At 36.5% G+C, this 72,089-nt stretch overlaps 1 protein-coding gene across 1 annotated transcript; it reads right to left on the reverse strand.

The window, feature by feature from the left end:
* Nucleotides 1-8,664: 8,664 nt before the first annotated feature.
* Nucleotides 8,665-44,749, reverse strand: LOC131062592 (fimbrin-2). The gene is made up of 14 exons (XM_057996280.2): nucleotides 44,415-44,749; nucleotides 44,132-44,308; nucleotides 43,673-43,911; nucleotides 43,334-43,505; nucleotides 42,818-42,856; nucleotides 42,628-42,696; nucleotides 42,409-42,525; nucleotides 39,870-40,081; nucleotides 19,905-20,057; nucleotides 19,206-19,405; nucleotides 10,063-10,220; nucleotides 9,799-9,895; nucleotides 9,420-9,511; nucleotides 8,665-9,282 (listed from the first exon to the last, which is right to left on the reverse strand). Exons 1-14 carry the CDS (start codon nucleotides 44,499-44,501, stop codon nucleotides 9,082-9,084), a joined length of 2,013 nt encoding a protein of 670 aa, XP_057852263.1. The 5' UTR covers nucleotides 44,502-44,749; the 3' UTR covers nucleotides 8,665-9,081.
* Nucleotides 44,750-72,089: the final 27,340 nt, after the last annotated feature.

Raw genomic sequence — 72,089 nt, forward strand, 5'->3', positions numbered from 1 at the left:
TCCCACATACTTGATATGGCAAAAGGCTCTTTCAATCAACCTATATGTCTTAATAAGTTTGTTAACCTATGCCTTCTCCTTAGGTGCCACATTATCCATCCATATTACCCTTTTTTCTACCTTAGTGACTATTTAAATTCTTGATAGCCATACATCCTTGATTGTGGCAATAGTTTGTTAGGTTTTTCTCTACTAACTTCACTCTATTGGAATGGACAAAAAAATCTCATATGACCTTGGTAACATTGATTACACTACTTAACCTCGGAATGAACAAACTCCTAAGGGTCTCCTTAACATAAGTTTTAATTGGCAATTTCTATCCTTGAATCAAACTAACCTACTCAAATGCTTGTTTTTCTACTTTCTTAAATTTTCAACCAGTGCTTGCAAATCTTTAACTTATTTCTACAGGTTCTTAAGTAATTTATCTTATGAGGAGATTGCAATAGTTACAATTTGTCTTGGTGGTGTAGTTTGTGGGAGGCTTGTTCTTCAAGTTGATGGAGATGGAAGCGGTGTAAATTGAGATTTAGCTAGTGTAGAAAAACATTTTTTGTGTAGCAAACATTTTTTCATAGATACCCTCAAACTCAAATTCTCTTGCCTACAAAAATTCTCACCTTGCAATTCTTGCATCCTCCAAAAGCTTCTTGACATTTTGAGAGTCAAACCAGCTACATCCAATATAGCTTTTAAGAAAATAAAAAAATCTAGTACTTAAGTCACCCTTTGCAAAATCAATTACCCCTTAACATCTTGTGGAGCGCAATCCAAATGTTTATTATAAGTGGAATATATTGCAAACATTGCTAGGGCTTTTGTTCTACATTGAAATTTGTCCTAAACAAATAGTTTTTAATATCCCTTCAATTGCTAAAAAAATTATTTTTACCCCACTAATGCATTATGTCATCAGTGACCATGCCTTAACAATTTCCTGTCCTAGGAGTATTTGGCATCCACTCATCTTCATATGCTCCCTCCCTTCTTCTACAGTTAATCATCAATGTTAAATCAAAGAACTTGGGGATTAAGTTGCTTTTAGTAGTGTCTTTAGGTCAACTAAACTCAGTCCATCCTAGGGATGCCCTAGCTTCAATCTATGTTGTGTTGCATGTACATAAATGCCCATGCCTTGACAAACTTATTGTCCTCCATGAATTGCTTGTGTGCTTTCAATTTCACATCATCTAAGATATGGTCATTGATAAGACAAACCAAATTCTTTCTTAAGCAACTAGTTGAATTTCTTCTTTTTGTGATAACTCGGATATATTGATAGCTTCGCCAACTTGTGGTGTGGGCACCCCATTCTGAGTTGTTCTCTAAGCATTAATTCACTTCTTGTGGGCACGAAGTCCTCTAGAGTTGCATGTACTATAGATGTTGCTAGAGTTGCAAGTATCATTCCAATTATTTGCACTAAACCACTAACCTTGACTAAGTAGTTCCTTCCCTCTTCTTTCCACACTTGTTTTTGTACTATCTTTTTTGCTTTGGACATACCTATATGTAAATGAGATTCCTCCATCAAATTATCCATCATTGCCACTAGGTCAAGGATATTAGTCAAGGCCTTAAATGCTTAGGATCCTATTTCCTTTTCTTCTTTTTTGTCACCTAGATTGTTGGAGATATTGTTGTTATTGATATAAGGAAGAATGAAGAAGTTGTCAGTGATGTCAAGGAGTTTAGGAAGAATATAAAAACTATAACACATTGTCAAGGAAGCATGTCAAAGTTATAAGATGTTGGCATTGATGTCAAGATGGAATGTCAGTTGCAAACGTTAATGTTATCATTATTGTCAAAGTGTCAATACAAAAGCAACATAGGAAGTTTGGATATATATAGGAACCAATAGTTTTTAAACATCTACAACATTTGTAGAAGTCTAGAGGTGTGTGCATTAGACTTTTGGGGTTTGTTGCTTAGAAGCAATATATGCACTATGCTAAACTAACATTGTTTTTGGTACCACATTCTACCACCATTGGTTGTGTTGGCTTGTGGTATGAAAGATTAAGTAAATTTACTTGAGTATGTTGTATTTTATAAGATTTGCATTATAGGAGAAAGATCTAGGCGTGACAAAATGAACATTGTGTTTGTTGGTTGACTGTGCAACTATTTTGATATATGTGTCGGATAAAGGAAATGTGCATCAATTGGACGAAGTGTGTGAAGATAGACTGCAACCAATTGAGCCCATGATATGAAGCACAAGACATTACTTTATTCTTGTGTTTCCACATTTGATTTGGATTCGAGCCGACTACATTTTTCATATCATTTCAAATCAAGGATTTATTTTTGGCTAACATGGTGAGTTGCAAACGATGTTAATTTGTTCTAAGTCGACATAAAGATAACAATAACATAATGGAATGGATATATATTGTCAATTTTATGCAAGTTGATAGATGTGAAGGGTTGGTGTTTGTAGCATGTGTTATGCAAAAATGCAATATCTTGTATGCCTTATTATAGTACGAGAATGTTTGTATATGTATGAGCATATTGATTTATCCTCAAATTGCAAAACAAAAGGTTTGAGAAGTGGATAATCCACCACTTGACTCAGATTGCATTGTGAAGATTCGCTAATTATTTCTATATCATCATTTGTAAACTAAGGTTGGTGCCTCTTAATATGAGTTGGTGTTTAGTGGTTGTGTTGTAATGCAACATGAGGGATATGAGGTCTCTTGTAGGTTGGTGCCTGCAAATCAAATTGTGAAGAGATTGTTGTCTCCTCCTTAGATTGTATTTCATATGAGTTGGCGCCTACAAAATTATTGTAAGTTCAATATTATTATTATGAGGCTAGATTTGGGTAACAAATCGAAGCAACTATTCTCACTGTGGCCTTTCCCTTTAGGTTTCCACATAAATCTGGTGTTCGCTTGTGTTGATGTGTTCATTTCTTGCATAATCATTGTTAATATTTTGATTTTTGTGACTAACATAGATCTCATAACAAGTATGCCTTCTTCAGCCACATTCCTCATCATCTTCAAAACTCCTAACAAGGTCATTGGAATCTTAATAATCATATTTGTACCCTAACCTTTTCTAACATCTCTCAAGAATGAAATGCTCTAGGGTATTAGGCCCTAGCTATATTAAACACTACAGGCACATTCTAGAGCATTCTTGTTAAAAGAAAATACGTGGACCTCAAATGCTAAGGTCACCAAATCTATCTGCCCTTCTTCAAAGAAGTGACCAGTGGTAAATGCCATCTATTTTATTGGCTCCAAATAGCAATTCTTGTCAAAACATTTTTGGGCAACTCATATGACATGACAATTGCTCTCAATATTGTAATATACATATTATCAAAGTTCAATCACCAATCTCCCCAATTGTGACCAAGATTTTGAGGGTCTTCAAATTGCAAATGGTCTAAAAAAATCCTCACCACACTTGTAAATATAGGCCTCTCAATTCCATTTTGAATAGGGTGGTGATAAAACAATCCTCAAACATGGCATGAGAATCTCTACTACAATGTTGCAATGTTTGTCTAGGGGAATACTACAAAATTGTTCTTATTTCTCTACATTTTGTTGACGGAACTCATCCATAAATTACCTCTTTGACCTCCAACTATTTCAACCATTGGTTGGTCATGCTTAAAGAATAAAAGTAACACAAATTGAATAGTGATTGAATTTATTGTGTCAATGAAGTTTTGTAAATTGACTAACTCTTCATGAATCTCTTCTACCAAGTACAATCTGAAATCATGAAGTTCAGTCTTGTGGAGAAGATGAATCTCACACCAGAATGCCAAAGCAGGTTCGCCAATTGTTGTCATTATCTTCACCTAAAACTTGAAAGAAACAAGAAAACACAACCTAAAAATACTCTTAAAACATAAAATACCAAATAGCTTCCTATCCTCTACCATAATACGCCTTTGATCAATCAATCTATTCGTCATTATGCATACATATGTTGAGGTAATTCAGTGCTTCTTAATGCATGTATGTTTGCCCTATACATGAGTGTTGATACATTGGTGTTGAAAAGTTTGACAATGTGTGCTGCCATATTACTTCTCCTGCCATTTTCCCAACCTCTTTAAGTATTGATAGCATATAGAAATATGTTGTGCAACTCACAATTTCAAGGTTATCAAAACAATTAGGCATTGTTTCCTTGTCAAGTCTAAGTTTCACGTATTGCAAAACAATTGAAAGCCAAGGTTGCCTTGCTCGACTACTAATCTTTCAATCTTTCCAGTTTAAAATGTGAAAATGAACGGTTGAAGCATCTTCTGAGACAATCCAGATTTCAAAACTTTAGCATACTTTGAAACTTGGTTGAACTTCAATATGACTGAGCAATATGACCAAATAGCCACCAATGAACTACTTTAACAAGCGTTTAAACATTATGGCTCTCTCGCTTCTCCCCAACGGCTCTCCCGCCTCTCTCAATTTGAACGTTGTTGTCGGTGCCTCTAATTCGATGGTGGTTTCTGTTCCTACGGTTATCTGCTGAGGATGTCTATGGTGTTCCCTCATCTCCTGACTCCCCCCCTTTCTCCTCGCGTGGGGGCTTTTGCTCATGTGATTCACGGTTTGTTTGATGTTGTTGTTTGGTATGATGCTCCTCAGGTGGTTGTTGTTGCAGCTCCCCATGTTCCCATGGGGATTTGCCTTGTACAACATCCACGCCCCTCGGTTCTCCAATTGTGGGTCCTGCTGCTACCGGCCCTTTGGCTTCTGGGGATGCGGCTTTGCCGATTGCTATTGTTGTTGTTGGTTCTTTGCCCAAACCTGTTGGCAAACATAGCTTTGCTCGTGTGGCAAGATCTTCCGCCCAACCCTCAAATGGGGTCCATCATCTTCCCTATGCTAAATCCTCCCATGTGGTGGTTTGTGGACAGGATGTCGTGGACAACATTGGGTTCTACCAACGCTATGCTCTTGTTTGCAGATTCTCTAGGCTCTGGCCTTCTCTACCGGACCTTCATCGTTGGGTAAGTGACTCTTGGCGGCCTTTGGTTGCTTTCAATATTGAGCTTTTCCCCTGTGCTAAAGGTTTTTTTGTTGCTTCCTTCACATCTTCTGTTGATTGGGATTTAGTCTTGGGCATGTTGTGGGCTTGGGGGGTGCACTCCCTCTCTATTAAGCCTTGGACAACAACTTTTAACTCTCACTGAACCACTTAATGTGCATCCAATTTGGGTTCGGCTCATCAATCTCCCTCTCCATTTTTGGGAGCGCTCTTGTTATGAGGCTATCGGTAACTCTATTGGTCGTTTCCTGAAGGTCGATGAAGCTACATCCTCAATGGACCACACTACCTTTGCCCGCATTCTTGTGGACATTGACATCTCTCCTCTCCCAGGAGATGTGATTCTTATAGTGGGGGGATAGGCCTTGGTCACAACTGCTGGATTTTGAAGGCCTCCCCTTCCGCTGCAGGAGATGCTTCTCTACGGTTCATCTTTCTTCAGACTGCTCTATTTCACGCCACAAAGGTGTTTCTACCTAGTGGAAGAATGCTACTGTTGATCACTTAACAATCAATGCCCTTGACTCTGCGTCTGTTGGCTCCTCTCATGAGGATGATGTCGATGTCGTGCTCCTCACAGCGATTGATGCTCCTGTTGCTCCTTTTGTGGCCTCATCTCCTGAGGTCCCCACTTCCGCTTCTCCTGTTCTGCAGCCATGATCCCCTGTTGTTGTTGATTCGTCACAGCCTGTTGTTGCTCTACAACAACCTTTTGTTGTTCTATTGTAGCACCTTGTTGACACCACTGTTTGTAACCCTGCGGAGTCCCTTCCGGTTGCTCTCTCCTTTGATGGACCTAATGACAGCATCACCTAGACTGTGGTTGCTCGCAGGCAGAAGGGGATGTCTTCTCCCCTGCCCCAAACGTCCCCTCATTGGGGTTTGGGTGGCTTTCCCCCTCCCCTTGAGAGGAGTTTTTGTTCTCTGGTTGGATAGGATTCCTTGCTTGTCTGACTCTGGTTGTTTCTAATTGCCTTTGGGCTGTTGTTCTTTTTGCCAACATCATCTCTCTTGATGTTGCTTATTGTCTGTTGATAGTTTTTGACTATGTTAAGGGTCAGCGCCCTAGTAAACGATGCTTTACTAATCAAAAACAAGTGTTTAAAATTTTATAAATTTGCACAAGAACAAGCCAAACAATACAAAGTTTCACTGTAAATAAACATGATGTACTGACCTGTAGCACCAATTTGCAGATCACAATGCACGGCAAAACACAGGATAACATTTTTAAGACAAACATGGTTCTAACATGAATGAGCCCCACAAAATTTTAACCAGAGCCTTACAATTTCCGCAAAGAGCATGAACATGCCCAACATACCTTCCTACTTTCATTGTTTTCTTTGCAGCCCATAACCAACTGGGACTCAAAATGAACAAACCAGATTTAACAACTACAAGTGGAACCACGTTTAGATTTCCCCAACACAACCACCAACAATTCGGTCCCAAATGGTGCCAAAAATCTGTCACTGTTTCTTTTTACAACGACCTTTTCATAAAACTCTATCCTTAGACTACGAACTAACAACACAATTCAAAAACCTTTTCATAAAACTCTATCCTTAGACTACGAACCAACAACACAATTCAAAAAACAACCTGTATCTTCCAACAATGAATCTCATAAGTAGCCATCATTGAATGCAAAGATTGTAATAGTTTCGAGAAATGAAAATAAGCTTTAGAAACTCTTACCACCCAGTTACGCTATCCAAACATTCAGCAATTCAAACACTATGACCTTTAGGAAGCCACAGTTAAGCCTGCTCTCTCCATTGCCAAGCAAGCAATGAGCAACCCAAGACAACGGACAAGCATCTCAACCAGAAAACCCATTAAAACAACAAGAAAACAATAATCTCAGTTAGAAACACCAAAACCACCCCAAACAAACTGCCCCATAAATGCCCAGCAGCCAATAAACAATAGAGTCTCAATTGGCTTGCCATGGCTACCAGCCAATAAACAACCGAAAACAAAAATAAGAACAAAAGATAAAGCCTTTGTTGCTTTGCATGCCCTAACCCAGGTTAAAATCATTTTTTTCACTAGGATAGAAGGGGCAGTTAGGGTCACATAAATTTCTATCTATTTCCACTTAAAGCCCCTTAATGGCCATTTCTTAATGAGCTTTAAAACTCTTTCATCACTTCCTTGCACGAACTGCAAGATTCATATGAAGCTCTATTAAAAAATTTAACTTCAAACTTAATAATGAACCCACTAAACACAAAAAAGGGTACTATGATCTAGGTTAGAGTAGGTCTTGTAACTTAACAAGAACAGATAACCAATTACTAATGGCCCCAGCCTACCTTAACATCAACGTGAATACATAATGATATAAAAGATCAATAACAATTAGCATATTAGTAACACTTGCATGCCATTGACTTATCAACTGTAAACCTGCAAGTCACAAGAGTGGCGACTCGGCATACAACCTCAAAGTAAGCTCGCAAATAACAGTCCACATAACAAACACGTCCAAAACAAGGAGGCAGTCTTTTGCCACTGTTATGCTGGACCATGGTATCCAAGTTCAACCCAGTGCCTAACGGCACCACCCACTACCATACCTTGTCTTTGTTGGCTCCAACCTGTTTTTGCAACTATTGATTGTTATCGACAAAATCCAGATATATATCTTATTACAAATAAAAATCAGAACTACATTAAACTAACCATCATACTAAATGATTACATTAATAATAAAATATCAAATTCAGTTCTTAAGTATCAATAATGCAAATGAGTCTGCAAGAGGGATATGACATGATGTTGGTTAAATTTAATTATCTTTTGGATACTAGCTGCTCTGATTTTTTACGCCATAATATGTTCTAGTTTAGTTCTTTTATCAGCCAAATGTTGGTGTAAGTTGGTTTTGTTTCAATGCGAGCAGTTCTTTTCTATCTCTCAATTAGCTGTTCATTATGTCAAGTAATCAGCTGTTCATTTTTGCTTGCTCTGTTTATATTCAATGATCCTATCCAATATATAGACTATAATTGCATTTAAATATTATGTAACACAGTCCTTTCAAGCAAAGCCTGATTAGCTTCCCTACTGAAAACATTTGAAAAAGAACAAATATATTCAAGCAGCCCTTTCAAGGAAACCCTATTAAGTGTCTACAGATAACATTTGATAATGACGGGCAAAATCTCATCAACCTTTCCTAATAACAGATGCTTAAAGGTGCTTGCATGCTAAATTGGTCCCCTTGACTTTTAATTATTACCAGCATACACGAAGTTAACTGTCTCTAGCATAATGACTACTCATGGAGGTTATCTTTGGATTATTTAAATACACACTTAAGTGGCCAAGGCGTCTACTCAACAATAATAATGTTGTATTCGTTATGTTCTGCTTTGCTGTCACAGTAAAAAAAAGATAATGTTCCAAACAATTTAAGCTTCACCAGTGGGCATAGCCACGATCCAGTTTGTTATAATATTGAAGATGTCGACCATGAAAAACTTGGTAGTCAGAATAATCTGAGCATCATCATCATGATTGTGACAAACAAAATCACGATTTGTAACTGTTTTCACAACACATAAAATGAACATAAGGCTTTGTATTACGGTTACCATTTGCTAACATTAGAAAACAAAATAATAGAACATAGACAAGCTATTTGAATGCAATTGACTCCAATAATATGAAAATACATAATCCAATCATCAAAGCAAAACTCAACTAAGCCATGTGGCTCAATGTCAATCAAAATTAGGATTCTTTCTAATCTGTGACAGCTGTATATACACCATCTGATTTAGCGTTTATCTCAGATTTGAAATTCTTGTTACAAGATGGTCTCGCATTGTATTTATATACAAAATGCTGCTCTCTAGAAGATATGATTCCACAGATATGAGTACAAATCAAAGTTTGCCTAGCGACAAACTTGTATAAATGGGGCTAAAAAATAGGACCAAACTCTACAACATGAATTTATGCAAGCTAAAATATTATGGAGAAGCTTAAATGAATTAAATAATTAATGACCACAACAGTTTCTACGAAAAAACACTATGAACTCGCATTCTGGATTCCATTTTCAGCAGGTAATGAGGCCTCTGAAGCACAATCATCAACTGCAGTGGAGATGCTAGCTGGCGCTATTTCGGTTTCAAGTTCTGATGCCATGGGAGAATTATTTTCACCAGTTCGATTTGAAAGACTCCAAAGCATAATGCTTGCAGTCAGTGTAAGCATCATTTTAGGGTGAACCTGGAACATCAATATCATCAGAACTTAGGATAATTGCGACAAAACAAAATCATATCAAACAATAATCGGTAGAATGATAATATAAATTACTCCTACTGAACATTAAATTACTCCTACTGAACATACAATTACTTTACCTCCACGATGTCTTCTGGCAGAAGATATATGGAGCATCCCAGCTTTCGGGCAACACTGATTATGTAAGTAGCATTCAACTTTTTCTCTTCCTCTGATAGTAAAATAACAATTATTATCAGCCACTGAAGTTTTTGAATCAACAAAATCTACTGTACTAGAATCCATCTCTCTTAGTACCAACTAAGAAAACCTTGGGTGTAGAATTCAATATAATATCCTAATATCTATTCAGATTTAAAGTTTGAAAGATATCCAGTCATTCCTAACAATATTATGGTCAAAGATATGGAATTAAATTTCATGGCAGCTTTGGGATCGTATTATCATGTATAATGGCTCCATGATACAAATCTGCCCGCTTAGTGTTCTGCAACTTACCAGTCTCCCCTTTGGTGACAATATTCCAAGTGACCACCCTAGGTTCCACGGCACTTATAAGTTCAAGGAAAAAAATTCCATTTGCAAGACTTTTATCCTGGAAAAATACCATTTCCAAAAAAGAGAACATAAGCACCAAGTTTGGACTATTTTGTTGATTTGAAACAAGAAAAGAAAAAAGAGCATATCACCAAGGGCAATGCTCGGATTAAATGGAAAGTCCTATCATAGTCTTGAGATTTGTTGTGTTAAAATTTCATGTACCTTAAAGCTTCCCATTTGAGAAGATCTGCCAGAGCTTTTCACTTTTTCATTTGCCCAGTGCAAAATATCAGTGTCTGTTATCTCTTTGCCTTGAGAATGATGTCTCAGGTTCCTCAGAAGCTGAAGAATGTTATGGCGCATCAACTGCCAGAGGAAAGCTGAAAATATAGAATAAAGAGAATTTTTAAAGATATTTCATATTTCTAATGACTGCCTCAATGGTAAAAAAAAATTACAGAGAAATCATTCACACCATAAACTGAAACAGCCATTACAACAAATTCGTCAAGATCAACACCAAGGGACAGTATAAATGCATCACATGCCAGTGAGCTCCAAGTAGTCCCAATAGGAACATCCACATGCAGATATCCTTAATCAAATAAATCTGTGCAAACATTCAATGATATCATGATCACTATTACAGTTTGACTTGACATGCACAGTCTGCGATCACCAAATCTTTCCCCATAAAAATTGTTCCTGTATACATGCTCATTGGAAGATGGATAATTATGTTAAAGTGCGGTTCAGCAAACGATAAATGAGAAAGCCAGTAGATGAGCCAACCAGACAAATAACCAATTGGAGTTGGGCCAATCAGTCAAGTAAGCTATAGGAAATTAAGGAAGCCCTATCAGAGATCAAAGGAAATATATTGCAAGCTTAGGCAGAATACTGATGGACCTGAAGTAATATTTTCCACTTCATCAGCTGAAGATAAGGAAGTGCCACAGGTTGTGGGATGGAATTCAATGAAAATAAGAAAGCACCAGAACTGATTTGAGATGAGGATCCCAGCGGGTTGAGGAAACACCTCAACTGGTATCGGATGAGGATCTTCATGAAGACCAAGTAACATGATATGAAACTGAAGCTGAGACTAACGAAGTTGAATCACTTGAATTTAAAATCATAGTCATTCAACATTTAACAACACCTCGTACCAGCATTATTATGGAAGGGTTCCCAAATAGTAACCATGGCCATTGCTAGGAGTTTTGCCCAAATAGAAAAAGAAAATAGGGTACGTGCATGGAAGGGCTTGTGGCTGGAGCATTTTTAGGTAACTTCAGATCTTGCTATCACTCTTGCACTAGCAATACTGGATCCCAGGCAAACAAAGGATTTGGTGGGGCACAATACAGTAGTGGTGAGCTAAAGAGCTATTTGTATTATGGAAGACATTTGACTAAAGCCAGATGTTTAATGGTTTGCATCCTGCATGATGATTCAAGCAAAACCAGATGGCCTAGTTTAAGTGATGCCAAATCATTCTGTCAACTTGGAAATGATCTTTAAACACTACCTTTTCTTGACTACCCTTCACATAATGATCCCACCATCTAGTCATTACCTCAACAAGATTCTTCCTGAAGTCAGTGCACAGGTTTGACAGGGAAAAATGAGAAGGTGCACCCATACAGATACGTCCATTTTTAAGACCCCCAATACAGATACAGCTGGATATGACATTCATCAAAAACACACATGTATTTAACACAATTTTCTAAGTTATTAGAGAAGATTTTAATCACTTTTAATTTTAAAAGCAATATAGACACATAATTGCTACATAAATAATTATAAGTTGATTTAACAATTTATAATATACAAACCAAGACCTATAATTAAATTGACAGTGATGTCAGCTAGATCTAAATTAAAATAAACTAATATAAAATTTAAATAGAAATTTAAAATATATATATATATATATATACATACATGTATATACATATAGATACATACATACATACATGTATATAGATATACATATACATACATATACGTACATATATATATACACACATATAAATACATATATATAGATATACATACATACATACATACATACACACACGTGTGTGTGTGTATGTATATGTAAATGGAAATGTAAATGTATATACATATATATAACATACACACACACACACACACACATATATGAATATGTATATGTATAAGTATATATATGTATGTGTATGTATATGTATGTGTATGTATATGTATATGTATATATATATATATATGAATATTAAAAATTTTAAATTTAAATATAAATATTAAATAAGTCGATAACTAAATTAAAAATAATAATCTAAACTTAAAATAAAAATAAGTAGATGGCTAGAAGGGAGGTATGGAAGGAGGAACGCGAGCGTATAAAGGCATTTGGGGAGAATGCATGGGAAGTGTTCAGATGTGCGGTGTTTAATGGGAACGTGGCGCCTTTCCGGAGACTGGCTGAATCAGATGACTGGTGGCTCCCTGAGAACTCCACCCGCAATGCTATCAATATAGGTGAATTTGCAGCTGTGATATACCAAGCTTTTGGTGGACAAATGTAACAGGACTGTGGGTTATGGGGTTGTGTTATTTTGGGATGTTACTGGTTATTTGGTAGTCGGGCTTGGGTATCTATAGCTGCGTCTATGGTAGTGTATGGCAGGCAAGGCTAGTCTTGTCTGATGTATGAAACAGTATGTAATTTTCTTAATTCTGCAATATAGGGAGCTATCCCCATTAACGATAGCACTTACCTTTTAAATAAGAAATAAGAATAAAAAAATAAAAAATAAAAAAAGTAGATATAAATTTAAATAATATTAAAATTTAAATATTAATAATTAAGTAAAGAATAAAGAATTAAATATATATTAAAATATTTTATTTATATTTAAAGAATAAATTTTAATTTTTAAAAACTCTTACACTTAAAGAATGTAATATAAAATTATAAACAGTAAAGTTTTTAAAATTTGTAAAAATTAAAACACCGAAAAAAATAGCAAAGTTGCATGGGAAGAAGACCCAAAAAATTGGGTCACTCGAATAGAAAAACATTTCGTTTGTCTTCCGCATTTGGTGTAGGTTTTGTTTATACAAAAAAAAAAAAATAAATAAAAATTAAAAATTAAAATATGTCCAAGGGGTTGAGCTTAACTGGTTAAAACATTGGGTTCTCACTGTGGAGACCCAAGTTCAACTCCCAATAAGGACATCTAAAATGAATTATAAGTTGTGACTCTTGGCCTTCCATAAAAATGGGGAAGGTCTAGTGTCAATCTAATCAAACATAATAATAATAATTCAAAATACCGCGGCTTCGGCCTATTACCAATCAAAAAAAAAAAAAAAAAAAAATTAAAATATCATTTAAGTTTTTTTCAATTATGTTTAGGAAAATTTACATCTAATTTTTAAAAACTCAAATCACACAGTATCCAACACAGTTGAAAAATTAGGGGGTTTTGGGCATGTGTGGGTACAATATCCGATGTACATCCATACCATATTGTACCTGCATCCTTATCGGATATGGGGATATACACACATCTGGGGATGGGCAGGGGCATATCCGGCTACTCTAGTTGTCAATTCCCAGCCCACTATGACGTACTGAAAAGGCAAGGCCATGGGGAGATCTAGAAAACTATTTTGTAGGAGGGGACTGCTAACTAAGCTCATTGGTTTTTCCCTCCCCTATAGATGGTAAAGGGAATTGGTGGGAAAGAATGAGCTTTATTAGGATTAAAAGCCATTATGAATGAGGTTTTACTTTTAGTGAATGGAAAGTGAGGTGGGTCTTGCCATAAGACAAACAGGAATGCCCTTTCCTCTTATATAGAAATGTGACGAGTCATCAGTCATTCAATTAAGCTCCCAACCAGCAATCAAGGAAGCAAACCAGCCATTCTGCCAGGTTTAAGGTATCACCAACTCTGGATAACAGTGCACCATTTATCTATTTTACCATGGCTATACTCCATAATAGACATAGCTCACTCCTCTAGACCATAGAAGAGGTAGGGGGAACTGCTGAGGAAAATCCTTGCTGCTTGTCTATGCAGAACATATGAATCCCCATCTACAGCATGCACCAGCATAGCATGCTGAAATGGTAGTCCCGTTTCAGTTGAGTATTTGCAGCAGGCCCACAGGTGATAGGAGGACAGAACAGTGGAGCAAGAAGGCAGCCCTGCAAGAGGAAATAGGAGGCACAAAATTGGGAGTATGTAGTACCACGTGTGATGCTAGAGGATAGTGGAGTTATAATAAGTATACCTTGAGGAGGAGATATGAGAAGGAAAAGGTGTTCAAGCTGTAGAAGTGCAGCAGGAGTAAGAGATTGTAACTGCAGCAGTGTCCCCTGCTAATAGAGAGTTAAAGAAAGTAGCATCCCTGCAAATGAATTGTATGGGATGTGAGTCCCGTCAACAAACCCTCACAATTCAAGGGCAAGTGCCCCAGTATGAACCCTCAATAATTAAAGTACGATTCCTAAAGACAACATACTTTATGATGTACCATGAGCTATGTTTCTAAAAAGTTGATATTTTGTAACAAGGTTCCTCTTTTCAAATCATTGACCTTAAAGACAAAAAAGTTACACGATGGACAAATAAAATATGTCATTTAGCTTGAGGTTCAAGATATACAAATATTTATAACATAACTATTATACAGATAGGTAAAAGCAACCAAAAAGAACAAACTAACTATGAAATATATCTATAAAATAGCAGAAAACTAATATATAATTATATTAAAAATATACAACAAATAAAATCTAGATGCTTTTAAATACAATTTTTTAAAATTTATATCTAACAATGGACTTGATGGGAATAAGTTTACAAAGCCTAAAGATGTGTTGAAGATAATTCTAGAGATTGGGTTAATCTCAATTTTAATGGAGTTGCAATGGCTCTCTTAGAAAGAATAAGACTCACTAGGGAAAATGAATAGCTAAAACTTTAAGAGAAAGGGGGCTCAATCCTAAGTGCTGATGCATTCAACAAGAGGCAGTTCAATGATTTGCAAATAGGATACATTATTTGATAAATAAATAACAAAATAGAGAATTTCAATATCTTAAACCAACATATTAGAACAAAAAATACAATTGTAAATCTAATGGCTAATTATGAGTTCCTTTTTAACTCGAAGACAATAAAGCTAATTGCATAAGACTGCACCAAAGTGTATTGGATTCACTTTTCATCAAAAATTGTAAACCCCTATGTCAGAAAGAGAAAAGACTTATTGATCCACAATGATCAAAAATTTAAATTAAAACTTGAACATTAGGAGAGATTCAAGAAGAAAACAAAGAACAAAACAGATGACAGAAAAATCAGAACGGCAGAAGGGACAAGGTCATTTTCATGTTTTCTAGGGTGAATCTGTGCTATGAGATTGAACTAGATCAATTGTGTGCCACATAAGTGACCCAGATGGATCTCACACTGCAAAGGTGACCCAGAATGATTCAGTGCTATGAAATTGACCCCTGAATGTTGAAAATTCAAAACAGACCCAATTCAATACAAAACTCAAGGGTTTCCATCTCAAAAGAAAAGATGAACATTGTTCAGCCTTCGAAAAAGAAATCTGTCTTTAAAATGGATGCTTTCCTCATACCCCAAACCCTTCTTTTATAGCTTTTAAAAGGAATTTACTATTATTTTCCTTTTTCACCCTTTCCATCGGAAAATAATTGAAGTGTCTTTTTAAAATACTGGTAAAGAAGTAACTGAAATGTTATTTTCTAATGTGTGGGTGCACCATGGACTTCCTAAGCCCATATTTCAGATAGAGATACAAGATTTGTTGGAAAATGTTGGATACAAGAAACAAAAAGAGAATTAGTTTTCACCCACAAAAAAATGGTCAAACAGAGGTGGTTAACAGAAACTTGGATCAACTCATAAGAGGATACAACAATAAGTATTCTAAAACTTGGTATAAGTCACTTCTATGCATTCAGCACTCTTATAACAAGGCAACTCATTCTTATACAACCGGTCATTTTGAGGCTTCTTGGAGTATCTGCCCTCAAGTCAACTTGATGTTCCTTTTGATTGCCAAGAAGAAACCGCAGAACAAGATGCAGAGGTGGCTAAAGCATTGAATTAGTTGAGAGAATTAGGCAAATCTAACTCAAAGTAAAAGAGCAATTAGAAAGAACTCAAAATTTGTGCAACAAAGACATGATTAGCATAGAAAGGAGCATAAATCAAAAGTAGAATGCAAAGTTTGGTTTTCCCTGGGTAAAGAAAGCTTACTAGGAAAAGCAAAGAAAGTCAAGCCAGCAAGATATGGACTTTTCACTATTTTGAAGGCCATTGATGAAAATGGCATTTGGAATTGATCTATCTCCATGAAGATGCACTAAGTTGTTGCAAGTGCTTGCAGCTTTATGAGCACTCTATGTTGGATAAAAAAAAACAGGTGTTGCCATCTTTAGAAGACTTGGATTTGAAAAAAGAAACAGCGGAAACCAGGAATAGAATCCAAGAATCATGGAAAATACGATTTAAATTGGAATGTTGGGCTAGAAAAATGGTTTTAAAAGAAGAGTGGGAAAAAACTTTCCCCACTTAGGCTTGTTAAGCATTTTTGAGACCAAAAGCCTCCTAAGAAAGGAAGTGTGATAAATAAGGATCGGGAAATTAAAACTTAAACAGCAAGATGAAATTGAAAATCAGACAGAACAGAACATGTGACAAAAAAATCAGAACTGCAAAAAGTTACAGGATCATTTTTGCATTTTTCAAGCCAATTCTGCACCATGAAAGTGACCCAGATTGATTCCACAATGCAAAATCAACCCAGTTCAAAATTTAAAAGAAAACCACTTCGTGTTTTAAGAGGTTAAGAGGTTTCTCCTTGGACCCAGAGAATGTTCCAACATTCGGTAAACATGAATAGAGGTGTTCAAAATGTCTTTTGCCATGAAAGGATTGAATTGAGTGCTGTATTAAGAGAATTGAAAAAGAATTCAATTATTCATTACTTGTAGAAGATAGACAAGAAAGTAGAGGGCAGCCATTGTTGCACCCTAAGTCACCAGGTGAGGCCGAATTTCAACCTTGAAGTTCGAAATTCGCCGAACTTGAAACATTCTGCAAAAACCCTAAAAAATTCGATTATATTCGATTAAATTCGAATTAAAGTTTAGGGTTGCCGAAAAAAGTTTTTTTCGTTTGCGTTTTAGGGTTTCGTCGCAGTTTTAATAAATAGGGCGCCACGGGAGTTGCAGTCACACCCACGGGAGTCGCCATTGCCCACGCTAGCAACTGCTACCAATCCACCACGCTCACAGGAGTCGCCATTGCTCGCGGGAGTCGCCCAGTCTGCCCTGTGCCCACGGGAGTTGCAGTTCGCTTGGCGCCCACGGGAGTTGCCGGGAGTTGCAGTCCGCCTAGTCCGCCACGGCGCCAGCCCGCCACGTCCGCAGGATCAACAAATCGTGTAAAGGAGATTACTCTTCAATGGCGGGAGGAATGGGTGAAAACCATCGATTTGATGAAATATTGCTCCATATTCATTAAACATATTTATTAATATATAAAGATAATGATTAAAGGCTCGATATACTTTAGTTGTGGTGAGCCCCCCACCCCGAAGATAATGTATTAAAATTATGATAGATGTATTTTTAATTTAGTAATGTATAAAGATGATGTGTTATAAATTCATAATATATTTTTATTTCTAATAATTTTAATTTAATTTAGTAATCTATAAAGATGACGTGTTATAAATAATATTGAAAATTAATTGCTCAATTAATTGATTTTTCAATTTTAATTTCAATTAGGAAGAATTTAATATAATATTATAGATATATTGCATAATATTTATTAAAAATTTAAAAAAATTTCATATGACGAATTTAATTCGAATTTTATACATTTCGAATTTTTTCCTCATCGAACTTCATTCGAATTTCAAAGCTGTCGAACTTCGAATTCGAATTCAAACCTGGTGACTTAGGTTGCACCCACTTGTAGTGGCTATTCTTCAAGTTAATCCATAATGATGTAGCAATTGCCACTCCAAAAGTTGATTTTTGCCTCACAAGGTTTCCAAGTAGAAAATCCTGAGTTACGTAATTGTTTAAATCTGGTATTTGCAAGTTTATTTTCTAATTTTGCTCACAAAATTCATTGCTCTTTGACAACCTCATTTATTTTGAGCTAGTAGAAGGTAGAATGGATTTTATGATTCTTGAACTCTACTAGTTTTTAGAATTTCAATTTACAGATCACTTATGTACATGGAAATTGTATTTATATCTATTTGATACTTTCTTTTTTATGAATAAATCAAATAGAGGATAATGATAAATAAAGAACGAGTCTGATGAATAAGTTATGAAAGCCACAAGCTTTCACTTTTACAAATTTTCAGTTAGTTGGAATATGCTTAGTAAATTAGCGCTGAAGAACAGAGATTGCCTTATGGGTGAAAACCTAGACAATTCCTTTTTAATTTTTGAAGTTGACATCATTTTTTTATTTTTCTATTTTAGGTAACACTAATTGGTAGTTGGTTGGTCCTTAGTAGACATTGTATAGAGTTGTAAGTCCCTTGGTGGATCATATATGGTACTGTAGGGTTGTGGGCCTTGAAACTAATCCCTAAATGATTTTTAAAAAACACTGATTGCTAGTTAACTTTGGCCCAAAAACATTAATAGTCGGTAATTATTTGATAAACATAAGTAATAAAAATACTTTATAATAGTAAATATTAGATAGGCTACATAGAAATTGTTAAACATAATTATTTATTTGTGTTTCAATAAATCATAATATACAATAATTCTTTTGTATCACAACACATTTACTTTATTTATTTTTATTTTTTCTATAAAGGAAGGTTACTCTGTTAAAAAGGTAATTTTTCTTTATAACATAATTAATCTTTAGCAAGACATGGCATATTAGAGCACAACTCAAGGCAACTATGTTTACAATACAATCCAAACTTACCACACAGCTTTAAGTTGGTCAAATACTAAGAAAAAATATATATTAACAATTTAACATAACCTCACTAATAATTTTTTAATAAAAATTAAAAGTTTTACAAAAAAAACGAAAACTTTCAATACAATATTAATTATTAACTTAGGATGCTCTGTGAAATATATAAATGGACATGTAGTGTTATTTTCTGTACTTGATTATTATTGCTTCCATAAGTATGCCCCAGACAACACAATTGTAAGCAATTTCTGAACATTGCTTTCATTCAGAAAAACTTGGGAAATTGGAAAAAGCACGCTAAGATCTGTATATAAACGTGCAGAAAAGATAATACGATTCAATCATAAGAAAAGCACTCACCAAGAATAAGTTTTTTATTTCCTTGCACAATGTCATTCCCAGCAACATTCACTAGCGAGAACTTTAGCTGCTTCCCAATCCTAATAACTTGGTTGCAATTTTCCACTTTCTTGAACGGCATCTTTATTGGAGGCTTGTTAGCAAGTCTCCAGTTAACAATCCCAGGAACCACCTTATCAAGTACCTCCAGCAAGACCCACCTGCAAGAAGAAACAAGCATTCAACTATAAAAGTAACACTTAGACTAAAATTAAAACAAGAGTAGGAAAACTACTGATTGCAAAGTAGCAGTCCAGCTAATATGTAATCTTTGCTCTGATTTCTGCACAAACACAATAAAGCACATATTCATGTAAAGCAAATCAGCGACTCCTAAAGAATGGCCTATCTCACAACCTGGGCGGATGCTGGATCTATTAATTAGAATATGCTATTTGTTGATATAAAACAAAAATATACTTGATAACTATGCCATTGACTAACACAAATAGAACCATTCCCTGTATCTAACCACACTGGACCAGATGGGAATTGAGGAAAGAAGGAAAAACAAATTAATAGTGTGTTATAAATATAATGTGCTAAGAAAATGCCAATAACAGGAAAATGTAAGCCAGAAAAATCCACACCGCAGTGCATTAAATTGAAGTTGATATGAGAATGTAATATTGAATTCTCTTTCTTCTAAAACCGCCTTACCCATTTCTCAAATCTTCAAAAGAATTGTTGATGTATGACTCAATGCCAAGACCATTTATCCAAAAGCGGAAAGCTCGTTCCTCTCTTGCAACTTCATCATTTTTTACTGTCTCAGCAATGGATGCCTTGTTTGAATCCAATGACAATCCTTTCCTATAAAGCATCAGAAGAAACAAAGTATTTATGATTAAGTTCGACCATCCCCTTGTCTTTTGCATCATCAAAAGGTAAACAAAACATGCCCTTCCAAATTATGTGAATGAATAGAAAGATTCAATGAGGGATTATTCCTTCGCTTTCTCACTCATGTAAATGTCCTAGACAATTCTACTAAATTTGACTATTCACAGTAGGGGAAACACAATTATGCCAGAAAATCCAGTTGATGCCTATTTTATCAACTGTAAAGTGAAAAAAAGATAGAAACCATGGTGGTTGACTGTGAGAAACACTTCAATGCAAATTGTACTTATTATGGTATATTCTATTTACATGCACTTACAATGCAAATTGTACTTATTATGGTATATTCTATTTACTTGCACTTACAATGCACTTCATTCTGCAGCTACCAGATAAGGGGGCCTACAATCACAGCTAGTAGAATCTTTAAGTGCACATAACATAGTCCTAATTTTCATGTGCATATCCAGCAGAGGTGGAAAGTTTACAAGGCTGATGCATCTATACACAAGGGTGCAGAGGGGAGGTTTTATTCTTAATCTCTATGAAATAAAAAGAAAATTAGCCAATCAGGCAAAAAGATACTATAACCTGCAAAAGTTAAATTGTGGTTTCATAGATAGTAGACTTGTTTAATAAGTGCAAGTTTAGTCTACTTATAAAGTTTTACATGATTTCTTTGAGCATTTGTGGTGAGAGTATTACGGTGCAAAAACACCAAATTTCAAGTCCTTGACATCTACATTTTGTGCCAACCTTCTACCACTTCTAGATTTGAGCATGACCAGAGCATATTTGAGGTCATTCACATGAAGAAGCACAACACGTTGACCCAAAAGCATCTCAATGACCTCGTTGTTTTGCAGTAAGCCCTCATATTTGTATCAAAAAGTGGGGAGGAAGGAGAACCATGATGCAATTGACATTGATGGCATTGATCCATTTAAATTGCTAAGGATGTGGAGCTCATATTTACCATAGAGAGGACTGTCAATTTTGAGAAGAAGCAACAAACAGGGCAGCAGAAAAGAAGAATGAATAGAGGGACTTTATTGGATGATGATCATGATAAAATAATTGAGGGTAATAATGTTCCTAAGGAGGAATCTTTACCATCCAATTCAAGAACATAGACACTAAGAATCTTTAGTCAAAGGATAAATTTGTAAAATTAATTATGGATTTGTAATTTTCTGTGATGATGACAGATGATCAATCATCATATCACATATGACACTAAAATGTGCATTGTACTTCATGTTTGGTCTAAAAATAACAAAAAAACTACTTGTGTTATCTAAATTCAGTATTTAGCATGTTATTTGAATTTTTTTTATAAATTTATATATTTTTTAATATGCTGAGTTTATATAAGATTTTAATAAAAAAAAGGGAAAAAAGCTCTGCTCTGATTAAATGTGAAAATATGTGACTTGGGAATAACAACCCTCGCAGGGTTCGACAAACACCTGCATAGCCCCTCAAGGATAACGATAGGCAGGTTGTCAAGTCCAAAAGAACCAGAAGATCAGAAAGATTTATGCAAAAATACCCAAACTACAATAATACGGCCCCAAGGGCAAATAAGCAATATAATACTATTCCTCGGCGTATGTTTGATCCAAAAAAGCCACATCTAGGGCATCCTTGCAACACAAAAGGGCAGATTTCAAAAAAGGAAGGAGGCCTACATCTGGAAACCTAAGCAAATTACCCAGACCAATCAGGGTAATCTCGCCCAAAATTTGAATCCCCAGAGGAATACGAACACCAGATTCGTTAGCTTCAGGGATCAAAGGATTGATGTACCGAATACCGCTCCACATTGGCAAAATAAAATCGATTCCAGGACAAAGAATGATCCTCTACAACCTAACAGGAGGGACTATAAAGCAATAGTAATTCACAACAAGTTGATCAAGTCCAAGTGGAATCACTGCAGCAAATATGATTTATTTGTGAAGTGGAGCAGCTCAGGGCACACAATCACTAACATTGCGAATTGGAGGCGATCGTCATTCCCGGAACAGTTAAGTATCACTATCCTCCTAGACAATTTCCTCTATCTAGAATGCAAGGAAGAATCTTTGAAGAAGGAATTATTGTTTGGAGCTCCTGTATTTTTTAAAGGATACAGTTTTCATGTTTTGGATTGGCAATTAAATTTTAATCCTAAAACTTGTAAACCAAAAAATTTTCCTAAATGGATTAGATTTCCATTCTTACCAGTAGAAATGGTGCATTTTGAAATTTTAAGAGAAATTGGTAATGCATGGGGCTCTTTCATTGGAGTTGAGGATAACTTTAACTCCCTAGAAGTCAAAATGTTGGTTGATGTGGACACCGATGTTAGTAGACTAGAACCCTTGGAAATAATCACAGCACAGGAAGCCTACTTCATTAGACCGGAATTTTATTTCAGTCCCATACACAGTAATATTAGAACTGTTGTCACGGAGGATTGCACCCGTGAAGCTAAAGTGTGAAACCCAACAATCCTGTGAAACATGGGAATACTTTCAGGCCTGTGGGTATGCCTATCGTGAAAGTACACCTCTGGATTACAGGCCGACTTCATGTATGATGAATCTCCTGCAAACTAATTTTTGTTGAGGAAAAGGATAAAAGGAATACTGAAATTAAACTTATCCTACAAGGTGATGCGCCAAATATTCTTTCTGAGACCTGCAACCTGCTTAACTCACAAAATCCTTCAACTAGTAGACTTCAATCACTCACAACTCAACTAAACATGTGATGCATCAATATTCCATAGAAAGGATTGAATTCGGAACCTGCTTGAAGGAAAACAGCTTGTTTTCACAAATAGTCAATACAAATCTCTAAAATCAGCTAGCACAATCTATAACCTGCACCTATCATGCAACTACTCACACCAATCATATTTGAATGAAACATAATTAAAGGATTTAAACACAATAATAACATCAAATCATTCACCCATAACACAATACAAGAAGTGCTAAGAAGGAAAATTCTGCTATTTTATTGAAAAATGAAGGAGTTGTTGCTATTACAAAACTCAAAAAAGCAATCCTATGAAACAAGAACAAACAAGGATTCCCCAATCGTTTGGGAAAATTCGAATTCAAAACCCCCCCAAGATGTAGGGATCAACATTAAGCTAATGAGGAGATCGAGGGTTTCACTATCGAAAACCCTGGCTCAGTACATGCATTACAACATATGAATCCCCTCAATAATAACTTTGTGGCTCCCCCTGTATTAGAAGATGAGTTGAACATTAATCTGGCTAGTGTTGATTCTCCTTAGGTGGAGGTAGTGAAAGCTCTACCGTCCACAAATGATTTTCATAGAGATACTCCGGTTGAGACTGAGACTATTTTACAAGAGAATATTGAGCTAAGTAAGGATAATCCCTGCTCTGGTAATCAGGATATAGAAGAGGAGAAGATTCTTGTTGAGTTAGAAATAGTTTATGGTATGATGGGTTTAAATCACCCTACGGAGGTAGATTATGACTCAAACGAGGAGAATAGTGAAGAAGTGTTAGCTACAAAACAGAGATTGATCAGGAATATCGTGGAATTAGATGCAAAGGAAATGGTTGATAATGAAGATTTCTTCAATGATGTTAATGAGATGCAGGAAGAGGGTACTAAGGATGATGTTACCTTGGGATTGGCCCTCAACTGCCTTGCAAAGATACCCCAGAGTGTGGGAAATAAGCCAAGAAAAGAGGAAGGAAATCACTCAATGAGCTTAGGATGATGGCAAGAGAGGCAGGAGATCAAACTAAGATCACTTCACTATTGAACGTTGGGAAGGGGAAGTGCCTTCCCAAGGAAGTATGAAGATCATAACATGGAATGTTAGGGGCCTGAATGCCCCTAACAAACAGGGGTTATTCAAGCGCAATTTAATAAATCTTAAAGCAGAGATATTCATGTTACAAGAAACCAAACTTAGCAAAGAAGATCTGGTTAACTTTATTAAGAAATTAGGTATGTGGAAGGTGGATTATGTTCCAGCCGCTGGTACTGCTGGAGGATTAGCCATCATTTGGTATCCAAGGAAGGTCTGCTATGAGAATGTCATTAAGAAAGCTCACTGGCAGGGAAGTTGGATGAGAAGCTTATCCACTACATTACATTTTTTTCTTATCAACATTTATGGCCCAGTTAGGACAAACAACAAGAGGGAGGCGTGGGCAGAAATAAATATATATTTCTCACAAAACCCGAAAGTTAACTACATTTTGGGAGGGGACTTTAATGCAATCCTAGATCAATCAGAAAAAAGAGGGATTCAACAGGAATCACAATCTCAAAAAGATTTTAAGGATTGGGTCAACAATAATCTAACGTTTGATATTAGAACAATCAATGGAAAATTTACCTGGAATAACAAGAGATTAGGATACAGCAACATTGCGGAAAGACTAGATAGATTTTTCTTTAAAGGAAACTTGGCAGATCTTAGCAATACTTTGAACTCCTCAATTCTCACCTCAGCAGGATCAGGTCACTTCCCAGTGTTGTTGGAAGTAGAGGAAGAACTTAGACCTAGGAAGTGCCCATTCAAATATGAGAAGATATGGTTTCAAGATAATAATTTTATCAATCTGCTAGAATATTGGTGGAAGGAGGAACAGTTTAATGGGTCTAAAATGTTTTGTTTCATATCAAAACTGAAATATTTAAAACTGATAATGCTTCAATGGAACAAAGAACACTTTAAGAAACTATTTAAAGAAAAAGAGGAGTTGGAGGCAACATTAGACAGTCTAAATGAGAGTGTAATAAAAGATGGTATGGATCAAGCCAAGTATGTCAAAGAAAGAGAACTACTCTATAGGTATGAGGATGTTTTAACTAAAGAAGAAATATTCTGGAAACAAAAATCCAGAGAGAATTGGCTAGCAGATGGTGATAGGAATACAAAAAATTTCATGATAGTACAAAATTGAGAAGAAATATCAACAGAATTACCAGGATTAAAGGAGAGCGAGAGAATACTATAGATGATCCTAATGAGTTAGCTCTAGAACTTTCAAAAAAAAATTTAAAAACTTATAACTGGGATAGTTCAAACTTATCATCACAACAAAAGTTGATTGCTAATATTCCTAAGATCATAACAGATGAGCAGAATAAACTACTGACTAGTAAATTTACATTTGCAGAAATAGAAGATGCATTAAACCAACTACATCCTGATAAGGCCCCGGGCCTTGATGGTTTCCCAGCATGTTTCTTCCAGAAGTGCTGGCTCTTTCTAGGACTGGAAATGTGGGAAGCTATAGAAAATATGCGGGATTCGGGGAGAATCCTGAAGGAAATAAACAATACTTTTATTACTCTTATCCCCAAAAAAGATAAATCAAAAGAATTAGATGATTTCAAACCCATCTCTTTGTGTAACACATTGTATAAAGTTCTCTCAAAAGCTTTTAGCTAATAGGATAAAAAGAGTCTTTATGTTTATCATATCAGAAGAACAAACCGGCTTTGTCCCTGGTAGGTCCATTCTAGATGGAGTTATTATAGCATAGGAGGCAATTCACTTAGTCCAACATAATCTAGAACCTAGTATGTTTATCAAACTAGACATAAAAAAGGCATATGACAAAGTAAATTGGAGATTTCTTTGCAAATGCATGGAAGCTTTTGGCTTTGCAAAACAATATATATTAGTAAATGTATGGAAGCTTTTGGCTTTAAAAAAGGGAAACTACCTTGTAGGTATTTAGGGTTGCCTTTAAATAAAGGAAGCAAGGTAAATAAAATGTGGGATCCCATTGAAAAAAGAATTGAGAGCAGAATGGACTCATGGAAAGGAAAATGGCTCTCCATGGCAAGAAGGGCCGCAATGCTAAAAGCAGTGCCTTTTGCTATTCCCACCTACCAGATGTCCTACTTACCCCTTACGCAAGGTGCTAAAGCGAAGTTGGAAAAAAGGTTGAGAACTTTCTACTGGCAAGGTCTGTCGAAAGATAGGAAAATAGCACAAATAAGCTGGGATAAAATATGTAGACCTAGAGAGGCAGGTGGCTTAGGTCTTAAAAATTTGAAGTGGCAAAGTATGGCTTTGGGTGCAAAATTTGTGTGGAAAATTTATGAAGAACCTAATAGGAATTGGGTTAAGAATCTTCAAAAGAAATATCTTAATGGTTCGGATCCTAGCACTATTTTTAGAACAGCAAATCCACCGAAAGGATCCAGGGTGTGGAACTATATATTAGATTGCAGGAGCTTGATCATAAATCAAGTCACTTGGGATGTTGCAGATGGTAACAAGGTCCTATTTTGTAAAGACTCCTAGGCAGGATATTCTGTTTTGGAAAACTGTCCTATCTCTCCAAGGATCATGGAAGTGTTAGAGATCCTTTAGGGCCCTTTTTTTAGGGATTATATAGACTATCCTAATGGTGATCCTGCATTAGGATGGAGGTGGAAATCATTGGATGGGATACCTGTTGACGTGTATTTTATACACAATCATACACAAAATAAAATACCTAAAGGCATCTTATCCTCTCTTGAGAAAATAGTCTCTAACTGCTGAAGATTCGCGTAAAGGGTCAGTTAGGTAGACTCCAAGGTTCTTTTAGTGGGGTCTCCACGTGCGGACAAGCTTTTTTAGTGGTATGATGCGATTTGCTGTTTCCTCCAAGGGGTCTTACGCATTCTAAAGCTCGAAGATTTTACTAAACTAAAAGAAACTTTCAAAAAAAAAACAAAAGGATAGGGTTTAAGAGGTCTAATCTAGCCTAACCCTATGAATGACTTAGCATGGACGAGATTTGGCAAGACTCAACCAACTTCAATTTTGCCATAAGATAACAACTCAATTGAAATTAGTGCGATCTTCTAAGGTAACATAATGATGTTCAATGCATCAAAGATCAAGGACACTGCTTCGAAGGTACATATCCAAGACACAATGATAATTGAAGATTAAGGACTCAAAGTGTTCTCCAGTCGACCACGCAAGGCGTTCCTACAATCAGCAAGAAGCTAGTGGTTTGGATTGCGAATCCTACCAAATATCAAATCTCACACTTAGTCTTTCAAATTAACAACTACCTCGATTGAGCACGATTCAAGTGTATCAAACAACCATGAAGATAACTCAAGAAATTTGCAACAAAACACCATAACTTCAATATTTTATTGATTTCCAAGTCATCATGTACAACAATTGCTTGAAGTTCTCTCTTCAAGACTCAATCTTGCTACAAAATAAAATTGCTTCTAGCTTTAATCTCTCTTCTCTATTACATCAACTATTACTCTTTTTTTAATGAAATGAAAAATGGGGGTATATATAGCATCCCCAATTACAATGAAAGGTCCAGATTGAAAGTAAATCAACGGACAAGATCATGACACCTAAACCCTAATTAGGGTTTGTTACAAATGACCTCCTTTTTACTGAACAATATTAAATGCATAGCCAAATATTAAATTCGGCACAAAAACCTAGGAGGTATCAACCAATGAGAAATAAGATGTCATGTCATCTGTAACAACCTTTCATCTAGAATCTTATTCCCTTTCCAATTCTCTTTCTTAGCATATGCAATGAATTTTGTCACGATTCCTTCGATTTCTGTGATTGGAATCTCGGGAAGATTCTTGATACTCTCTTCTAAGTGGATGACCTGATCGAATGCATCTAGAAGAGCTGCGTCCCAAGTAGATTCAAGTTCCTTCGTTCTATCAATCAGGAGCATGGTGGCATACATCTGATCATACTGCTCATCTGTAACATCTGCGTCCTTGCAAAAGATGATCTTGATTCTATCCTCAAATTCCTGCATATCCACATCTGTCTCGACCTCGATCCTTTTGCCAAGAATGGTACGAAGTACCTCAAATACTCTGTCCTGGATCGGATTGATCACCTCCTCAACTTGACCACATCTAACACTGATGTCCTCGAAGAGAACACTCTTTATATGGAGTAAGGTTGACCACTAGAACAAACTGTGAGAATCACCTTCCAAGATCCTCTCCTGCGCTAAAATTCTTCTGGATGTATGTCTTATTACTTTCAAGACAGGGATGACAACGTCCTTGGTATGGGCAAATGCAGCTACTGTTGCCATCAATCTGTGGATAATCTCAAGAACTCGGATAGCCTGATGAATGATCTTCGTCATCCTTGTAACAAACTCTATGGCCACTGTATGAGATCTATCCATCCAACTACATGTACGCTGGACCAGGTTCCTGAATCTTTCTGCTTCATTGATCGATTGAAGGGGCAATGCCTGCACTGGTGATCTAACTGGATCCTGACGTCCCAAAGGCTCGTTGATGTGACTGAAATATGTCCTCCATGCACCGACCTCTCTCTCAAGCTTTCTATTCTTTTCCACTTCTTCTCTAAGCTTGTCCTTCAATGCCTCAAATGTGTCGGTGGCATCCTCTAAAGTCTGCTCTGCTGTGGATGGTCCTAACTCAATAGTCTGTATATCATAATCCTCTGCTAGGATCTCACCCTCGTATTTATCTGCTGCCGGTGTAGCTATCTGCAGTTTTCTAGATCCAGTCTCATCTCGAATCATCTTGGACATCTTTGTAGCCTTCTTCTTCTCTGTTATCACATGTGAACGTCCAACAAGGCTCTCTAAATCAATTGCATTGTCCTCGTCCTCTACTACGATCACCTTGGTCAATCTTTCCTTCAACCAATCTGGGATATTCGATCTTGTCTCTTGAACTTGAATTTCTTTATGTACTATTTCTTCTTGTCTGGGAGGAGATGTTATTTCATTATCTTCTTCTAAATCATAGTCTTGGAGAGATCCATCTGATGAAACATGCTGTGCCTGTCCTTCCTCCTGCCTGTCATTCTGTACCATCGACTCCATGGACTCTTCCACTCGAATTGTTCTATCCTCTGGTCTGGAAGAAGTACCTGGTGTTTGATCTTTGTTGGCACCTTGCTTTTTCTTGGAAGGCTCTTTCTTTTTTGATCTTTCCTTTCTCTTCGAACCTCTCGGATGGAGATTGCCCTCACTGGCACATCGAAGGTTACCTTCACCTGAATTCCTAGGATTAGGATTGCCTTCACTCACGCTTGCTCCACCTTCGGCTGGTTTCTCTTCCAAAGTAAAAGACATAGCTATGCCTTGTTCTCTCAACTTCTGATGCTGAACGTCTAGCCATCTGCGAGTACAAGACAAAACTGGTGCCATCAAATCATCTAAATCCACGGCCTCGGGCTCATTCCAATCCAACCTTATTGTTTTGCTTTCTCTATCATAGGAAGACTGGATGTGCCTGCCATTGTCCTAAGCTTGGTCGGCCACTCTGTAAATCCTGCATTTCCTGATGAAATCCAAAGGTAATCTAGAATGTATCTTTCGTTTCACTTCAAGATCATCTAGGAGGTTCATCATAAAATCTTCAATTTGGTGCTCATGTTTAAATCTTCTACCGACTGTCTCCTCTAAATGTCCATGTGGATCAAAACTATTTCTCCAAGCAAAAGATGAAAAAGAATACAAGGCTAACTCCTTCTCTGAGTCATCCATGGCTAAGACATTAGGACATACCTCAACTGAATTACCCAAAATAATAGGTACCTGAACTCCATTCTGATGTCTGTGTCTGAATGCCTTCACATACGCTGCCAACTGCCTTGTTACCTCAAGTAACACAATTCTGTCTGTCGGATACCTCGGCAACATGTATGGAGGTAAAGGACATCCATGCACTCTAATGTAAGTGAACTTGGGAAACTGAATGAACCAAGCACCGTACCTCTTGATGAATTCCTGGGCATCCTGAGATAACCTGTTGTGAATCCCTCCTTGCAACGTCCTTGTGATGTTCATCGTGAAGGTATCATTAACTAACTTGTAGTTTTTCCCTGGCGGATGATGCAAGTAGGCATAGGAATCACAAGCTCTGACCTCGCCGGGTCCTCTTCCAATCATTCCTCTGTGAGGTAGTCCTGCGTACTCAACACTCTTGATCAAAGCATAGATGACGTATGAACTCATGTGGAAGGACTTAGTAGCCCTGAGTCTCCTTAACTGTACGTCTAAGCAATGGCTAATTATCCTAGCCCAATGTATCGTACCCTTTTCTTGAACAATCACCTGGATGAAGTAAAACATCCACTTCTCAAAATAGAAGGCATGAGGTGCTCCTGTAACTCTGTTGAGCATAGTAATCAAATCTCTGTACTCCTCCTGGAAATCAATCCTGTGTGGTGTGTTCGGTACCTTGCTTAGACGGGGACGACTCTTGAGTAGCCAGTTCTTATTGATTATGCTTAAGCAAGCATCTGGATCATCATCGTACACTGATCTGGCTCCTTCAATGCTCTTGTATATCATGTCCCTGTGCTCTGGAAGATGGAAAGCTTCACTTATAGCTTCCTCTGAAAGGTACGCCAAAGTGTTTCCCTCATTGGACACAATTGTCCTGGACTGTGGATTGTAGTGACGGGCACACTCGATCATCAACTCGTGGCACTGAATAGCTGGAGGAAAACCGGCCGCCTTAATGATGCCACTCTCTATTATTCTCCGGGCGACAGGTGATGGCTTGCCAATGTAAGGGACCTCTCGAAACTTCTTCGTGCTAAAGTTCCCCAAGTTTGTATCTCCAATGTTGCTCCACTTCGACACGATCTTGGTCTCCACCTCTTCGGTCTTCTGATCTTCTTTCATGAGAGCTGAGCGGCTGGTGGATGCTCCCGCCTTCGGGGTCGCCATACCTACACAACATTTCAATATAAGGACTAGATTTTGCAATGAATAACGTTGATTAGAGAGAGAATTTTTTTTAGGAAACGTCATGATAAGTCTCTAGAGTTATCATTTCCTAAAAAGCAACGATTGAGCTTAGAAATTCAAAAATTCAAAATTCCAAAACTTAAAATATGACGATGAATGAATAAAACAATAAAATCAAATCGCCATACCTCAATAGAGAGCTAACTCTAGAATGCAAAAAGGAAAAGATCGCCTAGGCAAAATTGAGGTATAAATAGTCTTCAATGTTATCTCCTCAAGAAAATCCACTTCGCCACCCTTGGATTAAACGCGATCCTCAATTGCACCTCTGACAATTCGCTCAAATGGACCTTCAAGTTCGCCCAAACAAATCTTCCAAGTCTCGCCCCTTTGACGTGGTCTTCGATCCTTGGCAAATTCGCTCCAATGAAGTCTTCAAATATCGCACCACCCTTTGATAGACTAGCGCCACCTTTGGATTAAATTCACACCACACATGAAATACTTCGCACTATCTTCGCTTCTCCTTAATTCGCATGAAGGATAAAAATAATGATATGACAATAATAGTTCTCACCCTCCATATATAGCGCTTGCATTGCATTCATCCCTTAGGCCGACTTGAGGATATAAAACAATTTTTTAATGATTTAAATGAAATAACAAGGCCGACCTCCCTTAAATGAGCGCTCCATGCGATTTTTTTATTAATTAATTAATTAATTAATTATTAAATGCCTTACGTTTTTTAATTTGCAAATTTCGATTCTAATAAAGGCAAAATAATTAATAAATGTTCAACGCCGTATTAAATGCCAAATTAAATAGGATTTTCAATTTTTTATCGATTTTAGCATTTAAGGAAATTCGAATTGTCTATTTGGCGCCAAAATTATGAAAATGAAAGGGACATACCTCATCGCCCTGGTCCCTTGGAGAGGGACAGGAGCGATCCATGATTTGGTCGTGATTTTTGCATTTTTTTACGTTCAACTCCTTCATCTCCACGTTCAATATCGATCATTTTAATGGGTCCTCCGAATTAGATCATCTTGCATTCATTCATGGGTGCCTTTTGGATGTTTATCGCCCTGGTCCCTTGGAGAGGGACAGGAGCGATCTCCATATTTTCACGTTCACTATGCATCTTCGACCTTTGATCTTTCATTGTAGAGTGAATAACATCCTTGCTCGTTCCTTCTACGCTCGTTCCATTCGTTTTCATGACGTGTTTGGACGTTTAAAGGGATCATCGCCCTTGTCCCTTGGAGAGGGATAGGAGCGATCCATGATTTCTCCTTGACCTTGGCAACTTCTAACTTCGATCCTTGTTGTGATGTCTTCCAAACGCCGTCCCTTGCCTTGCTTATCCTCGCCTTGCCTCGTTTTGAAGGAACGTGAGTGCCTTTGATGAGATCGCCTTGGTCCTTGTCCAAAGGACAGGAGCGATGTGAGTCTTTTAGCCTGACTAGCAACGTTTGGACGTTCAAAACTCTTGCATATTATCTTCAAAGAACGCCTTGGACCTTGTATAACCTTGTGAAGTCTTAACTTAGTTTGAACTTGAAGCAAAATAAAGAGTCCAAAGCAAATCGCCCTGGTCCCTTGGAGAGGGACAGGAGCGATATGGTCTCCATGTTCAAAATGATGATCATTTTACGTTCAAAATCTCTATATACCATCTTCAAAAGGCACCATGGACCTTCTAAGACCCTGCAAAATCTTGTCCTTACGTAAAACTTGCATGAAGTGGCCAATATATCCAACATCGCCCTGGTCCCTTCCTGAGGGACAGGAGCGATCTAGGTCTTAGAGTGCAAATCTCTCCATTATAACGACCTTCGAGTGCCTGTGCTTGATGAAGACGCCTTGAAATGTCCTTTGCCACCTTGTCTTGACTTGGATCGGCTTCAAACTTGAGTGAAAAGCAATATATTCACTATATCGCCCTGGTCCCTTGGAGAGGGACAGGAGCGATCCTCCTTTTGTGGCTCTTATTTCACTTTGTCAGGTTCTAAATTTATATTCAACGGACTCGTCATACTCCACTCCATTCGTCCATGCCTTAACATTGATTGTAACTTAGCCAGAAAATCATTTATACCAAAAATCGCTCTGGTCCCTTCCTGAGGGACAGGAGCGAACTAGGCCTTTTGGGACCCCTGTGGACGTTTTAAAATCTTCAATTTGTATTCAATGAGTTCATCTCATGCTTTCTCTTGCTTTTGAACGTAAACTTGCCTTGGTTTTTGCCTGGATTTTGCCTAATGAAGGACATCGCTCTGGTCCCTTGGAGAGGGACAGGAGCTATAAGGTACTTCGCCCTGGTCCCTTCCTTAGGGACAGGAGCGAACTTTGCATTGTGGACCATTCTCCTCCATTTTTGCATCTCAAATTATATTCATTTGGTAAAGCATCTCCCTTTGGACGTCTTCAAATCATCGAGTCGTCGAAATCTCGCAAGGACAAGGCAAAATTTGATTTGTAGCTCCGGTCCTTCACTGAGGGACAGGAGCGATTTTCCTCCTGGAGGCATTTCTGTGCTCATGAAAATCTTCAATTTATATTCAATGGAAAGATCTCGTTGTTCTCCATCACTTCCAACTCGAAACTTGTCTGGGCCCTGCAGGAATAATGAGATATTTGAAAACGAGCTCCCGTCCTTCACTGAGGGACAGGAGCGATTTTGCTCCTACAGGCCAAAATAACATGATTTTTCACATTTTAACACTTCACAAGGCAAAAACAAATCAATTCCAATGCCCAGGATCAAAAATCAAAAAGGTCAAAAATTTGGTCAAAATATTCAATCGGACAAAAATTCACATTTGGCTCTCAACACTTAGACAAATTTAAGCTCTGCATCAACATTCCAATTGAACATTAGACCATTCTGGCGAATTCATTGCATTCAAAATTTGCATCCTAGAAAAGGAGGCTCCAAAAGCTCTCAAAAACGACTGGATTTTGGCCTGAAAAGACAAAATAAAAACCCTAAGGCTTGACCCTAAATCCAGACAACTAACTGACTAACAAAATCCTAAAAACGAAAGCAAAAACGAACGAAAACAAGCGAAAAGAGGGGGTCCCTATTTGCGATGGGGCGATGTGTGAAATGGTCACAACAATACCCCTGACAGAAGAGGAGAAAATGGAATTCAGAAATATACTATCAAAAAGACATATCTCAGTCAAAAAGGTGAAGACAAATTAATATGGATGGGATCTAATACAGGTGAGTATAGGGTTAAGGATGGTTATTCGGAACTAATCAAATTACAGCAATGGGAGAAGTCAAAAATTCCATTGCATCTGTGTTGGGATAAAGCTTGCTTCCAAAGGCAGGAATGTTCCTTTGGGCAGCTCTACAATCTAAGATTTTGACAGCAAATTGGTTCAGGAAACTTGGATTTGAGGGCCCCTCAAAATGCTCACTTTGTGAAAAAGAAGAAGAATCTGCCAATCATCTTCTGTTAAACTGTCCTCATTCCTCTGAATGTTGGACATGGCTGTGTGAGAAACTAGGTTGGAAGACTGCCCTTCCCAATAACTTATTAGATATTCTGAATAGCTGGCGAATGTTGGACATGGCTGTGTGAGAAACTAGGTTGGAAGACTGCCCTTCCCAATAACTTATTAAATATTCTGAATAGCTGGCGAAACTTATTTAGGAACAGCCTTTATAACATAACATGGAAATTAGCTCCATCCATTCTAGTTTGGGAAATTTGGAAAGAAAGGAATAGGAGATTGTTCCAAAATAAGAAAATGGAAGTTGAATATCTATTAAATAAAATTGAAGCTTATATAGTGGAAACAACCAATAACAGATTAAAAAACAGCACTTTAAACGATTGTATATTCTCAAGTTGGGATAGCAAAATTAGAAAAGCATGGTATGGTCTGCAGATACCCCCACACTATGGGAAAGGGGGTAAGGAGAGCAAACAATTGAGAGAACAATGTATATGGGAAAAACCAGAATATGGTAGGTTCAAACTAAACTTCAATGGTGCATCCAGAGGGAAACCTGGGACCGCTGGGATAGGTTGCATCATACATCATTGGGATGGTTCCATTTTGTGCCAAACTTGCCAAGCCAATAGGGAAGGTTACTAATAATATCGCTGAAATGGATGCAGTAATAGAAGGGCTATTGTTAAGTATAAATTTAGGTATTAATTAATTGGCAATAGAAGGAGATTCTCAAATTATTATTAATGCCTAAAGGACAAAAAGTACCCCCAACTGGAAATTAAACTCAAGGTTGGGGAGAGCTGTGGAATTCTTAGATCATTTTGAAGAGGTTTTAATTAATCATACTTATAGAGAGGGCAATAAGGAGGCAGACTTACTTGCAAATCTAGGAGCCGATGGTTGCTTTTTAGAACAAGTAGACCAGAAGTTTAGAGGGCAAGCAGCTATAGTACTGGGGCAATAATAGAAGCCTCAAATAGAGTTATTTAACCTAGCTACATTTATCGGATAGTATGTTTTAAATTAGAACCATTATTTTATTAGTCTGCTGCACTTGGATGACCTGGCCTACGCATTGCTGAATGGACACAGTTGTCCAGATGTCACATAGGGATTGTGTGGAAAGCATAAGATGGGGCCCATGTGAAATCTAGAAATTTCCCCTTCAAGAAAGTTCGGAATTCATTATTTCTCGGTAAGATGGGCTGGCTTTCTTCCAGAGGTAGACTTTTCACATGAGTCCCATCATGTGGAGGTGTCTTGGATATTATTAGTTAGTAGTGAGCTTTTATCCGAAGTATAGCGATTCGAATGCAAACGCTGTTGCCTGAGACAGCGACAAAACAAGGTTAGAAGCTTAGAAATGGAGTCGAACATGCGTTTGCTACCAGTGGACGACAACAGATGGATGCCTTTTAGGGGAGAGGTCAAATTTGAGAGATGGGTTAGAATTATGAACGACCTGGATGACCTGACAAGCAGAGCCGTGAAGGAGATAATGTGTGAGGAGTATATCAACAATGAGTTTCGATTTCGGGTAAATTGCGATATTCCTGCAACTTTTGTTTCAATTTTACTAGTTGTGGGTACCCCAAAAAATGAAGCCATTCAGCTATGCAGAAGGATTTTTAAGGAAGATCTTTTGGGCAACTTAGAATTGGCAGTGGCATGTGTAGATAGCAATTTGAATATTCCATATCCAGAAGATTACTCCTTAGTTGCAGGAACAGGGGAGGGTCGCAATGTTGAGATTGTGAAACAGCCTCTATTGGTCCTAAAAGATAGCAAAGCCTTTGAAGATAGGAAGCAGGATATAGTCAGAAACATTGACTTCCTTCTCAAATGGCTTCATATGAAAAGGGCGTCAAGAAATACTTGGTGGGTTGAGTATATGATTGCAGAGGGCTTTCAACCCCCGGATTCCATGCCCGAAATAGAGGTGAAAAAAATCCAAGTGATTCCCCCGGTGATTATGACGGCTAGCAAGGTTCGGAGCAACAAAAACAAGAAGCACAAAGCAGCCCCAGTCAAAGATGGTGAAGGGCCTTCGGTTCCTGTTGAAGATTTCAGGGATAAGGATTATATAGATTGCAGCCTTATGGATGAGTAATATCTACCCTTAGGTCTTAATATGCTTTTAGTTATAGCCTCTCTGTAATACATATAGCCGGCAGATTTTGTAGGGACACTTAGATGCAACATAATATTGATGCATATTTCGGCATAGTTCAGGTCCTATGGTTTTTTGTTTAGTATTTCAAAGGCTTCATGAAGCTCCGACTCTGTTTATCGCCCCTTATACTATAGTGTGGCTCAGAACCAGACTTTCAAATACAAGTAATATATTAAACATATTTGATATTGATGGTTATATGACTTTGACTGCCGGTATTTCTTAAGAATTTTGGCTACTATGTAGGATTGTTTTTGCTGATTGTAATGGTGAATGGCTTCATCTGACTGCTTTAATCTTAAGAAAGGATATTAAATGGCTATAGGAAGCAATCAGTATTTTATATGAGTTTTTCTGTTATGCTGGTTCATTTTCAAGCTCTCCTCTTTGTCTCATAATAGATATTCAGCTTTTATGAGTAGTAAGGAAGCGGTCGCATCAGAATTTTTTAACCTTGTGATCAGAATTTTCAGTTGTATGGAAACTTCAAGCAGACGTTGCAGAGGAACATGAATAAGAGGGGCTCCCTTTTAAATGTAAAGGAAACAAACTTTACTAATGATGCAAAATTAAGTGTCTCATTAGTCAGGAACCGCTATGGAGTGGACAAAAAAAAAAGCAATGAGTATAAATGGTACACAAGATGAATAATTATAAGGGCGATAGAATATACTCCAGATTTTACAAGGTTATGAGCACAAGCTATAATTTCAGATGGAGACGATGAAAAAAGAAGTTTTTAAAGTAAATCCTTTCAAACCATATGATCTCAACCATATTAAAATTAAACTTGAATTAGCTTCAAAAGTAAAACGACAATGTGAATTTGTATAAATATTAAATATCTGCCGCCTGAAAGACAAAAATTGCTTGGAAGCTATTAAAATATTGTGGAAGATTTCTCCCACAAATTCTGAACTTGAATGCCCAAACCCCATTTGGGACTCTAAATATGAACGTTTGTTAAAGTGTAGTGCAGGAATGGAGCTCATAAGATGAAGAGAGATTTCATAGCCCAGGAAGGTTTGACAAGAAGAGAAACAAAAGTCCAACATTAATGAATTACCAAGCCAATGCTTCCGAGTTAAAAATGAAGAAAGAGATTCATTTAAATATTAAGCATAAGTTGCCAAGCTAAGGTACAAAATGAATTGGTTAAAAGGGTATAAGGGATCAAAGTATTTTTTTAGAATGCTGAAGCACAAAAATGTTGGGGAACAAAATGATGACATAGAGAAAAATGGAATATTTATCCCAAGATCATGAGGAAATCACCAATACACATTTGACTTCTGCAAAGATATTTTCTCTTCAAATGGTGCAAATCATAGATGAAAAACTCTACAAGTTACTCAAAGACCTCACCATAATACTTATAAGTAATCACAAGACTTGTGCAGAAACTCATGAGCATGAGCCCATACACAATCAGCTTTCAAAAAGGACAATTTTTTTTCATCTTAATGACATTTGCTCATGTTCTCAACTCCTTGATTTCATTGATTCTCAATTGATTTGACCTTGTTTCAAGTGATCTTAATATTGACCGTAGTGGTATGGTATGGAACTCCGTTTTTTTGTTTTTTGATTTAGGTTTTGTTGTTTCTTCTTTGATGTGTAGTGTTCTAGCACTTTTGGGGTTTCATTTTTCCGTCTCTCTCTTCTTCTCTTCTTTCTTTCGAACATAGGGTTTACAATTTTCAAAGTTGAAGCTTGATAGTTTTTTTCTTTTTTCTAGACTTTCTAACTTTGTAGATAGAGATGGCATCTATTGGTAACTGTAATGGTAGCAAGGCCAAGGATGCCACTTGATGCCATGCTAAGAACGATAATGTACAGTGTACACTTATTGTACCTTGAGAATGACGAGAGGCAACAATTGCCTCAAATATCAATTTGCACTAATACCTGGTTGAAAATGTGCAGCTGCATAATTTGTGGAGCCAAAGATCATACAAGAGACAAAGGTTGCCCTTGAATTGAATGAGGAGAAGAAATTTGAAAAGAAAAGAACAACTAAGGCAATTGCAATTATGATTAATTCTCCTTTTGGATCAAAGTCTGATGTAATAGGCTCTTGTCTCAGCCCACAAATGAGGGGTCCATTCACTAGAGGTAATTCTATCCAAGTAAAGTCACATGGGTTCTTTGTTTCTCATAATGCTCTCAGTGTGCAACATTTTCTTGAAGGTATGGCATGGAAAAACATCATAAAAGGGATGGCAGCCACTAACTTCTGGTCTTATAACAACATACCATTCCATGTTGCAAGAAGTCCATATTAGGAATCATTGGTCCATATGATTTGAGTGGACCCTTATTTGAGGAAGCCGTGAAAAATACTAAGGTTGTAATAGAAGGTCAAAAGACAATTTGGATGCTAAAATGGCTGCACTATTTTGTCTAGGGTGTGAATAGATTGGGAAAACCGTATGTTGATCAACTTCCTAGTGGCTTTTGGTGGAAAATTGTTTTTGAAGTGAAAATTAATGAGAATCAGCACAATATACTGATGGAGGTGGTCATGGAAGTGGGTGTAGAAACTGACATCCAAGTTATGACCAACAATGTAGCCACATATTTAGCAACAAGGAGAACTTTTGAGGAGAGGTGCCCAGCAATTGTTTGGAGCCCTTGTGTCACCTGTTGAATTGATCTTCAACTTGCAGATACAGGTAAACTTGGATAAGAGAAAAGTTAGAAAACCATGGTTGATGAGGCAAAAAAAATACCAAATATATCTACAACCACCCTTGGTTGTTTAACCTAGAAAGAGAGTACGCTAAGGAAAAATAGCTTGTGCAATTAAGAGAAACATAATTTGCCACTAATTTTATGATATTGTGGAGCATTGCAGCCTCCCTAGCATATTTTAAACAAACGTTTGCAAGCACCAATTAACTATTCCCAGGGCAACAGATCAGAAGCACTGAAGGGTCTTGCATTAGAGTTATAGGTTGAAGAGATGGAGTGAAGTGTCATGTATTAGAGTTCTTGTTGAAGCTGGAATGAAGTGTAAGTGTCATCTGTTTCACCAAACTTCAAATGTGATGAACTCATAATGGCTCAGATGCTAACCATTAGTAAAGGAACTCTGTAGAAAGTTTAGATTGAAGTCTTTCTAGCATTTCCCTAGGGTTGCCTCTCTTTGTATGTTGGACAAAAGTTCAAAGCTGTCACTTGCTACAAGGCTAAAGTACTTGCAATTATACTGACTGTAAAAAAAAATTTCTATTATCATTAATGCTACAAGTGAAAGACGGTTTTTCAACAAACTGCTGGTCCCCCAAGGCACAAGAAGTCAGAGAACATTGTCTTCACAAACAAATCAAAAAGTGCATCCAAAATGACATTAAAAATAAAAACGGAAAGTGCATGACATGCTCCTTACCTTTGATGGAAAAGGTTAGCAACAAATGCAAGGTTCAAATTTGTAGATCCCTCAACAATGTCCTTTGGGGTCAAGTATCTTCTACAATTTATTTTTTCTGCTTGCAACAAAATCAATTTGGCCCTTTCCATCAGGTCTTTTGATTCCAAAGGAGAAAAATTACAATGCTCTGGAGCAAGGGCATTCAACAAATAAATATATGCTTCTCCATCCTGTGCACAAAAGAACCAAATGGTAAAATCCACACGTATTCTAGTATCTTAAACATCTGCATATTAGAATGGCACATTCAACTGGAAGAAAAAACGTTCTTAGGATATTAATACTGAGTGTTGGAATTGAAAATATATTTTGATCCATGCAAAATTTTAATACAATTAGATTAAACCAACATGAATGATTTTTGGACTCCTTATAAATAAATCCATAGCTACAGCGCTCAAAAATAAGCAGTTCAATTATGATGGATGATCAATAACAAAGGTCATACACTCCAGATATATTATGAAGTAATTGCTTGAAAGCAAGTAGGAATAGAGATTTTATTAGGATTGGAAAAAAAAAATTGGTGGAGAAGTATTCTCCATCTTCCTTTGTTGGAAAGGATAGAGTTCCCACACAGAGGTATTATAGATCCCCACTGTCTAAAGGTCCTCTCAGATAAGCCACTGGAAAAATGGCAACTTTTACTTCAACTTTCTCTGATCTGCAGGTCACACAGTTTTGGCCAAGTAATTTCATCCTCCTTAAATGAATAAATTTGGTAGAAGAAAATCTTTCCAGCCCTTTTTCTCTCTGCCTTAGAAAATGGATTCTTCATTATTAGGTTTAAGGATTGAGAAGAAAGGAGAAATCTGGAGGGAAGTCCTTGGTTCTTACAAGAGTTGGAAGCTTTCTGAAATGAAGCATCTAGAATTTAATCCATTTAAATTGATATTTTCATACATCTTAGTCTGAGCAAGATTCACAAACTACTCATTGCATTGCATGATGTAATTTATATTCTATAAACTATTAGATAATCTATAGGAGATATGCTTTCTATGCACAAATTAAAGGACAAAACCGTTGAATTCATAACAGATATAGAATAGGATCCAGAAAGGCACAAGATATTAACTTTGTAATTACTTCTTAGAAGATTCCAAGATTCCACGGTTAGAAAAGAAAAAGCTTCAGAACGGACTGGTAAGCCTAAAGGCTGGTATAATCTAAAAACCAAAAGATGATAAAGATTTAATAGAAAATTTAAAGCCCACAAAGGCAAGCATAACTCAAGTGTAAGAGGATAAACCAATTCTGCTAGGATTAGTCCTGAACATGAAGAAATTAATCATTCCTTATAAAGAATGGAGGTCTCCATAAGTACAAAGCAGAAACCTCAACATGACGATGTCAGAACAGACTTCAAGAAAAAGAAAACTAGGAACTAATCAAAATAGAGCATCAAACCAGTTCCCTGAGAAATTCACTAACCTCCATCAAAATACTTATGAACCTTCCAAAAGGAATAGAATATAGATGATAAGAATTCAATAGAGAATTCAAATCCCACACAGGAAAGAATAACTCTCAAGTGTCAAAGGATAAACCAATTCTGGTAGGATTAGTCCTGAACGAAAAAAAATTAACCATTCATTATAGAGGATGGGGGTCTCCGTGAGCACAAAGAAGAAACCTCAATACGAAGATGTCAGAACAGAATTCAAGAAAAGGAAAACTAGGAAGTTGCCAAAATAGAGCATCAAACCAGTTCCTTGAGATATTCACTAACCTCCATCAAAATACTTATGAACCTTCCAAAAGGAATAGAATAAAGATGATAAGAACTCAATGCACACACAGGAAAGCATAACTAAAGAGTCGGAGGATTAACCAATTCTGCTAGTATCGGTCCTCATTTCTTATAGAGGAAGGAGATCTCCATGAGTACAAAGCAGAAACCTTAACATGAAGACGTCACAACAGACTTCAAGAAAAAGATAGCAAGAAAGTTAGCAAAATAGAGCATCAGACCAGTTTCCTGAGAAATTCATTAAACTCCAGCAAATGACTTAAGAATCTTCCAAAAAGAATAGAATAAAGATACCTCATGGAGTATCAATTCATCAACAAAGTTATCAGATCAAGTAAACTGTAAAAATGTATGGTTAGTTGTCATTTTTTTATGGTGCCATTCTCAGTCCAAGGATTATAATATTAATTACTATTTGGCACTCTATTTATAGATGATGCCAAATATAGAAAGTGTGAGCAATAGGCATGGACAGACTACGGTTTATATCTTACTGTACCCTTACCAAGATGAGATAGTTTCATACATCTACAGCTTTTCGTGTAAAAAAATTTAATGCCTTTAATATAATGCTTTCCTAAACAACAATACAAATTTGCAAGCAAATTTGTCATGGGCAGAACAATAACTACACAATAAGGATATTCTAAAACACAACTGAGAAACTGGTGAATCAAGTGCATATGAAGCCTCTCATTTTTCTAAACAGTATTAAAAGAAAAGTAGTATGTTTCCAACACGCACCTTGAGATCAGAGGAAAAATTTGAAATAATTTTCTTAAAATCTGTTTTGCGAAGATGAAAATTCATCCACCGCAGCAAAACCTTCTCAGGAGCTAGATTCATCAGCTCCTCAACTTCCTGGCAAATTTTGGAACAAACCTAACCTATGAATAACTGTGGTTTAAAAAGATGCTTTATCCAACTTATTGTGAAGGAGTATACAAATTTTGTCTGCATTACCTTACTATCATCAACTAACTCAACAAGCTCAGGTGTTTTCTTCAGGTCAAGGTCTGAAAGAAGTTGTATCTGCAAAAAAATTACCAACATGACGATGAAGATTCTGACCTGCAAATTTCTGATAGACAATTTCACATGCAATGACCATTCTACTGCAGAAAAAAAAAAACTAGGCCTGCTGACAGCATACCTTGATAATTTGAGATATTAAACCAAGTAAAAGGTGAGGCTGCAAATCAAAACAAATGCACTTGTTATTATAATGGGTATGAAGCAAACCTATAAACCAGCCAATATCAATGAGATTTTGATTTTCTGAAAATAAATACAACCAAAACATAATTCAAGACATTTCTACCATGGTGGATGCACTGAAAAATGCTCCTCTTAGGCTCAAGAACCAAATTACGGGGTTCAAAAGCAATGGCACAGGACTAACTTCAACAAAGGAGAGGCAACTTAGTTTACTAATAATCATTAGTTTGAAAAGTATATATTTCAATGATAATTTGAATGTTGAATAACTAAAAGAAACACATATGAAAGGAATTCCTATCCATTGGACAAAAACTAAAGAAAACCCACTGCAAACCATTAATAAAATAAATCAAACCCATGTGTTAGTTTAGAACAAAAGGAGGAGACCATCCAAAAGTTGTGTTTATTCTAAAAAGGACAGACAAACAATGCAATATATCTCACATACCCTTCCTTCAACCAGATCCTGGGTTCCGATATTGACAACCGTGCACCCAATAGCTTTTGCAGAATTCAGACAGAGAGTATGATTTTCATTCCTCTCCCATGGATTGAGTTTATCTTTAGTATTTAGAGTCCTTTCGTCGATAGTTCCAGGAACTGCCAAATTGATCAATTTGCTGCATACATTCAAAACATATAAAATGCACTGCAGTCTTTCATATTTCAGCATCCATATTCTTGCAATTCTAATTATTTTAAGTAAATTTATCCGGAATTAAAAAATGAGTCGCAATCGAAAGTCCATTTGTTTGGAACAAAAATAAGCCATTGGAAGCAAATATACCATAGGAGGACTCCATCTTTAGCTATCTCAAATAGATCATTTGTGGAAGGATCAATTGGAAGGAATCTTTTCATAAAAGGATCCTCTTCGAAGCAACTATTGATGTGGGCAATATATGCTTTCTTCTCAGATTCACTAATTGTATGAAGCAAAGTAGTTGTGGCTGCCTTTAGAAACGAGGATGAGTTGCCCGTACCACCACTTTTGGTGCTGGCGTGGGTCTGCATGTTAAGGTACAGCTGCAGATGGCCAAACGAAACTAAAAAATTATCTTTTGCTCTGTTTCTCATCCTGATGATGGATCATGGAGGATCCAAAACGTTGATGTAAAAAAAGTGAACACAGTTGTTTCCAGAGGCTAGTTCAAACAAGTTTCTAAGTTTGGAGAAGAGTATATCTGACCAACGAACCAAAGCAGTCCAGTATAATTCTGTACATTTGGCAGGCAGCAAAACTCACCTTAAGAAAAGCTTCAAAATCTATCTCTTGTTGAGCACTGGCACTGGGGTAATATTTGGCAAGAATCGCTGCCACTTCTTCCTCGGTGAATAAATCCTGAAAAGCTTTGAGTTTTGCCATTCCGGAGGCCAAATCGGCTACTGTAACATGCCCTGTCTGGGCTTTCATATGAACGAACTGCAAAAACAACATAAGCATGAAAGCGGCGAGCATATGAGCATCCATCCATGCGGAGGAGAAGGCCAGAGAAAGACAGGGGAAGAAGAAGGGGATTCCAACTTACATGTGATTTGAGAGCCCGAAGTTCGACCTGAGTGAATTGGCTCTGCAGCCATGGATCCGACACTAGCACGCCAACAAAGCCTGCCATTTGTCCTTGACGAGATGTGCAAGGAAATCCTGTTTCAGCTTTCTCCTGCCTTCCTCGCTATCTCCATGTAGTACTGTGATAGGTAAAGCGGGAAGAGTCGAGCCGACTCAATAAAGGCGAGGAGCCTGGAGGAGGGGCCCACCCATCGCCATGGTTTCTCCATTTTCTAATCTAATTTCCCCGCTGCCACAACGCGGCCAGATTGGAATTAGACCTCTCCATTCTTCCATCAATTCGGAACATTCATTTTTTAATTTTTTGGGGGGGTTTACATTCACTTGTTCTATTTGAACTAATACTTTATTCTTATTTGACCACTTGTACCGATTTTTAGAATTGTAAAGGTATTGTATCTTTTTATTTAGTTTAATTGGATTTTTCTAATATAATGATTAGTATAGAAGTTCATCTAAAAGTTTGGCAATTGATTTAAATTTAAGTTAATATTGTTTTCAAACTTTTTTTTATGATTATTTTATTATTTTTTAATTTGGATTGAATTTATGGTGTGAAAAAGATCTTTTGTTTCTTAAATTCAAATTTAAACATGAGGCAAAGTCAATTCCCTTTCTACTAGTCATCACTTGTTGACTTGAGTGTGAAATGTGTTACTTAAATGCTAAGTTATTATATAAATAGATTTTTATTTTTTTTTTAATTATTGAGATTTGAGTTTAGGGAGGTTTAAGGAGTAAGCTTACAATATCATTTTTTGCATATTTTATTAGCATTAAATATTGCTTGGGCATATTATGTGATTGATTAGTGTATTTCCTATCATTGTTTGAAACCACTAAATTAAAATCAAGGGTTTAACTAAGAAGAAAATCCTTCTGTAGCGAGCTCCTAAAGGTGTTCATCAACATTATTAGCTTTCAAACATATGTCCAAACATAATGAGCATGATTCTAAAATTTTGAGACTATTAAATCTATGGATCCAATGAGACCATTTCTATAGTGCATAAATTGCTCATGTTTTTTTGTTTTTTCTTAAACTATACCTGGTAAACTTTTTAACATGACCAGTGATGCTGGCACAACACGCCCTCCGGCTCCACGTGAACACTTTTGACCCAAAGCTATGAACCGGTGAGGCCACAAACGGGGACCTCATCCCCACACTTCACTTGTTCAAATCCACAAGCACAATGGCCCAGCGAAGGCACGAGGCCTTGAGAGCACAATGGCCCAGCAGGGATTTGAATCTTGGTGGCCGCTTCACCGATGAAGTGTTTAAATCGTGACACTACATGTCCGAAGACGCAAAAATTGTTCATGTTAACATGTGGTGAATTTATCAATTTATAGGCGATCATCTATAAATTCTTGAGTAGTGACACAAGGACAAATCAAATAGGACCATTTATCACAATTTATTTAACATAAAATCTAGAGATAAGTATAGTTATTTTATTTTATTAATTTATACAAAGTTATTGTCATGTTTCTCTAACACGGCTATTCTCAACTCTAATATCTATGAGCATTTAGAAATTATTATTATTGATTGATTATTATGCTTGTAGATATTTATGTAAGGTTTATTGTATCCATGCTCACAACATATAAATTTGAGAAATTATCTCAAATCAACTTTTAAAGAATAGTTAAGTCAATTAAGAAATTCATCCTCTAAGTATAGGTGAATCTAAGCCATTAAGAAGATTGGATCTCTTCTACGCTTTTGGCTTTCTTGGACTAAAGAGAGTGGTCCTAAAGATCTCATAGGAAAATTGAGAAGTCTTCGAGAACACCATTATCGAGTAATAGGTTAATCCTTCGCACAAAAATAACATAAAATTTCTCACTAGCTACTTTTCGTGTTAACTTGTTAATGTTTATAAGACATGAACAAATGTAGCTAATTATAAATACAAAGCTCCATTATTTAAAATCAAATAGAGTTTGCATATGATTTACCTTTACAATTTCCTTGGAGATGTTTTTATTAAAATAGTACAACAATAAATTATGCTCTAGCACAACATATATCTATGTTTTAATTTTATTAGTTTCCAAAATTTGAATCGTGCCTTAGATTATTAACAACCAAGTAAAATTATAAAGAAAACAAAAACATGACTGCAAACATTAAACTAAAATGATAGATGTTGTAAACACCTAAAAATGTTTGGACGCCTATGACACAACAATTTTACTAATTTTCCTCTTAATTAATTAAATAATTAAATTAACTTTATTCATCTATTTGGAATTCAAAAAAGAAATTTTCCCTCTCCTCACATAATTAAATATTTTTTATTATTTAATTATATATTTTCCTTCTAATCTTAATTAAATGTTTTTAGTATTTAATTAATCTCTTTTAATATGCTTTGATTCGATAATTTTTATTTTATTAAATCAATTTCTATTCATTTCTCATAATTAGACAATTATTTTAATTGTTTAATTAATTATTTAAATCTTCCACAATTCAATAAATTTCTTAATTTATTTAATTATCCCCTTTTGAAAACCAATTTGCTCTAAAATCATTAAAATATTTATTTACTTCTCCTAATGCACATGTTTAAATAATTTTTATTATAGAAATGGCTAATTATCCCCTCCTGTTAACTACCACTCACAATCACCTTTTCTAATCGAGTCAATCAATCCACCTCACTCCCAATCAATTCACTTAACAACTTAGTCATTTCTCCTAACAAATCAATCAAATCAAGTGGCTAATCAATCAATTCCATCATATGAGTGATCAATTCTTAATCAAATTGTCTCAACAATGCTCAACCATTGATCATTTTGTTGATCTTTCAATCTAAATTGTCAATCGATATCATGAAATCTATAAAACCAAATTTGTTTCTCATTCATCAAAAACCACAATCTTCGAGATTTTGTGCGATCACGCTGCCAAGTAAAGTGCTACGATTTTGAGAGGCAACTTCATATAACATAAAAGGGGGAAGAACAGTGAAGGCCTCTTGCAAGGATTCAACACGAGTTTGCAATTTGTATTGAATTATTCATTTATTGAGTTTGTTTACATTCTTTCATTTATTACGATTGAGAGTTTAGTAATTGATTTTGGTTTGTAGTTGCTCATTTAGTCTCTTACTAGTTTCCCTAATTTTCAATGCGTACATTTTGATGAACCCAACATGAAATCACACATTAATTGAATCTATTTTGTGATTTTTCAAATCTCACAGGTTACAAGTTTCGCATACTACAATCATGAAATCGTTAACACATTTGTTCAAATCTTTAACGCATTTGCAAGAATCTTTAATGCATTTGTAGGAATCTCTAATGCATTTGCAAGAATCATTAACGCATGTGCATGAATCTCTAATGCATATGCAAGAATCTCTAACGCATACACAATAATCTCTCTTGCATTCACATGACTCAATAACGTATATGCAACTATTTGTACCACATTCACCTGGTGAAGGTACAAGGTAAAATTCCATTTTTTATTTTTTATTTTTTCTGCTTTTTGGGTTTCATAGAGAAGAGTTTTTTTTGTTACTGACTATTTATGTAGCATCTTGGCAAGGAAAGAGCAAAGGTCATAAAAATCTGAGATTTATAACATGCGTGTTGCAAGACCTAATCCAAAGATAAATCTTTTATAAACCTTAAGTGTGTGATTTCTAGTGTAAACGATATTTCAATTTCTTAAGGTTAATGAATGTTTGTCTTCTGTCTCTAGTGCACATGCACTTTTGTTGGGTTTACCCGAATAGTTATACATGTATACTCTCCCCTCACCTTCACGGAGCTTGGGTGTAAGAGAAACATATAACTACTCCTACTTTTTCTTTTTAGTAGGAGGCCTACTTGGGATTTCATCACCCTAGGGTTTGGCCTCAAGCACGCAATCTCCATCAAGCTATATAAAGGGATGAGAGTGAAAGTTATATTCTAATTCGAGCATATACTTGGCGCTTGTTTTGTTGTGTTCCTTGATCATGAAAGACACAATGGGTGAGGACTTAGGTTTGATCACAAAATTATCAAACACATACCAGGTCTCAACGTGTTCTGTGTTAAGGCATTGATGTTCTTTGAGCCCTTAGTGCGAGTTATTTGCTATTTTATTTAGCCAAACTCTTTAACTTCTAGATTTTGCAAGGGATGTGTATCATACCCTAAAGACACTCCACATGTACCTCCCTCAGTAATGTAGAAATCCCTTAGTTCATAAGGCCTCTAAACCTTTGAGGTAAAAGGAAAGGTGACCTAGTTTTGTGGCTCAAGTTCATGTGCCATCGAACCTCTATCTATTGACTGTGGATAGGTATTTTATTGTTGGGTCCTAATCAAGTAGCATCTTACCCTTGAGTATTAGGTTATAATTGCTTATGAATGTCTTCTTATCAATGTGTTAATACTAGTGCAAAAGGAATTTTGGGCTAATCTAGGCCCATGTACAAAACTTTGAGTATTAGAGTCAACAACCAAATTGTTTACTGTGTTTCCTAATTGTTTTCAAAATCAAAATTGACTAGAAACTTAAACAAGACCATAGGAAAACCAAAGTACTACAACTACCAAATTTTCACCACAATCATCATAATCTACAATGTAATCACTAAAACATTCATCACATTTGGTAAAATCTATAACACATTTGTCAATTATCGTGTCGCAATTGATCCAATATATAACGTATATGCTAGTAACTATCATGCATTTGATTGATAAAATCAAGGTCTCCCGGACTTACAACAAAACATTTAGTTGGGATTCAAGTCATATCATTGGGAACATTGCAATTGTCAAGGCCATTAAGACTCATTTTTATTTTTTATTTAGACCTTGCATTCATAAGTTAGATTTAAATCCTTTAGAGTTGCCAAGACTAGTTTTGCAACCTTTATCCTTAAAACCACATTTAGCTCAAATAGCAGTTTCAATTCTTATTCCTCGACACAGGTCATCATTTTTCATAGCACAAAAAATCATCCTTTAACTTGTATTTTCCAATCAACCCTGCATATTAGTTTTAAGAAATTTTCGAAACCTAGGAAATGAACCTTGGGTCATATCTTATTCATTGTGAGGACATCTTGACCTTATCATATTTCTTTGTGTCTCTTCCATAAAGAAGTCAAACCCGTAGCTCACGAGTCTAGTGAAGGTTGAGACATCAACAAATCCATCATCGTCATTAATTTTATATTTGAGGTCTAAATCTTCGTTTCATTCACTTAGGTTTACACTCCTAGGTTTTCATTTGAATGTTACCAAATTGAAAAAATCTTAAAAACATAGGATTGTGTTGTCATCTTCTTAGTTACATTTTCATCCTTAAACCTAAAAAACTTAAAAAACGTAATATAGCTTACTTGCTTTTCCAGAGGCAATATTTCCACTTTAGCATCATTTGTTTGCATCCATTAGGATAGTACTAGGTGAGTCTCAAAAATCTCATATGGCTTACACACATTTACAAAGCAAAAAACAAAAAATGGAGCCAATGTTTGATCCAAACTTCAATCCCATGAGTACTATGAATATTGAATAGGAGCTCACATTGGCCACATCGAAGGCCATCCACTTTGTCTTCCCCTAGCGATGAGTTCTCTATGAAAAACATTTCGAAAGGGTAAAGTCCAGGTGAAATTGATGATGCATCGCAGGATCCCCAAGTTCTCGCAGACATGATGCCCTCTTGTCAATCTATTTGAATAGGTGTTTTCTCTCCCTTGCACAAAATGGAGTGAAACTATCCACAAATTTTGATGTCTCCAATATAGTAGATCCTAAAACAAACACCACATTGCAAAATATAAGGTCTACATGTGTCTTCTTCATAATAATTATCCACTAGCCTGCCATTAGTCAACACCTCCCATGAAACCACTTGGGTTACCACATCCACTTCATAAAAATGACTTACAACTCACTAATCTCCTCTTCAATACACAATATTTTGACCAAAACAACACTATTCTCATATAAAATAATGCATCTTCCAACGCCAATAACCAATATCAAAACTATAATCAAAACATATCATTGTTTGTGTCTCAAGCAAACATCAACATCACTTCCCAACCCATGACGATAAAAACCAAATCTCAAACCAACACCTTGCTTCTATTAGGTGCTACAATTAGTAACCAAATTTCTATCTCCCATAGTGCTCCACCTAAACAAGACTTCGACTTGCAAAATATCATTGCCTCATCACAACAAAATCTTATTCTCAGGAGCACATGCACCCAAATGAACCCACATTACACTTACTTCACCCCTATCAATCCTAACTTCCAACACATCAACCAACATGCATACACCTTTATTTAGCCACCCATTTACTCAAGCATAAGCCCCTTTGCAGATTCAAACCAAAACCTCAACCTTCACATCCCATTATTGCCTAGAGAAGTCATAGTGTAATAGTTACCAAGCTTGCAACAACAAATGTCAAACATTGAGGTAGGTGGCCACAAAAGAACATATACGATGGAAAACTTATGTCTTTGTCCTTTTGATAGGGCATTGTACATGCCACCCTTTCTAACAAACTTTGAAGTACCAAAATTCTATAAAGATAAAGGAAAGGGAGATCCTCGGGATCATATTAGGGAATTCTCCATTGCCTACCTTTAGGTTGTACACAACAACATGTATTTTATGTGCCTCTTTCCCCGAATTCTAGGAGGACAAGCCATAGAATAATTTGCATACTTACCACATGACATACGGACCTAGAATGAACTAGTTGAGAAATTTTGTCACACATCTCTCACATAATATAGAATATTAAATGACATTAATGTATCATTGCACAACCAAATAGACGAATGGGGAAATCTTTGCTTCATTCTTACAATGATGGAGAAGTCTCGCAAGCAAGATTCCCTTCCACATACTTGAAAAAGAACAAGTGTAATTTTTCATAGAGAACTTAAACCAATAAATGACATTCGCATTGCAAATACAATGCATAGACACATTCAAGCAAGTGATAAACAAATGACTTAAATGTGAAAATTCCCTCGTCACTAAGGGACTTTTATAGATTTATAAAGAGACAAACAACACTATTGTAATTTGGCAAACAACAAATACAAATTTTGGTCACATAGCAAATATGTCACAAATGATGGCGTTGTAGATGCCCAAGTGATCAACAAAGCTCAACCCCTCACTTCCTCGAAGGGACTAACAAGTGTACAAACAACACACCAACCCAGTTGCAATGATCATCGATAAATGAACATTGCCCAGTCCAAATCACAACCTAGACCTTCCACGAATAACAGTAATATGTCCAAACAAAAATACTCTCTCCTAGGAGAACCCATTGAATAATTGTTAAAGAAACTCCTTCAATCCAGCACAATAACACTTCCTAAAATAAAACACTACGAGCCTAACATTTTAAACCCTCCTGGTGGAACGATAATGATTTTTGTGAGTACCACAAAACTTCTAATTGCTATAGACAAAAAATATTATCCAAGATCTCATTGATCACAAAAATATAGAAGTCGAGACCCCATCAAGATCTTCAAATATCAACCCCACAAATTTTAAATATCCTTTGAAAAACCATGGGAAGGGAAAAGCCTCCATCTCAGGAAGTAAGCAAGACAACAATGCCAACTACACCAGCATTGGCTACAAGTAGACGGTCAATCACATCCAACTGTCTAAATATCGACCACACATTTTAAATATCCTTTGAAAAACCATGGGAAGGGAAAAGCCTCCATCTCAGGAAGTAAGCAAGACAACAAAGGCAACTACACCAGCATTGGCTACAAGTACACGGTCAATCACATCCAACTATCTAATAATCACATCTCTACCATTAGCATAAAGAACAAGAACCCAGATATCGATGTCACAACCTGTCATTCTAAAGTGATCCTACAATATAGTATGAAAATGAAATCGAGTAGGACAGGAGACAAAGATCCACTTTCATACCAACATTGGAATACGAAATTAACTAGAGAAGGGATTGTATTTGACTAACTCTTGTAAAAGAGAGTCAAATGACACTTCTAGAGTTTATATTCTATCACTGCTGTGGAGAGTGAATGAACTATGGAGATATGTTGAATTGATGCAAAACTATGGCTAAGGTATGAAGAAAGGAAACACTTAAGTTGTTATAATTGACTGACAGATAATTAGAAATGTTGTAACAGACATAGAATTAAGAAAGAAATCTGAGTGTGCACATATCACTGAAATATAATGTTGATATGCAGAACCAAGGCACCATAATGCCTTTTCTAAGGTTGAGCTACAATCAGAGAATCTATAACTTAAATTAGTTTAGAAGCCACCTATTGAATTGATGAAAAATGTTGAGGACCAGAGGGGCCTAGAACCCTGATCCTAGGACAGGGGTGGCCAAACACCTTGGTCCCTAAAAACCAGGTCTAAAATTTGGGATTGGGTTTGTATAAGGCTCATAATGTTGTTTGAGGTCTCCCAACTCCATTGGATAACTATAACTACACAGAAGAGGAAAGAAAAGGGGGTTGTGGATAGGAATTTGCCTTAGGTTAAACCTCAAGTTTGGAATTAACCCTAATTGAAATAGAAATAGAAATTGAATTGAATTGAGTTAGAAATATTGCATTTTGAGGGCAAGGCTAGATCTAAAATTGAAATGCTTGAATGTAGATAATTATATTGGAATCAAGGAACACTTGGAGGGGGGGTGAATCAGTGTTCTGGAAAATTTAACTTTATTAATTTGTTCATTCAACTGCTTAATACATTGAGCCAAAAGAAAGATGCAAGAACACAAAGCAATTAACCACAACATCATAACACACAGATTTTATACGTGGAAAACCCGTTCAAGGGAAAAACCACGATAGGGATGAGACCCATAAATGAGTATACTCAAATATATTGTTTTTTAATGGAATGCACATGCATTCATGCACACCGCCTAGAGGTCATTGCTCAAAAACAAATAAGGGCTACAACCCTAAGAAGACTCACTATATTACAAGTTAATTACAACAGATCACTGAAGTACATGAAATAAATAATAGCATCTACAAATGCATGATTATAGTGTTGGTTAAGAACATTACACAAATTGTTCATACTCTGCCTTATACTACTTTGTTCCATTGTTCCTTTGATCTGAAGCATAGATCTCTAATCTGCGCACATGCACTACGCACAATCGATCACCAACACCTTTCACATTCACCATACACACCAAAATGATCAAATACATTGCATATATATCCACAAGAAGATATTAGATCATCCACATGTTGGATTCAAGACCACTTAGCATATTATGAAACATGTGCATATTGTTGGCTAATTCCGAAATCAAAATACCAATGCAAACCAAAATAATTTTCCACACGCTACCACAACCTTCGTAATAAACACCTGGACCACAAAAATAATCACCAAAATTGATCCACATAATCTGCATAAGGATTATGCACACAATTCTAATGTCTTGCATTGATAAACTGAAAACAGATATATCGAATCTTTTAACTTGCACAACAATTATCACTAGAGGCTAAAATCATGGAATAAGGTACTCCAAACATTTATCAAGCTTCCCTTAGCTCCGCAACACAAAGTATTCAACTGAAACGAAATACCAATCAAGATATTATACTTTATGTTCTAACTTACCAGACTTAACCAAATCTTCACTCTAACTTCTGATATAAGGAAATCATGCACTATGAATTGGATCGCTAACTTGAGTTGCCATCAATGACAACATCTGACTAGTTGTGTAGTGTCTCTTGCCAACAATCTCCCCCATTGGCATTGATGGAAACACTTAGTGAAAAATGATTGTGCCAGACCAAATATGAACACACACTGCAAAATCAAGAACTCAAAATTCCAAAACTCTCAAAACTCCCCCTAAGATGCATATACCATTTTCCACGCCCTACACTTCCCCTTTGACATCAATGGCAAAAGCAAGGATCCAGATGCCAAAATTCATATAGATTTCCTATGAATAGACTGCATATACACAAACATACTCTCCTAACTTACATATATTTAAATACATCTGCAAAAATGTTATTCAATAAGATTATATCACTATCCCAGCCTTTCTTGAGACTCTCCAAAATTGAAATCTTCCCATTGAAAATAAATGTCTGCATTTCTATTGTCTGAAGATCTGAGGACTCATTGGGTACCATGGCATCTTGGGCTTCCTTCAAAGCACTAAGTAAAGTTTTGAATTTGGGACCAATTAAGCTTTGAAGTTCACCGACTCTACCAACAATCCTATCCCTTTCATGCATCAAATTCTTGATCTTGTCAAGCAATGAAATGACTTGACCTTCTTGATTGGCCACCGAAACAGTCAATGGATCAAAGGATTGGGATATACCTGCCAATAGCTTCTCATTCTCTTTTATTTTCTTCTCAATGTCCTCAGTGAACTTTGAAAACAATAGACATGACTTGTAGACATTGCCTCCTTCTGATAAAGCATTTTGAATACTCTTCATGTAGGTGTCTAACAAGAGTCTATCATTTGCAATCATATTATTCAATGAACTCAACCTCTTGGCATCAAATTCATTTCGGACCTTAACCTCAGCTGACTTCTCAAGTGATTCAAAATGAGTACTTGCAAAATTTATTAGACTTTTCAACTGACCGGAGGGAGTATCTAATGTGTCCTTGACATATGAAGGCATGATATATTCCAATACATTGGATGCAAGAGTAAGTAGCTCATTGTCCTTGATATGAGACTTTAAAATATCCTCCCTTGCTTTTGCCTAAGCAAATGATGCTAGCTGCAATTTTTGGATGGGAGAAAGAGTGGATAGATCGATAGGCCCTTGGACCAACTCAAGATCATTTAGATCTTGCTTGTCCTTCTCCAAAAATACCTTCATTGCCTCTATAGTGTCTCTTGCTTTTGTGACTAGTTCATTCTTAACTTTTGCCACCTTCACTACCTCTCCACCAGATGGGACTTCATTCTTCGTAGATGTCTTAGTTGTTTCTACCAAAGGATTATGAGTATCCTCAGTTGCATCTACTTTCACTGATTCCTCATCACTTTTGTTCACCTCTCTCTCTTTTGAAATAGAAGGAACATTCACCTAAATCTGTTCATCTTTGGATTACATTCCATGAGTTTTTGGAATAGATGACTCACCATCGATAGAGCTTCTTCTGAGACAACATCAAAATTGTTCTTTAACAAGGCCGATTTCAAAATCTTCTTTGATTCTCTAATTACTTCCTTAGTCTCCCCAATCATTAACGTATTTATCTTGGTCTTGCTTCTAAACTCATTCTTGGTTTCTTTCAAAATTCTATTCACCTCTTCTACCGAAATCACATGATAAATATTTATCAAGGCATGCTCTCTAAGTTTGATATCCCCTTCCTTAGCACTCAGTCTTCTCATTTATAATACATCGTACAAGCTTTTAGGAATCTCAAACATAATCTCAACAAGAGCCCTATTGAATATGTTCAAGTACTTAGTAGTGGCTTCTTTTAAAGTTCTATGATCAGCTTCATCAAACTTGTAATTACATTCAAAGAGTGGCTTGAGATTACTTTGAACAATGAGAGATTTTTCAACATCTACAACAGACATACTAGATGGATCTATCTTCGTCTTCTTGCTTGTTTTTTCTCCACTGGAGGGCTTGTCCTTAGAGAGTTTTGATGCTTTGGTGCCCTTGGACTTTATCTCCTTCACAACCTCATTGGACTCATTCTCTTCATCATCCTTGATAGTAACATATACCCTTGTGCCCTTATATTTCTTCCTCTTCTCTCCTTTGCCTGATGATTTGGCTTTTGATTTCACATAACTAGTTGGCTTTTAGGAACCAGAGGAGGGTGCACAGCTCTTGGACTGTCTTGGTTTTATGGAGAAAGCTTTTGGATTATCTTTCTTATCCTTCATTTTCTCCTCAGCAGCTGGCATATTCCTTTTCCTTGCCTCTCTGACTGCTTTAGCAGTAATGCCAAATCTCTCTGCACTTTGCTTCACCTCCTTTCTCACCTCCTGTACTGTTTCTGACTTCTTTAACTGCTTATGCAATTGCAAGTCCTTCTCAGTAAATGTACCAAACCTTTATTTTGAAGCATCAAATAACTTAATCAACAAATGTTGAGCATACACCTCCAATATCTACTCATTAGCTTCATATCCCATGGGCATGATCCACACAGTCCTAGGCTAAATTTCTTCCATTAGGCATTGATCAATTTCTACCATGAAGGATATTGTATCCTTGTATTTCTCCACAAAAGATTTAGGGATCCTTTCCCTAGCTTGCATCATGCTTTGGAAGTTCTTGAAACATCTCCAAAGTGCAATTCTTTGGGCTTTGCTATCTCTAATGTTGTACAAAAGATCTCTAACTTGGGTTGCCACTAGTCTGTCACTAGCCCATTGAATATTATCAATACCTGAAACTTCATTCATAAAATAGAAAAACATGCATAGAATCAAGGTACCAAATTTGAAAGTATTTTTCTTGTCCTTCTTGATGCTATTCATATTCTATATCAACTGGCTTTAGAGTAGCTCACATAGATCATACTCCTTGTTCTCCTTTACCATCTGATATGCAGTATATATAGCACTACCGGACACCGAATTCTCCCGACTGGAGTGATAAAATTTGTATTCAATAACCATTGAAGAAAATTTCACATCTGATTCAAAAATATCATTTATTGTCGTATCTCTTTTATCAAACTTGGAACCAGTTGCATATGTGACCATCTGATTTTTCACAAACCAGAGTGCGGACAAACCACCAGATGAGCTTAAACCTGTCACAATTATGATTACATCCTTTGTGATTTTGAATGGTTGGTTCAACCACACGAATTCATCAGGAATTTGGCTCAGGACATACCAGATCCACCCATTCTCAACAAATATTAGAAACCTAACAACCTATGTAAATTTATTTTCCCTCAATGAATTGCATTCGGACTTAATATTGAAATCCTCTCCTAATATATGATTTGTGTACAAATTCAACAATTGGGAACCTCCTAATTCTTCAATATTCGCATGAATGTATCCACTGATATGTTCCACATGAAGAATATCATACAAGACCTATGAAAATGCGCCTTACAGATCATCTTCCACCAATTTGTAAGGGTGCTTCATAAACTTTGGGCGAGATCCGTCAGTTATATCAACTGCCAAAGGTGTATCCATTACAGAGATATCGAATTTGCAAATTTCACAAAGAAATACCTTGCTTCGCCGAATTAGGGTTTTCATGTTGAATTGCCTTCACACTTTGATAACTTGGAAATCTTCTTGCAGAGCTCACTTCCACTCTCTCTTACAAAATGCAAAGTGACAAATGAATGGTAAGGGTTGCCTTTTATCATTCGCACTTTTAACTTTTTAATGTAATAAATGCACTTGCCCTAACTCTTCCAGACACTCTGTTATCATAGATTGCTCACAAGAATTCTCTTGCGAATCTTCAATTTCTCTCAAACACTTTTGAAAATCCTTCTAAATGATCTACAATACACTAATGCAACTGCTGACAATCTGCCACATTCTGACATCAACTTCTGGCAGGGGAGGAAAAGGTTTCCTTGAAAACTCCCCCTAGGCCAGAGGCATTAAAATAATTCTCCGAGGAACTTCTAGTATCGGATTCAAATGCAGATCCACTTCTTGCATTGTCATCACTCTTTTTCACCCAAGTCTTCTTCATTTGATTCCTGATCTCATCCACTTTTGCTTTTCCTTTATCATCTGTCTGCACGCTTTTGTTCTTGTCTGTCGGACCCTTCATGTCCACATTCTTGCTTCTACAAAATTTTGCAATGTGACCGGATTTGTTGTAATTATAGCACACAACATTTCTCTATCTAGGCCTGTAGTTTACTTGATTTCTCCTCGATCTGCACTAATTAGCAATATGACCAAACCTACCACATGCATAACATCTAACTTTCCTTCTATTGAAATAGTTATTTTTCATACTTTTGCATTCACTTGATCTATGACCATACTTATTGCAATTGAAACATTGACTAGAGAAAGATGGACTAGATTTATGACCAATTTTATTGGAAACAAAATAGTAACCATTGTACTTTTGAGCATTAGGTTTCCTTACCAAAGACCTTTTGACTTTGCTCTTCCGATGTTCTGACTTAGGATTGCTTTGAAGAGATCCAGAGCTTTCTCCTTTCTCATATCCAAGACCTTTCTTGTCATCTTCATTCTTCTAACTTTGCAGCAACACATCAAATTTAGCTGAGCTAATCTTGAACTTTTCCTTGTACTCATTTGTAGTCACAAGTTCATCCCTAAGAACGACAATCTTCCTTTCAAGATCTTCCTCATTGTTTTTGGATTGTTGCAGTTCATGATTTAGTTGATCATTCTCACAATTAAGTCTACATCATTCATCATATCTTTTTTGTAAGGACTAAGAAATATTCTCCTTGTTCTTCTTCCTTTCTTCAATCTCCTTTGTCAACCACATCACAATAGATTCCATCTCATTCTTCAAGGTTGCATTGTCTCTAGCAAGCTTCTCACATTCTTTTGTTTTCTCCTTCAAAGCTTGATTCAAGGAACCATCATCTATGCTTTGGATTTCCTTTTGCTTTAGTTGATCAACAAGTTCTTTTCTTTTTTCCCTGGACTTATTCAGTTGCTCCTTCAATGACTTAATGAAATTCTCAGCATCCTTAAGATTCCCTTTTAATTCTCAAACTTCAACTTTAGACTAATCAATATCATCAAGTGCAATAAGAAGTTGATGTTAAAGACCACCATAATCCATTGCAACCTTCCCGGATCCTCCTCAAGCTGTTAGAGGGGGGGTGAATCAGTGTTCTGCAAATTTTAATTTTATTAATCCATTCATTCAACACTTAACACATTGAGCCAAAAGAAAGATGCAAGAACACAAAGCAATCAACTACAACACCATAACACAAAGATTTCATACGTGGAAAACTCGGTTAAGGGAAAAACCATGATGGGGATGAGACCCACAAATGAGTATACTCAAATATAATGTTTTACAATGGAATGCACATGCATTCAGGGACACTGCCTAGAGCTCATTGCTCAAAAACAAAGAAGGGCTACAACCCTAGGAAGACTCGCTATCTTAGAAATTAATTATTTAGCATATCACTGAAGTACATGAACTAAATAATAGCATTTGCAAATAGATGATTATAGTTATGGTTAAGCACATTATACAAATTGTTCATACTCTACCTTATATTGCTCTATTCCATTGTTATTCTCTAATCTAGAGCATAGATCTCTAATCTGCACACGTGCAACCACACACAATCGATCACCAACACCTTTTGCATTCACCATACACACTAAAATGATCAAATACATCACATATATATATATGCAACAGGATATTAGATCATCCACATGTCGGCTTCAAGACCACTTAGCATATTATGAAACGTGTACATACTGTCGACTAAATCTGAATTCAAAATACCAATGAAGACCAAAATAATTGTCCACACGCTACCACAATCTTCATAATAAATACCTGGACCACAAAAATAATCACCAAAATCAATCCAAATAATCCGCATAAGGATTATCCACACAAGTTGATTGTCTTGCACTGATAAATTGAAAATTGATATACTGGTGTATATGGTGAAAATGGATAAAACAATGTTGAAAGACTAAATGAATTCAACCACAAAACCCTAGCCTAGCAACAACAAAGATCCACCATAACATATGAAGATTACCTAAGACAATGCAAATCAAATGAAATCACAAAGACTATACCATCACATGTCCAATAGGGTTTGAATCTCCATTCTTCCTATCTCCATTGATATTGCTTGATATATTTTCTCTCAGATTTTATGTGCACAAGAGCTCAACAAAGAACGAAATGTGGTTGCAAGTAGGATTGATTGCATATGCAAGTTTAAAAGCGTAGTGTAGTCAATTGATCAAGTAGTCAAGAGGGGTTGAATGCATAGTGAGGGTTTGATAATGAAGGAAGTATCCTCTTATATAGAAGACACTATATGAAATGGAGGGATAAGATTGAGAGGTGTAAAAGGAGGTCGTCTATGATTAGAGGGTAGGTAGAGAAAATAATAAAATAATGAAAGGGTAGGTAGTGTATGGATTAAGAGATGAATGACATGTGTCATGGGTAGAAAAGGCTAATGAATTAATTAAATAAATAAAGATTTATTTAATTAATAGAGGAAGTGGGATCAATTAAATAAATAAGATATTTATTTAATTTAGGAAAAGGATAATTTAAATAAATAAAAGTATTTATTTAAATGAGAAATAAGGCTAGAAGAGGATAAATGAATTAATTAAATAAATAAATATTTATTTAATTAATAGAAGAATTAGGCTAAAGTAATTAAATAAATAAAATATTTATTTAATTAGACATGACAATTTTAGGTGTCTACATTTTGCTCCTCTTTGAGACAATGCGACTTGTCGCGTTGTTTCAAAGAAGATAATATGAACTAATACAAAGTTGCCCCAAGATGGGAATGATATGCCCCCTCGAGAGATTGGATGAAAATGTCTGAAAAGATCCCAAACAATCTCTCGATAAGAAAGAAAGGCTAGAATGGACTGACTGGATAGAGTGACAGAGTCACGGGATAATGAAGACTAACTCGGGAAATGAGGGCTAGGACTAGGGCTAGGGTAGTCTATAAATAGACCACGAGGGGAAAACATCCTCATTGCCATCCACACATCCACGAGATCAGAGTGCAGAGCGAGATAGAGCAACAACAGCCAGCAGTGATGGGATTGGTTCACATATTCAATCGTGTTCGTCGATATCAAAGGCCAGTAGAGGCAGGAGAGCCGGTAAGTACCGCAAAACCTCCTTGTACTTTGTTGTAATAAATGTTGTCATTAATGCATTTTAGTTAGGGAAATAAATGTGCTTTAGGATAATGTCAAAAACATGTAGGTGTGTCTGCATCATGAATGTGCGTTTATGTCTTCTAGGTCAAATCGACAGTTCTGTGATGAACATACGATGTCGATTGGATAAACTGCTAAGAGGATACACTCAAGCAGGTCCTCTAGGGAAGAGTAGGATAGATCGAGGCACTTTGTGATGAACAATGAGTACCAAGACATAGTACTTTTTGATGAACAGGGAGTACTAAAATATGAGCAACACTTTGTGATGAACAGGGAGTGCAAAACACTTAGTACTTTGTGATGAACAGGGAGTACCACTAGGATAGAAGCAACACTTTGTGATGAACAGTGAGTGTCACTAGGATAGAGCGCCATATGATAGATATAAGCACTAAGATAATAAGCAACATTTTGTGATGAACAGTAAATGCCACTTTGACTGACACAATTGATTTGCTTGACTGCAGGAGTATCTACCTATGCTGGAGTCACGAGAGAGATTCCCATCGACTCACAGGTTACGACCAAAGTTGACATTTGAGGACCGAGCTGCCATTGAGGTTATGGGTTTGCGATTCATTATGTATGTGCCTGAGTTTCAGGCGAACATGGGGTTGCTGACTGCGCTAGCTGAAAAATGGCACTTAGAGACTTGCACTTTTCATTTGCCGATGAGTGAGATGACAATCACCTTAGAGAATGTGATAGGAAACTGAGGATATCGATCGATGGGGAGTTAGTTCCTTACAATCGAGACGGAGACAGATGCACTGAGATGAATGTTCCAGGATCCGAGATTGGAGATGAGAGCTGGACGCGTGGCATGGGATACCATGACAGTGACAAAACTGGCACTACCAGCAGTGTTGGCAGGAGTTATCAGTGGGTTCCTCTGCCCAGATATGGTGACACGAGGCTTGGTTGTAGCCATATGTATTTTGACATCATTGTATCATGACACTTATGATTATATATATGAGATGATTCTTCTTTGTGGAAGCTATATGCATGTGTACCTATGTGATGTTTATGATATAGATGCAAATATGTATATGAGGAAATGCAATATTTTTGTTCTTTTTATGTTTTATATGTTATGCCAATGCAAATGTGAATGTATGAACTACGGATGAATATGATAATGAAAATAACTATTTACATGATAAAAATGTAAAATGTACTAATATGTGTTATGTGCAGGATGTGATGCAATTGTGATACATATATGTATGTATGAAATGTTAACATGTGATAATGCAGGTGCAGCTACATGAAATGCAAATGTTTTTGGCGTGTCATTATACTCAGTCGTGTGATAGCAGGTTACACGGACTCAAGAAGGATGATGGAGGTCAATTAAGAAATGGGGATGGAAGATATAAGATATGAAAGTGAAAGAGCTTCTTGTGCTTTATCATCATTGAGCTTTATTATGGCGAGTAGGTTATGACAATCAAGGCATATGTTCGACCCAGAAAGTCATTGTACCTGTTTGCATGGAGATAAGACAGTCTCAAACAAGGAATGCCCCAGTTCATACTAGACTCACACTGTCCTCATATCCTTGGACAAGTCATAGCATTACTAAGAGACAATCCACAAACAACAAAAGAAAAATAGGTGACGATACCCCATCCTCGCCTTTCTAGTCAAAGACATCCTAGAGATAGAATCTCTAGTCAGAGACATCCTGGAAAAGCTAAAAGACATGTCACCAAAAAGATAAAATCAAAAGAAAACCAAGACTCAACACCAACATCCATTGTAGTCCTCAATTTTAGTGTCTCTTGTCACTTGTATAAGTCTTATTTGATTGTGGTCACAATGTTTACTTTCACAAAAAGGATAGATCGCACTGAACCATAATGTTGTCTAAGTCTGTTGAAAGATTTGATTTGTTGAAGCCTAATGTTGCTGCTGTGTCTCATCTGGAACTGATTGAATCCATGAAACTGATACTTTATTGTGGAGAAGATGAAACTTTATTGCGGATTGGCGATGCAAGTGTTTCTTTATTGCGGATTGTGCGCGGATAGACTGAAGAAAAGTGGAAGAAAATGTACTCCTCGAAACATGTGATGCTCTCAGTTCCACACCCATCACTAGACGTAGGATTTGCCTTAGCCACAGATAGGAGCTGATTTATTATGGATGGAAAGGGGTGAAAAGGAATGTTTATTATGAATGGTGAGCCAATCTTGGGTAGATCAATAACAAGCCATGATGGGAATGGGTAAGTTTATTATGAATGAATAGGTTGTGAGTGTGTGCAAAGTGAAAGGATGCAGGTGAATCCTGAAGGAGGGAGGAGCAATGTCTCTACGCATGGCGCTGGTGACCCAGTTTTCACCATGGTACTTGCCCAGGGCGCCACCAAAGTAGTTTTCACCATTGGACGAAATGTTTTTCTGTTTATTTTATTTTTATTTTTTTTATTTTTTGTTTTTACAAGGCGCCTGTTTGCCAGGTTTTCACCAAGTAACGATTTTTATGTTTTTATGATTTTTTTGTATTTTTAAAATTTTTGAATTTCGTTTTTTTTTTTTGTATTTTTTAATTAGGATACTCTGAAGAGCTATGTGTAAAACCTGTGAAGGTGCATGTTGTTGATAGGATCCTCTAAATGTTCACCCTTTGTGGTTGAGAGCTGATATGCCCCAGATCCATATGCTGTTGTAATGATGTAAGGACCAAGCCAGTTTGGTTCGAACTTGCCCTTCTTCTCTTTCTCTTGCTAATTTTTGGGGTTTTCTCTGAGAACTAAGTCACCCACCTCAAATGTACGAGGCTTTACCTTTTGATTGTAGCTGCATTGTTCCTTGACTGAATGATGTGTAGCTTGAGTGACTGTCTTCCTTGATGAAGGAACTGAGATAGAATTACTAGTGTGTGGACTACACAGGCCCGTATGCGTGTCACCTGAAGAAGTTTGGGCATCCTTGACAACAAAGTCCTTCAAGGAAGCTCCATTAAAGGTCCATGATGTATAGCCAGAAGGGAAAGGATGTGCGGAACAAGTGGATGAGTGATGAAGGCTTATGATTGCGAAAAGAAGTGAAAGTAGGATAGCATGATGTAGACTTAGGATCAACAAGTATGCTTTTTGACTTGAAATTTTAGAACTTTTGCCCCCAGTTATTTTGATATCAGGGGAGATCAACTCTTGTTCTTTCTCGTTCATAGGATTTTTATCCTTGACTTTGATTTTTGCAGAGTCCAATAGCTTTTGATGTTGATTTGGACTAAAGGAATTTTCTTTATTTTTTACTTTTAGATTTTTCTTTTCAAATCTTGATTTGTGATCCCCAATGAGTAAGGGCTTTTGTGATTCTTGTTGATCCAATATCAAGAGGTGCTTGCACCACTAGAGGAGATTTGCATTCAGACTTAGTAGCCACAACACTAGGTGGTTCACACCCAATTCCTTGGCATTGCAAATTTTTTGTAGACTGTTCCTGTCGACTGAATGCCTTAGGAGATAGTGGGAGTTGATCAACATGAAAGATATACTCACCACATCCTAGATCTTTAATCTTGAATTTTTCTTTGAGCTCTGCTTGCTTTGATGTAGAAGGTTTCAAGGATTATGGATCCACATATGTTGATGAAGGAATAGCTTCTCGATTGACTGGGATTGTTATTTTTGATCGAGGTTGCAGATTGTTGCAATATATGAATGGATTTGGATCCGCTTTGACGATCACTTCAACTCCATTGTGTGGAAACTTAATACATCGATGATATGTAGATGGTACTGTGCTCATCTCATGAATCCATGGACGTCCTAGCAATATGTTGTATGCGAGATCTAAATCAAGGACTTGACAAACCACATCCTTTGTAACTGGTCCAACTTCGAGAGGCAAGGTGACTGTGCCTTTAGATGAACGCTCTTCATCATCATATGCCTTGATGGTAATTTTGTTTGTAGAGTTCACAGCTTTATCAGAATATCCCAATTGTTTAATAGTGCTCAATGTACAAATGTTTAGACCTGCTCCTCCATCTATTAGGACTCGTTTTATTCGATGTTTTTTTGTATGAAGGTTTCAATGTGTAATGGTGCATTACGTGGCTGACTTACGGAGATGTCATCGGCTTCTGTGAATGTAAGGGAGTGTAGAATGGAAAGGTATCCCACCATGGCTTGAAACTGGTCCATGTTCAAATCAGTAGGGACGGAAGTGTCTCTCAAAGTTTTGTCAAGAATGGCTTTATGTGCAGGAGATATGCGTAAAAGCTCAAGGATGGAGATGAGTGCGGGTGTCTTCCCTAACTGTTCTACAAGATCGTACTCAGGCTTGGTTGATGAGGAAGTGGTGTTTTTAGCTAGAACACCTTGCAAAGTGAATTTACCTCAACGAGTTGTAACATGACATTCAGAGGTAGGTTCGGAAGAAGATCCAATTCCTTTCAGAATGATCTTGGGTCTCTGGGTAGAATTCTCAGGGGTTTTGTCCTTGATGATAATAGTAGAGACATAATTATCCATTGAAATGTGATTGATAGTTGAATCATAGTTATAGGATGCTCTTGTATAGTTGGTTTGGTCATGTGTGGCTTTAGCTTTTCCCTTGTCATGTTTTGGGAATGGTTCCTTAAACATCTCATGTTATTGATTGGATGAGTGTCCTTCAATCTCAATGTCACCTTTATCAATGAGATCTTGTATGATGTTCTTTAGTCGATGACAATTTCCTATTTTATGACCCTTGCTCTTGTGAAATTCGCAATACTCATCATTCCACCAATTTGGTTTGACCTTTGGTTCATATGGAGGAAAATCTAGAACTGTGATTACTTTGTTTGCCACTAGCTTCTTGAAAACTGACTCAAGTGGTTCTCCCAATGGGGTGTACTTCCTTTGTGATCTAGAAGTTGTTTGAGTATTCACTTGATTGTTTGTAGAGCTTGATCCCGAAAAAATGATTTTGGGTCGCATTGTATTGGCATCAACAACACCATCATTGACTGTGTTCTTGTTTTTATTCCAAAATCTTGGCTTATCTTTTCCTTTAAAGTCATCTTTCTTTTCCTTGAATATCTTAATGACTCCTTGTTCAATTAGGACCTTTTCTGTCGCTAAGCCTTTTTCAATGACATCCTTGAAGGTGGACAAACAAGCTTTCCTTAGATCATAGCCAATGTCTTTGTTAACATTCTGGGTGAACATTTCTACCATTTGTTTTTGTGGAATTTCATAAGAGCATTTGCTGGCTAGATTTCTCCATCTTTGTAAAAATGATGAAAAAGACTCTCCATCCCTTTGCTTGGTGTTGCACAAAGTAGTGACTAATATGTCTGTCTCTATGTTGTAGGAGAAATGTTGAATAAATGCCTCTGCTAAGTCACCCCATGACTTAATACCAGGTGGAAGTTGGGAGAACCATTCCATAGCTTGATCACCTAGGCTTTGTGGGAATAATCTCATCAAATATGTCTCTTCTGAAGCTACCTTAATGCAAGTTGTGAAAAACTTTCTTATGTGTGCCTTAGGATCCCCTTTTCCTCTATACTTATCAAACTTAGGTGTCACAAAGTGTGTAGGAAAAGGAGGCATTGGAATGCTCTTGTCAAATTGATAAGGACATATGTCTCTCATTGTGTATGTTAGCTTCGGTGTATTTTTGTCCTCCATTTTCTTTTGTAAGTCCCTGATTTGTTGCTCCAAATTGTTCTTCGATGGAGACCAACTTCTTGGACCATACCCCACGCTTGAGGTACCAATTGGAGGAGGAGCATGTTGCATATATGGATGGTATTGATCGTACACATGTTCATATGGAGGAGGTCTATAATGATGCTGCGTATATGGACCACTTAGTATAGAGTCATGGTGAGGAATGGAATATCTGCTTTGTCCATGTATACCATACTCTACAGGCATGTCATGTTCTAATGTGTTGCCCCCAAATTTGATGCGGGGTTTCCTTGTGTCCAAATTTTGAGCATGCCTTTCGATATCCAATTGCTTTGGTGGTTGATCCTTAGCATTGGTATGTGATTGAGCATATTTTTCTGCATAAGACTTCCATAATGGTCTGCGAAGGTGAGTATCATATGCTTGACCATGTGTGTAAGGGACCTCTGGATTTTTAAACAAAGATGATGGTGATTTAGGGTCCATATGTGGTCCTCTATTGCCTCCACTATTAGGCCTCCTGTGATCCATGTTGGAGTGAGATTGTTGCAAAGGTCAATTTTCCATTATTTGAGACATGTCAAAATCATGAGGGATCTTGGTTCCACTTTGTGCCATCACTTGTAGAAAGTATTGTCTATCTCTCCTCATTATTTCCTTAACCAATCGATTGAAATGGGGATTCATAATGGTGTCTTCCACTTTTGCTGAATGTATTGAAATGTTGTCCATATTGTCATTGTGTGTATCGTTGTTGTTTGTAGTGTCCATGTTCTCAACATTTGGAATGTTTCTATAGGCATCCATGTCAGGTAATGTAGTATGATCCGAATTGAAAAAGATATCATTGTCATACTCATAAGAACTCATGTTTGCGGACTCTTGAGCCTCTTTAGTTTCTCTCCTAGATTTTTGGGAATGAGTTTCAACCATGAACTAGGTATTGACCAAGATGTGCGAGACTAGATGAAGATGGAAAGAGTATGGAAGACCAAGAGTTGGATGGAATGTAAATGAATCTAAGGTTTACTTGCAATGTCCAAAGTGTAAGACCAAGTATGTATGTAGTAGAGTAGGTGTGGCTTCCAAAGAGAAAATAGTTTCTCTTGATGAGGTAAGTTGACCTTGACTCTAAGTAAGACCAAATGAGAACCAAAGGTGATAGACCTTGATGAGGGACCACTTAGCAAAATGTTGTTGTATGTAGTGTGTTGACAAAGTATGATGAGGACAAGCAAGTGACCTTTTGACTCAAGTTTAGACAAATGTGAATGTAATGTAAGGTGTAAAGCAATGATGGACTTTGTGAGACCCAAAGATAGGTTGAATGCTAGATGAAAACCTGAAGAGATAGCTTAGGAAGCTCAAGAATTCTGAAACTGATTGCTCTTATTTGTTGGACTGTAAATTTTTCCAATTTGTGAAGTTGTTTGTTGTGACCAAATCTGAATGTTTGACTGTTTTTCGTGACAAGAGGACACAATGTTGATGAAGACTCAATGTTTGCAAGTGTTTAGACTCCAAAATGACTCAAAGACAAGTGTGTTGTTTGATGTAAGAATGTTTTGCATACACTTGAAGACACAATGTTTTAATGTTTGGTCTTGAATGTTTGATTGTTCAAAATAAGTCAAGCACAATTCTTATGGCTGGCCAAGACAATAGTTGTTGATCCCACATGGAATTTCCCTCGAGGCTGCGCTATTCAGAGCGGATACTTAGATGCTTGACCCCACTGGCTCCACCCTCGGCACTCACTTCTTGAGGCAGCCAAGCATCAGTCCCCACGAAAACTCCCTGTGGTGAACTTTGTATCTCTACTAAGAACCGTATGTGTGTGGGCCGCTACCAGAGGTCCGACCTCCTGCCCCAACAACTAGAAAGATTTTGGCTTCTAAAACAAAAAGGTGCTAGTAAGGGCATATGCTCGTGTGGCCATACATGCGACACTTTTAGCTCTGTAAATACAAAAGGCTCCCAGCCGGTAGGGGTTATGCCCTACAAATGATCAAATAAATTTGATCAAATGGGTTTATGGGGAGACATAGTGTCGGTATGAACTAATCAGCACACGTTATCCATAGTTTTCACCATGAATACAGTTGTTTATAGTGGTTTGGAAGAAGATGGCTTTTCTTTTGCTACCACTTGGGTCGTTCTCTCCTCACTAGTAGTCCTAATGACCACACGGGGAGACAGGCCCTCTAAAGATGAAATAAAGAGCCTATTGCTCAAGACACAAAAGACAATGGTTCAATTTTAGTGCACCAATTGAAGTGTTTGCTAGTCTATGAGAACAAGGCACACAATAAAGATCAAAAACCCTTGCCAAGGTCCTGCAACAAATATTTGTTAGTAGTTTGGATTGTTTCAAATGATCACCCCTTCTTGCAAGCACACAAGTTAGGTAAATTTTAGATCCAAAAGACTTTGTGAAATAGGGGCCTTCAACAATGCATTTTGTTGACCAATTCAAAGATCTGATTCATCATAAAAAAAGACCACCTGTAAAATTTTAAGAGATTTCCAGAAATGTAAGAAAATTCAAAAAATTTGCTAATTTGCTCCAAAAAATAATTTTTTATGAAAAATCATAAAAAATTCATATAAAATGCAACAAGATCCAAAAAATCTGAAATTTTTACTGGAGAGTCCTAATGGTCTTCCAAACCTGCATAAAAACATTTCTGCAACAAGTCCAAACAGTTTGTGAGATATAAGTAAAATAATGCAAAACCCTAATTTTCAAAGATCCGATTTTTGAGGAATGATTTTGCATCAAATTTAAAATCACAAAGAACGGATCCTGTGTATAATTCTGAGAGATTTCCAAAAATGTAAGAAAATCCGAAAAATTTGCTAATTTTCTCTCAAAATTAATTTTTTATGAAAACTCATAAACAATTCATATAAAATGAAAATTTGGTCCAAAAAATCTAAAATTTTTACTGAATCCTTCTGATACTTTTCCTGACCTGCAAAAAAAATTTGATACCAAAATTCAAAGCCGTTTGTGAGATCTGATCAAAATAAGGAAAAACCCTAATTTTTAAAGATCCAATTTTTAGGGAAATATTTTGCATCAAAATTAAAATCACAAAGAACAGATCTTGTGTATAATTATGAGAGATTTCCAAAAATGTAAGAAAATCCGAAAAATACTCTCATTTGCTCTCAAAATTATTTTTTTATGAAAAATCATAAAAAAATTATAGAAAATGAAAATGTGCTCCATAAATTCTGAATTTTGGATTGAGAGCTCCTGATACTTTCTTCAACCTGCAAAAAACATTTGGTGCAAAATTTCCAAGCCATTTGTGAGATATGATCAAATCTCTCCAAGATCTTGATTTTGTGTCCAAAACCTAGCTGCACAAGGTTATTCTCCAAATTGTTTTACAAAACAACAATATAGGGTTAGAAAAATCTGCAAAAAACACAGATCTAATAAAAATCCATGTCCCATAGGGCGTGCCAAAATGTATATGGTGAAAATGGATAAAACAATGTTGAAAGACTAAATGAATTCAACCACAAAACCCTAGCCTAGCAACAACAAAGATCCACCATAACATATGAAGATTACCTAAGACAATGCAAATCAAATGAAATCACAAAGATTATACCATCACATGTCCAATAGGGTTTGAATCTCCATTCTTCCTATCTCCATTGATCTTGCTAGATATATTTGCTCTCAGATTTTATGTGCACAAGATCTCAACAAAGAATGGAATGTGGTTGCAAGTAGGATTGATTGCATATGCAAGTTCAAAAGTGTAGTGTAGTCAATTGATCAAGTAGTTGAGAGGGGCTGAATTCATAGTGAGGGTTCGATAATGAAGGAAGTATCCTCTTATATAGAAGACGCTATATGAAATGGAGGGATAAGATTGAGAGGTGTAAAAGGAGGTCGGCTATGATTAGAGGGTAGGTAGAGAAAATAATAAAATAATGAAAGGGTAGGTAGTGTATGAAATAAGAGATGAATGACATGTGTCATGGGTAGAAAAGGCTAATGAATTAATTAAATAAATAAAGATTTATTTAATTAATAGAGGAAGTGGGATTAATTAAATAAATAAGATATTTATTTAATTTAGGAAAAGGATAATTTAAATAAATAAAAGTATTTATTTAAATGAGAAATAAGGCTAGAAGAGGATAAATGAATTAATTAAATAAATAAATATTTATTTAATTAATAGAAGAATTAGACTAAGGTAATTAAATAAATAAAATATTTATTTAATTAGACATGACAATTTTAGGTGTCTACAACCGGATCTTCTAACTTGCACAACAATTATCATCGGAGGCTAAAATCATGGAATAAGGTACTCTTGACATTTATCAAGCTTCCCTCAGCTCCACAACACAAAGTATTCATCTGAAATGAAATACCAATCAAGATATTGTACTCTATCAGATGCTCTATTCTAACTTACTAGACTTAACCAAATCTTCACTCTAACTTCTAGTATAAGCAAATCATGCACTGCGGGTTGGATCACTGAATTGAGTTGCCATCAATGACAACATCTGACTAGTTGTGCAGTGTCTCTTGCCAACAAATTATACCTTCAATAAGTGATGCAATGTTCTTAAAACAAGTCCTCCATGTGTTGATGTAATAACATGGTAAATCACATAAAAATCCACTATGAAACCATAGATAAAACATAAATGGAAGAATCCTTGATGTAGTCTATTGCTCCTTGATTAGATATGCGCTTGAGGAAGAAGGATTGCTTTTGAATTAATGATAATGTTAGCATGAGATGTAATGTTCAAAATGAATTGAGAGAGATGCCTTATATAGAGATTTAATAATTAAAATTGCCTTTAGGTCGTCTTATATTTGGTATATTTTCACATGGAGTGGGATTTGAATTAGACGAGACCGTGAAATCATCCTCTCGATATTCAAGGAAAAAAGTGTGGGACTAGGGTGGTAGGTCGCCCTGGTCCTAGCAACATTTTTCTAACTTTTTAGGAATGCAAGATAACGAGGTTATGATGCTAATTCCAACTTGGTAGCTCAAACCATA

The sequence above is a fragment of the Cryptomeria japonica genome, chromosome 6, assembly GCF_030272615.1.
Source record: "Cryptomeria japonica chromosome 6, Sugi_1.0, whole genome shotgun sequence".
In the NCBI taxonomy this organism is placed as follows: Eukaryota; Viridiplantae; Streptophyta; class Pinopsida; order Cupressales; family Cupressaceae; genus Cryptomeria; species Cryptomeria japonica.

What these genes read in the sequence shown, in the direction of transcription:
- LOC131062592 (XM_057996280.2), bottom strand. Translation starts at nt 44,501, where the DNA reads ATGGCAGGCTTTGTTGGCGTGCTAGTGTCGGATCCATGGCTGCAGAGC. An exon ending in AGGATCTGGTTGAAGGAAGG is followed by an intron (nt 42,857 to 43,333) that starts GTATGTGAGATA and finishes TTTGATTTGCAG; the next exon opens with CCTCACCTTTTACTTGGTTT. An exon ending in GCTAACCTTTTCCATCAAAG is followed by an intron (nt 20,058 to 39,869) that starts GTAAGGAGCATG and finishes GATGCTTTATAG; the next exon opens with GAAAGGATTGTCATTGGATT.